The 72,089-nt window shown below is 37.2% G+C and overlaps 1 protein-coding gene across 2 annotated transcripts; it reads left to right on the top strand.

The window, feature by feature from the left end:
* The first annotated feature begins 34,893 nt into the window (after nucleotides 1–34,893).
* KERA (keratocan) lies at nucleotides 34,894–42,802 on the top strand. 2 transcript variants are annotated; one of them, XM_008687681.1, is made up of 3 exons: nucleotides 34,894–35,145; nucleotides 36,700–37,593; nucleotides 41,808–42,802. In XM_008687681.1, the coding sequence occupies exons 2-3, from the start codon at nucleotides 36,702–36,704 to the stop codon at nucleotides 41,972–41,974; spliced, it is 1,059 nt and encodes a 352-aa protein (XP_008685903.1). In that variant the 5' UTR covers nucleotides 34,894–35,145; nucleotides 36,700–36,701; the 3' UTR covers nucleotides 41,975–42,802. The 2 variants fall into 2 exon arrangements, with proteins under 2 accessions (XP_008685903.1, XP_008685902.1); XM_008687680.1 differs by lacking the exon at nucleotides 34,894–35,145 and adding an exon at nucleotides 35,178–35,392 and having other exon boundaries at nucleotides 41,808–42,801.
* Nucleotides 42,803–72,089: the final 29,287 nt, after the last annotated feature.

The following is a 72,089-nucleotide window of genomic DNA, read 5'->3' as shown; positions in this document are numbered from 1 at the left end:
ACCATTAATCTTTTGAAATCTACTCTTAAGTAGGTAATAGAGAATGTGCCATAAATTCTCTTTTAGAATTAATGTTATAGACCTAAACGAATTTTGTCTTTATATCGCTTTGGAAAAAACATCTTGTCAGCTGGCAGTCTGTATCTTTAAAAACCTTTGATTTATCTCTATCCAAAGTCATATATTATTCTTAAGCTAAAAAAAAAAAAAGCAAAACTATAACTTTTAAACAGTAATTTCCTTTGTAGATGTGGTTGGTTGACAAGGACCAAATTAAGCACAGTGACACTTTGATTAGAAGCATTTGGGGAAGGCACTAGTTAGATACTGTTTTGAAACAGCTCCCCTTTCTAGAGACCAGACCCCATTAATTCAGAGCAGAGCAAGAGAAAAGAAGCTTCTTGCTTGCTTCTTCACTCATTGTGACAGCCCTCCAGGAAAGGAGATTGGAGACTCTTCATCTGCTCTTTCCTCATTGCCTTACTGCTACCCCAGCCGCGGTAGTGTTTTTCAACATTTCAAGTGTATAATTAGCATGATGAAATGCTTTTCTAAATACCAGACATGATGTCTCAGATACAGAGAACCAGTAAATTAAACAATGTAGGATTCTACACTTTTTAAAGATATGTTTTATTTATTTATTTATTTATTTATTTATTTATTTGTTTATTTATTTGAGAGAGAGAGAGAGGGAGAGATTGAGGGGAGGAACAGAGGGAGGGGGGCAAGCAGACTCCACACTGAGCATGGAGCCTGAAGCAAGGCTGGATCTCACAACCCTGAGACCATGACCTGAGCCAAAACTAAAAGTCGGATGCTTGATGGACTAAGCCACCCAGGAGCCCCTCCACATTTTTGAAGAACCTACATGACGATTCTTATACTGGTGGTCAGTGATACACATCTTTAAAAACAGTGGCTAAGTGAGATCAAGCCATTGAAATCCCAAACAGTTAAAAAGCAGAAGAGTCCTTTTCTCTAGAGAAGCAGAATAGAAAGAGGTCTGTTGTTAGCAATATACATACACTAGAATACATATTATCTTTCCTGTATGCTAATTTGTTTAAGATCTCTAACCATCAGTTTCTTCAACTGTAAGCAAGGAATAAAAACACTAACTTCATAAAGATATCATGAGACACTTCTGTCACCCAACTAACTTAGAGTTGTGTAGATTCTTTCTTTTTTCTTTTTTCTTTCCTTTTTCTTTTTTCTTCTTTTTTTTTTTTTTTTTTGCTTTTGTAGATACTTCTTTTTTTTTTTTTTAAGATTTTTTAAAATTTATTTGACAGAGAGAGACACAGCTAGAGAGGGAACACAAGCAGGGGGAGTGGGAGAGGGAGAAGCAGCTTCTAGCAGAGGAGCCTGATGTGGGTCTCGATAATCCCAGAACCCCGGAATCACGCCCTGAGCCAAAGGCAGACACTCAACGACTGTGCTACCCAGGAGCCCCTGTAGATACTTCTTATCTGCCTGTGGTTCTTTCTCTCCAGACTGGCTGTACTCTGTTAAAGAGAGATGGCTCAGAATTTACTTTGATTAAATTTTCAAGACGGGTACTGGGGAAAATGGTTAACAACCAGATGAATTTAAATTAGGAAGTTCTATCAACTGTCTTGCTAAAAACAATGATTCTGATTTTGTCTCCTCCTTGAGAACCCCATGAATGGGTTAAAGTAATGATGAATATGGATTCTTTCTTTCCTAAGATCTTTTCCTGAGATTGCGTCAATGAAAACTGGAGACCCTAATTCTGGAGGAAAATAGAAAAATGAGAAATGTTCCTTTTTATTCTCAACATCTCCATTTGAAGATCAGGGTTAGGTCATGCCTTTACGATGAAGGAAAACGATGATGTACTCGGGCTTTGAGGTTTGCAAGGAATTATCATGCCCTAATAAGTACGAAAAATACAGATGGATGAGAGACCGCTAAATGAGCCAGAGGAATGTTGATTTCTTAGTTAAAAGTTCTCCAACTGGTAATAGCTGCTTTCAGAAATAGTGGAGAGTTTAAAAGGTTGGTTTTACAGAGGACTATGGATTTATTTCCTTGTGATCTTTTATGTTTGGGGTTCCGGTTTTTTCTATAGCTGTAATTTTATCATAATGATGGCCTTAGATTTTTCTTTGGTTGGGTTTTGCAACCATCATAAATACTTGCTTAACATTTTGCTCACAAGTAAAAGAAGACACTCATTTGATTTAAAGTGAACTCTAAGGCAACTTTATGAACAGAGCAAAAATAACCATGTTGTAAAAGTTAAGGAAGATATGCCGTAAGTATAGGAAACAAATAGAAATACATTTTTAAAATATGTAGCTAGTTATATTTGCTTATTCACTCATGCATTCCATAGATTTTGTTTCCTAATAAAGTATAAGAAATGAAACTACAGCCACATGCAGGGAAAAGTAGATATTTAGGCAGCATAAAGTGAGTGAGGCCCCAGGCATCTTCAACTCACTTTGATGGCCCTGAGATTCCACTTCTATTGTGTAGTTCTTCTTGCTTCACATTTTCATTGGTCCAAAGAGTATCGCCAACATGAGTGTCTTGTCCCTTAAAATGTAACTGCTGTTCTATAAAAAAGAATACATTCCATGTTCTAAAAATATTCAAGAGCCTTAGCTACTTTACCTATGGATTGGGTCTCAAATAAATCCCTTTCTATTTCTCCTGCCACCACTTGAAGATTTGCTCAAGTTGCTTAAAACTACTTAATAATGTACCATCATTTTCAAGATATGATCCAGGCTCCTCAGTGTAGCATACAAGGTAGCTAGGATATCAAGGGTTCTTTGTGATCTGGTCTTTGGTTATCTCTAGAGCCTTATCTCTTACCAGGCTTTGCCAGGATTCACCATGCACCATATGAAATCATTTGATATTGCCACCATACTTACCAATTTGCAGTTGGTTTTGCTCTGGTGTCTATGAAAACTCTGTCCTTTCTTCCTAGAATCTCTTTATGTCCCTTCCACTTGAAAACACCTACACATCTTTCAAGACTCACCTTAAGCTACTCTGTTCCTTTCCCATAAATCCCTCTGACCCTTTCAGGTAGAATTAATATCTTTTATCATAAAAATCCTTTATCACACAAATAAAAATACTTTATCAAAGTTCTGAACTTTCCCTGCTATGTCTCCATCTGACCATTTCCATTAATTCATTCAATAAATATTCATTGAGCTTCTACTCTACTCCGCAAATGGCTTGGGTGTTAGGGATTCGATAAAATAAGACCAATAAGTTCCTCCCTGAACAAAATTGGCATTGATAAGGAGTTCAAACAATAACAGAATAACATGTACTCTATGAGTTGGTGTCATGTAGTGATAAGTACTATGAAGAAGAATAAACTACCTGAAGGAACAACAGAGTGGAGAAGGAGTGGTGGTTTATTTGTTGGTTGATAAGGAAAGAATTTCTAGGGAAAAGACTTAATTGTAATAATAATATTTACTTAAATTTTACTATGTATTTGATACTTCAGGGAATGCTCTTTATATATTTAACTCAAAAAAAAAAAATCTATACAATACACTCTTCCTTAATGGGGGAGAAAAACCAGAATGTAAGGTCAGACTTATTTTAAGTGTCGTATTCCTCATGTGAGACCAGATCTCTGCTGTCGGAGTGCATGTTCTAACTCGGTAAGTTCCCATGGCATTAAGAGGGGCTTAGATGTGTTTATATGTGTCTGTAAATTCCCTCTTCCCAGCCCTGACAAAACACAGGGCCTGATGATAAGTTCTGAAGAAGGGCGATTGAATAGACTTACCAAAATCAATCTGTGGTAGGAAACAAGAAGTCATGAAGGTCAATCTTGAGTCAGGCCTTTTCTGACAGGCTCCAGTACAATTGCTTCTGTTTTGGTCTCTTTGACTTCACAAGAAAATATTTCAGTTTACTTTAATTCATGGGAATCATCTACTTCTCTCTATTAAATTTATTTTGAACAGTGTTCTCCACTTTAAAACCTGGATATTAGATATAGGTATATCAATCTATCTTTTTCATATCTAATCTGTCAACCAATATCTGGCTAGATTTTCAAAATATATCACCAATCTGACTATTTGCCCCTACTAGTCCAATCCACTGCCATCTTTCTTGTGAATAATGCTACAGCTCTCCAATGGATTTCAAAGTGGATTCAAGAGCCGAATCACACAGTTTATTCTCAAACAACAGTCAGGATGAGTCTTGAAAAATATGTCAGGTTACCCCAACTTTAATACCTGAAATATCTTCTCATCACACTTAAAGTTCAAAGCCCATACCAGAACCTTCAAGGTCATGTTCCCTCATCACTCTTCTCAACCATTTTCCTCCAACACACAGGTAACCTTGTTTCTTGAACTTGCCATTCTTAGTCCAGGGTTCTTGCATTTGTCTCAACTGTACCCCAACTATAGACACAGTTTATTTTCTGACCTCTGTTCAAAATTATCTACTTAGAGTGGTCTTCACTAATCAGTATAAAAAAGGATACTCTGTTGCTGTCTGTCCTTTATCATGCTTTATTTATTTATTTTTTTAGTACTCATTAGAACTTGACATTGTACTATGCATAGTATATTTGTGGTTGTGTTTCTTTCCCCGTAATTAGAAGTAAATACCGCAAAGACAAAGAACTTACTTTTCTTCTCCCCAGGCTATATTCCTGGTGCTCAGAATAATGTCTACATATAGATTTCAATAAATTTATGTTAAAAAAAAAAAACACCTCCTATGTACGTGGCCCTCTCACCCATATGCATTCATTGATTCTTTGTTACACTCTAGCATAGATTATCATAATTGTAAAACTGAAACTGAGGGAATAAAACTAGCAGCTAATATTACATTGCTATTAAAATGAGACATGAGACAAACTCAAAAGAGTTTTGTTGCTGCTGTTTTAATTGTTAAAGTTTCTCCTAAGCTCAGTGTTCTTGCTCATAGTGCTTTGTGATATAAAATGGAAAAAAAATGTTGGCTCAATAATGAGATAGTCAACTGTTGTAATGACTTCACACAAAACGTTGAGCAGCGAATTAAACCATAAAAGTCCTTTAAAGCATTCCAAAACCCATGTTCTTGATCTTGCTAGTTTATTTCTATTTGGTTGTTTTTGTTTTTAAATATATTAAGATGAATATGTTTTGCTTTAATATTCAATATCCCAAGTAGTATAGATGTTTTGAGAATCATTGATTTCTTAAGTGTGACAACGAAAGAAGTTACTAAAATAAAAAATAGACCAAAGGGACTACATCAAACTTAAAAATGTCTGCATGTCAAAAGAAACAATCAACAGAGTGAAAAGGCAACCTATGGATCGGGAGAAAATAATTGCAAGTCATATATCTGATATGGGGTTAATATCTAGCATACATAAAGAACTTTTGCAACTCAACAAGAATGAAAAAAAAATAAAATTTCAAATAATCCAATTTAAAAATGGGCAAGGGAAGAAACACTTCTCCAAAGAAGACATACAAATAACGAAGAAGCACATGAAACAATGCTCAACCTCAAAAATCATTAAGGAAATGCAAATCAAAACCACATGTGATACCACCTCACTTCCATCGGGATGGTCATTAGTAAAAAGAACAGAAAATAATAAGTGTTGTCAAAGATGCAGAGAAGTTAGAACCCCTGTGCACTGTTGGTAGGAATGTAAAAAGATGCAGCCGTTATCGAAAACAGTATGGAGGTTCCTTGTAAAATTAAAAATAAAATTACCATATATCCAGTAATCCTACTTCTGAGTATCTGTCCAGAAGAACTCACAGCAGGATCTTGAAGAGATACTTGTACACCTATCTTCACTGCAGCATTATTCACAATAGCAAAGAGGAAATAACCCAAATGTTCATCAACAGATGAATCGTTAAAGAAAACGTAATGTATACACACAATGGATATTTCACAGCCTTAAAAAGCAAGGAAATGCTGTCACATGCCATACGGAGGAACCTAGAGGATATTATGCTAAGTGAAATATGCTAGTCACAAAAGGGCATATGAAGTATGATTCCACCCATAAGAAATATCTAAGTCAAAAATCATACAAAACAGAAAGCAGAAACTGTTAGCAAGTCCAGAGAGGAGAAGTGAAGGGTGATCAGTGTCTAATGGATATAAAGTTTCAATGTTGCAAGATAAAAATATTCTAGGGATCTGTTGCACAGTAATGTGACTATATTTAACAATATTGAATTGTACGTTTAAAAATGGTCAAGATGGTAAATGTAATGCTATGTGCTTTTGCCATAATAAAAAACAATCTAAAATTAGATATTGGGACTGCTGCACAGGTCTGTGAATATAATTAAAAACCCCACTGAATCATACACCTTGAAGGACAATTTTTATGGTTGTAAAAGGTAAACTGTGATTGTAAAAAATGAGTAAACAAGAAAGACTTGGGGGAAAAAAAGAAACAAATGGTAATTTTAGAAATGTAATATATAATTGTTGAAATAAAAATGGAGTTTTAGCAATAAAAAATACCCTTGATAAAAAAACAACATAATGAATACATAAAGAACTGAGTAAGTACACTTAGAGAGTTACTGACCTATAAGATATATCAAGGGAAAAGTTTTGGAGAATGCTACAAAAAAAGGTAGGGAGATAGAAAAAAAATGAGATTCAGAGTTAAGGAAGCTAAAATAAGTATTTTTAATATAGGACCAAATGGAGACCAATAAGGAATTGAGAATGCAGGAGAGAAAATATTGAAAAAGGTAACAGCTGAAAATTTTTCTGAGCTGATTAAAAAGTCTGAATTCATTAATCCAGGAAGAAAAAAAAGACTCACAAAGCAACATCAGTTTGAATGATAGCAGATTTACACACACACACACACACACACACACACACACACACACACACAAGGAAGACAGGAGATAATGGTGTTAACATCTTTAAGCACTTTGAGTAAACAACTAATAATATACAGTTGACTCTGGAACAACTTGTGTTTGAACTGTGTGAGTCCACTTGACGCACAGATTTTTTTTTTATAAAAAGTACTGTAAATATATTTTCTCTTCCTTATAATTTTCTTAATAACATTTTCTTTTTTCTAGCTTCCTTTATTGTAAGAATACAGTCTATAACCCACAAAATATGTGTTAATTGACTGTTTATGTTATTGGTAAGCAGATATTAGTAGTTAAATTTGTTTGGAGTCAAAATTATATGCGGCATTTCCTCTGTGTAGAGGGTTGGCGTCCCACCCCCACATTATTCAAGGATGGACTGTGTATTTGCAAACATTATTTTTGAACAATTTCAGAATAAAGACACGTTATGGTTTACCACCTAGGAAATTATAAAGAATGATCTTCAAGGAGGAAGATGATCTCAGAAGAACTATTTAAAGAATAAGAAGAAAATTAAACAGAGTAAATGACAAATATTTGACAAATAAAACATTGTAAGTATCAAATTATAATAATTATATCTTATTTGTGTATTTGTAAAAAAGATAATAGCAATCTTATATAGTAGTATGTATGTATATATTACATACACACATATTCTATAAATTAGGAAAAGTAAAATAAGTGAACATGTTTAAAGCCCTTTTATCATTGGGGGGATTCAACATAGTATTTCATTTTATTTTGTGTAAGGTAATTCTGTATGGTAAAATTTTAAGAGCAAGAAAAATCAATATAGTGTATAAATTAAAAGCCAGTACAGATTTTAGAAGTTGACTCGGGAAAAAAATTAAAGATTTGATATATCAAAATTAAAGGTAAAAAAGAAGAAACATTTTATTTTTTAAATGGGACAGGAAGAAATCAAAAGGTAAGATGGTAGAATTGAGTGTCAGTATATCAGCACTCACAATTGTAGCAAATTTATCAGCTAAAGAATATAGTTTTTCATAATAACAGGAAAAAATAAAATGCAAAAAGATGAACAAGATAAAATGCATCATTAGCAATGAAAAGCTTCACAATGTCACAACCTGAAGTTATAGTATAACAGAAAAATACAATAGTTTTAAATATATCTGATACTAGTGAAATAATATCAAAATATCCATACCAAGTTAATATAAGTATAGGAGGATACTGAAAAAGATCTAAAAACAGTGTGTTAGAGTTCAAAACACTTCTTTAAATTTACAATCAAGCAGATTAAAAAATCAGCAAAGATACAGAAAATTAGAACTACAAAATGTCCAACCTTGAGTAATAGATAGATAATTTTCTACATCCAAAAGTTAGAAAATTAACATTCTTCTCAAGTTCAAATAGAACATTTGTAAAAGTTAATATCATATTTGGCCACAAAAGCCAAATATGTCTCAACAAATTTCAAAAAATAGGTAACATATAGGACCCATTCTCAAAATGCATCAGTTGACCAAAAAAAAAAAAAGAAAAGAAAAGAATTCACACATAGTTGAAAATTAAGAAAACAATTCTAAAACTCTTTATGGGTCAAAAAAGAAATCAGAATAAACTACAAATAATAGTGAAAATAATGTAATCAAAATGAATTTGAATTTGCAATACTAGGAATTCTAGTATAATTTGTAGCCTTCAATCCTGTTACTGAATTAGAAATTAATGTTCAATTTAAATAAGAATGCTTTCCTTTCAAATATAGAAATAGGAATAAAGAAAATATATTATTTCTATTCAATAGGTTTTTGACAGAACTTGGCAGCACAGCAGAAAAAGAAAGCTAAATGGAATGTATTAAAAATTAAAAGAAGGGGAAAAAACTAAATTTTTGCAGATCATAGGGTTGTCTACATAGAAAACATGAAACATTCTACAGACACATTATTAGAAACAAGAGATAGTGCTACTTATTTATTTATTGAATCTCAGAGCCAATGCCATATCTTTATATTCTGTGATCCTAGACGTGGCACTCAGCAAACTACAGTTCCCAGATGCCCTTGCCTGCAGAGGGTAGGCAAGGTAGACACACAGGAAAATTGATAGGTGGAAGAAAAAGAAAAGAATCTTCCAACATAGTTTTTCTTTTTCTTTCTTTCTTTCTTTCTTTCTTTCTTTCTTTCTTTCTTTCTTTCTTTCTTTTTCTTTCTTTCTCTTTCTTTCTTTCTTTCTTTTTCTTTCTTTCTTTCTTTCTTTGAACTTGACAACTGATTCTGAAATTAATGTGGAAAAACAATGGACCATGAATAAACAAGGCATGCCTGATGGAAAATGATGGAGGACTTGCCCAACTAAAAGACAACATAAATTTGTAATACATGAGATAGTGTGGTATTGAGAAAGAATAGAAGAACTGACAAATAAGATGGGATAGAAAAATGTATAACCATATTCACCTTTATATGAAAATTTCTTATGTGAGAGACACCATTGCAAATCTTAGGAGGAATAGGAGCCAGTCAATAAAAATAACTGGAAAAATCAATAATCCACAAGAAAAAAGATAAACTTAGATTCTTTATTTCATGCACAAAAATCAATTCCAAATAGATTAAGAACTTAAATGTCAAGCACAAAAATTTTAAGTGTTTAGGACAATAGATAGATGAATATATTTCTGATGTACAGTCAGGATCAATTTCCCAAGGCAAATGATTAAGGAAGAGATCGATAAACTTGACTATGTCATATGAACCTGTTCATCAAAACGTATTGTAAAAGTAAATGAATGAATAGACAGGAAGTAAGAGAAGATAATTGCAACATATATAACCTACAAGAGCTTAATAACAAGAATAAAATAAAACACCTCCCCACACCAGTCAGAAAAAGGCAGATGTTCCAGTTTTAATATGGGCAAAATCCTGAAGCGGAAGGTGACAGAAACCACTGTGACTCCCAGGGCTCCCTCCCCCTTCCCCGCCCCCAGCAAAAAAAAAAAAAAAAAAAGAGAGAGAGAGAGAGACACTCAACTCATTAGAAACTAAGGAAACATAAATTAAAACCTTTAAGAAAGACCTCTTTTTTGACTGTTCGATTGTCAAAAATTAAGTCTGATATTTAAAGTGTTGGAGGAGATGTAGCTATTCTTATTTATTAATGGTGTGAAATTGGTACAACTACTTAGGTAAACAATTTGGCAATATCTTGCAAAGTTCAAAGTTCATATACTCTATAACCCAGCAATTCCCTTTCTACGGTGTTTCTTGAGCCTTAATATGCATATAAATATAGCAGAGACTTTAGTAAATTGCAGATTTTTCAGGCACGAGCCGAGATTCCATTTTCTGGCAAGCTTCCAGGTGATGTTCTGCCGCCAGTCAGCTCACACTTTAATTAGCAAGATAAACCCAACTCAAACCTTCCATACATGCAAGGAGATGTGTGCATAAAATATTCAGAACAGTCCTTTAAAAAATAGAAAAAGACTCGCAATAACCTAAATGTGCATCCATAGAAAATTTAATAAAAGATAGTGCCCAATGGAATATTATACTGTAGTAAAAATGAGTGAATTATGGGGATGCCTTGGGGGGCTTGGTCAGTTAAGCATCTGCCTTGGGCTCAGGTCATGATCCCAGGGTCCTGGGATAGAGTCCCGCATCCAGCTCCTTGCTCAGCAGGGAACCTGCTTGTCCCTTCCATTGCCACCCCCCACCTTATACTCTCTCACACATGCTCTCTCTCTCAAATAAATAAATACAATATTTTAAAAAAATGAGTGAACTATGGCTAAACACAATAACATGGATGAATCTTGGTAATAGAATACTGAAGGAAAAAGCAAGTGTGATATACTTTTTATAAAGTTTAATATTAAGTAAAATAAGAAAATATATTGTTTATGCATAAATATATGATATATGATTATGAATTATGAGCATAAAACCAAATATGATCAACAGAAAATTCAGGACAATGGTTTTCATAGTGGGAGTGGTTAGCAGAAGGACAGCATAAGGACCAGGAAATAGGTAGATGGAAGTTACTGGAAATGTTCTAGTTCTTGGACTGGGTATTATTCCCTTGGGGATAATGATGTTATGAAAAATTAATTTCAAAAATTAATAAAAACAATATATACCTAATATAATACTATATTATATATGTGTACATGTATACATATATATAAACACCTTATAGCATGTAATTCAGTACTTCATACATGTTTTAATAGAGTTTGTCCTCTCAACTCCCTTATGGTTTAGATCATAAAATTACAAATGGAGAAACTGAGAAACAAAGAGGTAAGTTAACTGCCCAGATTTGTACAACTATTAAATGGCATCCAGAGATTTCTCAAGACAAAAATCTAGAGAGCGTCCTTGCTTCTTCTTTTACTTTTGTGCCTCACATCCAGTTCTTCAGCAATTTCTAATGAATATGCCACCAAAATGTATCCCAAATATGTCCCTTTCTTCCCATCTCCTCCTCTACCTGTAGGCCGGCCCAGTGCAAGCTTCAGTTAATCTGGCAAGAACAACCTAGTGTTTTTTCCCTCTCTTACTCCCTGTTATGGCTTAAATCGTGCCTCCCAAAAACTGCTGGGTTGAAGTACCAACCCCCAGTACCTCAGAATAACCATATTTGGCGGTCTCGATAGAGTCCACAGCCTCCATTCTCAACCACAGTAACAGTGTCCCTATCAGGTTTCCGGAGTTAGTTCCTGGGTGAGTTGTTTTGCTTTGTGGGCCAATACATCATTGAAAAATTTGTGTTGGGTAATACCCCAAGAAGCTCTTCTTTGAAAGTCCCTCAGAGACTAGTAGGGCCCCTGGCTTGAAATAACCTAATTCAGAGATCGTCTGGTATTCCATTCTCCTTTGCGTATTGCCATGTGGATTCCCACCCCACGTCAATTTGGTTTTAAATATTGCCAGGAAAAGATGAGGGGGAGGATTGGAGAAATCACAGTTCTGCTGATCACACTTGGCCAGTGTTAATTCTTTTAAGTAGTTCTATTCCCCAGACAAATACATAGACTTAAAATCTGAGCCATTCCTAGGGCACCTGAGCATTTTGTTGATAGGAACATGGCTTTTCTTCTCTTTGGTTAGTTGGACTAACGTTTCCAAGATTCTGCAGTCACTTTTTAGATTTGTCAACTCACTGGAAAAAAAAAAAAATTCCATCTGGCTTCCCATTTCTATTGCTTGGCATTTTCACAGAAAAATTCTGGGATAAAGGTTTCATTTCACTTTTTTATTTTTTTTTAAATGGCCCTTAGTCTTGAATACAACCATCTTCATTCTAGATTTATTATTAAACTTTTATTGGTCTAAGAAAACAATGACCTTTATTTGTCTAAGATGGAAATTACAAGTATGAAACTTCATGGCTATTAGGGAGTATAAAGAGGTGGTCAAATGCCTTAGCCTTGAAAATGTCAAGAAGTTGTTCAATTCTGAACCAAGATTTGCTCTAAGCAGGGCTTTTTTTTTTTTTTTTATTACAAAAACAGGAAATCAAATGCCATTTGCTAAGCTTTTTGGTCATGGCTTAGATATCCTAATTTAGATCATCTCAGTGAGAGACCGTGCCTTGTAAGTAGACATCCATCTATTTAGCAGGGAAGACTGCCATCGATGTAAATAAATGACCACACGGTCAGAAGCTAACATACCCACTGAAGTTATTTTCCAGATAAAAATTAAATGGCCTTCAGGAAAAGTCGCTTGATAACCACTTCTAACTCCCAGTTGATGACGAATTTCATTGCCATTCTTGCTTTGCTCAGTTTGGAGTTTCCCTGACCATTAACTAGTGCTGTCTCAGCTATTTCTAAGGTTGTACTTTCTTTCCCAAAAAAACCTTTTTATTGTGTCCTATTTGTCTCAATCCACTATTTGAGTTATTAAGTTAAAAAGGTAATAGCTTAAAAAAAATATGCCTAAAAGTAAGTTAACAAATGCCAGAAAGCAATTCTAGAGCAATTTTAGCTTATCTTTTTACAATAGCTATATTTTTAAATATTCTCAATTTCAAACAGGACAACCATTAGGAGTTTGCCTTTATCTGTAGGCTTTCTTTATCCTTCCCCAGGCAGAAGAAAAAAGTAGTCTTAGATTTCACTTAGACCTTGAAAAAGCAATTGGAGATACACTTCGGTGCTATTTGTAACCATGATAGACGCCTTACTCTTAGTACCGGAGTAGACTTTCAGTTTTGTACTTTTTCTAAACTGTATCTAATTCTCTCTTCAGAGATGAGGTATCAGGGAGCAATCTGCCAGGTTCCAAATAATTCTTTTACTGTAGAAGTAAAATGGTTCTTTGTTTCTCAAGTAAACCCGTCCAGCACTTGCTGAGCTGAAGCATTCGATACGCAAATTCCAATAGCATGAGTCCAAGATCTCCCTCCCTGAGAGGATGGGAATACTTACCTTAGGATAAAAGAATTCTCTCTCACTCATACCTTTTTCATCTCAGGTTTAGAGTGAGGACAAAGCTGGAAGGTTTGATTATTCATCTGGAATGTAAGCTTTGGTGATGGCTTCCTTCCTGTCCCCCCCCCCTCCGAATTATTCCTCCTCCTTTTTCTTCTCCTTTTTCTTCTCTTTCTTCCTCACTGAGGACCGTACATAACCTAAGTTGTGGCAACAGACATAAACATATTGATGAAATAAATAATTGAATTTTTGTTTCTTGAGAAAGGCTTGTATTGCTATAGACTTCCCTCTTAGGACCACCTTTGCTGCATCCCAAGGGTTTTGAACAGTCGTGTTTTCATTTTCATTTGTTTCCATGAATTTTTTAAATTCTTTTTTAATTTTCTGGTTGACCCATTCATTCTTTGGTAGGATGCTCTTTAACCTCCATGTATTTGAAATATTTCCATATTTCCTTTTGTGATTGAGTTCCAGTTTCAAAGCACTGTGGTCTGAAAATATGCAGGGAATGATCCCATTCTTTAGGTACTGGTTGAGACCTGATTTGTGAGCCAGAATGTGATCTATTCTGGAGAATGTTCCATGTGCACTTGAGAAGAATGTGTATTCTGTTGCTTTAGGATGGAATGCTCTGAATATATCTGTGAAATCCATCTGGTCCAGTGTGTTATTCAAAGACCTTGTTTCCTTGTTGATCTTCTGCTTAGATGATCTGTCCATTGTAGTAAGTGGGGTGTTAAAGTCCCCTACTATTATTGTATTATTATCAATGCGTTTCTTTAATTTTTTTATTAATTGGCTTATATAATTGTCTGCTCACATGTTAGAGGCATAAACATTTACAATTATTAGATCTTCTTGTTGGATAGACCTTTTAAGTATGATATAGTATCCTTCCTCAGCACAGTCTTTGGTTTTAAAATCTTAATTTGTCTGGTATAAGGATTGCCACCCAGCTTTCTTTTGACATCCATTAGCATGATAAATGGTTTTCCACCCCCTCACTTTCAATCTGGAGGTGTCTTTGGGTCTAAATTGAGTCTCCTGCAGACAGCATATCACTGGGTCTTGCATTTTTATCCAATCTGATACTCTTTTTTTTTTTTTAATTATTGGAGCATCTAGCCCATTCACATTCAGAGTAACTATTGAAAGATATGAATTTAGTGTCATTGTATTACCTGTGAAGTCACTGTTTCTGTATATTGTTTCTGTTCCTTTCTGGTCTGTTACTTTTGGGCTCTCTCTTTGATTAAAGGATCTCTTTCAATATTTCTTGTAGGGCTGGTTGATCACAAATTCTTTAAGTTTCTGCTTGTCCTGAAAGCTTTTTATCTCTCCTATTTTGAATGACATCCTAGCTGGATAAAGTATTCTTGGCTATATATTTTTCTCATTTTGGACCCTTAGTATATCATGCCAGTCTTTTCTGGCCTGCCAGGTCTTTGTGGATAGATCTGCTGCCAGCCTAATGTTTCTACCCTTGTAGTTTATAGACCTCTTGTCCCAAGCTGCTTTCAGGAATTTCTCTTTGTCTCTGAGATTTGTAAGTTTCACTATTATATTTTGGGGTGTTGACCTATTTTTATTGATTTTGAGGGGGGTTCTCTTTGCCTCCTGGACTTGAATGCCTGGTTTCTTCCCCAGATTACGGAAGTTCTCCACTATGATTTGTTCAAATATACCTTCTTCCTCTCTCTCTCTCTCTTTCCTCTTTTTTTGGGGATCCCAATTATTCTAATATTTTTTCACTTTATGGTATCACTTATCTCTCAAATTCTCCCCTCATGATCCAGTAATTGTTTATCTCTCTTTTTCTCGGCTTCTTTATTCTCTGCCATTTTGTCTTCTAAATCACTAATTCTCTCTTCTGCCTCATTTATCCTAGCATTTAGAGCCTCCATTTTTTACTGCATCTCATTAATAGCCTTTTGATTTCAACTTGGTTAGTTTTTTGTTGTTTTAATTTTCAAGTTTAATTCTCTAGTGTCTTCTATGCTTTTTTCAAGCCTAGCTGGTATCTTTATAATAGTTATTCTGAACTCTAGTTCCAATCTGACATCCTACTTATGTCCATGCTTATTAGGTCCCTAGCAGTCAGTACTGACTCTTGTTCTCTTTTTTTAACTTCAGTCTTTCCTTCTTGTCATTCTGCCTAGAGAAGAATAGATCAATGAGAGAACAAAATACTAAAATGGCAAAAATGACCGCAGAGAAATATACACTAAACAAATCAGAAGAGAGCTGAAACCAAAAAAAAAAAAAAAAAAAAAAAAAAAAAAAAAAAAAAAGAAAGCAAAACAAAAAAAAAAAAAAAAAAAAAAAAAAAAAGAAAAAAAGAGAAAGAATATAATCAGATAGGTGAACAGAACAGAGCAATACACTAGATCCTATGTATATTTTGGTCTGTTTGTTGGAAAACTAGATTCCAAAATTGAAAGAAATAAAAACTTATATATGTACAAAACTAAAATTAAATAAAAAGATAGAATGTAACTGTAAAAATGAAAATTAGAAGACCAAAAAAAGAGGAAAAAATAGAAGGAATATAAACAGGTAAGTGAATAGAACAGAGCAATACATTATATCCAGAGTGTATTTTGGTTGGTTTGTTAAAAGAGACTACATCTCAAAATTGTAAAGAAAAAAAAAAAAACTTATATATATATATACAAAAAAAATTAAAAGGATAGAATATAACTGTAAAGATGAAAATTTTAAAAAAAATTTAGAAGAAAAATATTTAAAATATTTAAATAAGAAATTGGTTGAAAAAGGAAAGAGAAAAAAAATGGAATGGAAAGACTAAAGAATCATGGGGGAAAGAACATGTATTCTATATGCTGTTTTCCCCTTGGGATGGAGTTTTGCAGTTCTCATTGATCGGTGAACTTGATCTTAGCCTGGATGTTCTTGCTGATCTTCTGGGGAAAGGGCCTGTTGCGTGGATTCTCAGGTGTCCGCCTCAGGCGGAATTGCACCGCCCTTGCCAGGGGCCGGGCTAAGTAAGCAGCTCTGGATTGCTCTGTGTGGCTTTTGTTCCCTAAAGGCCTTCCGTGCAGCTTTAGAGAATGACAATGAAAATGGTGGCCTCCCAATCTCCAGGCCCAGAGCTGAAAGCTCGGGGCCTCACTTCTCAACGCACCCTCAGGGAAAAGCAGTCCATCACTCCTGTCTCCCTGGTCTCCATCTGCACTCGATGCTCACCCAGCCTGTGTGTGACTGTTTCTATCTCAGGCACAGGACCCCACTTCGAGTCTCCAAACCCTGCAGACTCCTGTAGTGCGCAGCTGCACCACTCCTCCCAGGGGAGCAAGGGGGGGGGGGTGTCTTGTGGGTTCTGCCACTTGCTGGGCCCCTGCTCAGAAAGTGGTTGCCTGACCACACCTCGGTTCATGGTATATGGCAACCCCGAGTTGAAAGCCCCTCCTGGGCTCGTGGATGCAGCGGCTTCCCTGCTCCGATGCTCGGGAGCTCTGCCACACTCAGGCACCCCCGGTCTTGCTGTGACCCCGAGGATCCTGAAACACACTGTCCCACCCAGGATTCTGCCCAGCTTCACCACCTGAGCACCTTTCAGGCAGGGCCATCCCTCACCAGAGCTGACTTCTGAAAGTTCTGATTTTGTACTCTGCCGCTGTGTCACTTTCCAGTAGCCACTTACAGAGGCTCCCTCTCCCCCACCATTATCTTCCCATATATCGCCTCAGATTCACTTCTCTGCACTTCCTACCCTGCAGCAAGTGGTCACTTTTCTATTTGTAGAGTTGCAGCTATTCTTAGATCTCTAGTTAAGTTCTCAGGTGTTCAGAATGATATGATAGCTATCTGCTGAATTGCAGGGACCAGACGAAACTGAGGTCTCCTACTCCTCCGCCATCTTGGACTCCGAATCCCTCCTTTAACTGATTTTTTAAACTTTTCACACATCCTTTCCCATTCCCCTCCCCAGTTGTCTTTACCTAACATATATATATATATATACATGTATATACATATATATATATACGTATATATATATATATATATTCTATTTATTTACATTCTCTTAGTGTTTTATCCTTAATAGAATAGAAGTTTCACGGAGGCAGGTATTTTAGTCTCTCATGTCCAATTCTCTATCTCCAGGGCCGTGAGTAGCTCCTGGAACATACTAGTAATTTAATAAATATTTGCTGGATGGGTAGGTGCTTATGAGACTGGATTGTTGGGGATGGTTTCTCTCTATCACTTAGGACTTTGAGTGTCCTAATAAACTCACCTTTCTTTCTCTTTTTCTTCCTCTCTCTGTCTATTTTTCTCTTTCTTTTCCACAAGGCCACTTTCACTTGTTAGTCTACCTTTTTACTAGTTGACCGATTCATAGGCCAACACAGAATGAAATTTTCCCTGCCAATCACAAGCCTAGGTATCACTATTTTCACTTTTCTAGTAACATAGAATAGAAAAAAGAATAAGATTTGGATGTGGGCTTAAGAAAATTTCAGACTGCCTTCAGTGTTGCTGGCCTCTGACGCCTGACTCTGATCTGGGAAAAAGGGTGTCTTCCATGTGGACTGGAATTGTTATAGGAGGAAAACCATGTCTCAAAGAAATTGTTCGTATGGCCTTGACTTCTGTGCATTTATTCTCCAGATGCCTGGGGTGGAGAAGAGGAGTGGAATGCAGGACACTATAGAGACATGGTGAGCTCTTGGCCATCACTCAAGATCCTTTTCTCCTTGGGTACGGGAAATTGAAAAGCTAAGAGAAAAAACAGATGTCCAAAAATTACAATAAATAGAAATAACTTGATGGAGGCTAGATTTCTTATTCCACATGCAATCCATCACGTTTTCTTACATTATGAAAAAAATTATATGGCATTTTCCATCCAGAGAAATAAAATAAGTTCATTATTAGTGTAAATTAAATATGCACAAATTCTAAAAGATAGCACAAAAACTTTTTTCTTTTTTTTTGGGAGATATTCTGTAATGCCTTTTTCCTTTCTTACAGAAACCACAAAGGATCAGTTCATTGTGACATTTGTGCCAGTTTTACCAGGATACGTGTCCCTTCCCTGAATGCTAAATAAGTGAGGAGTAGAAACATGTAAATTCTTCAAACGCTCTTCTAAAAGCCTTCCCTGCCAGAGATTAGCCTTGGTTGGCTTTTTATGTTTTTGACTAGACAGTAAAGAAAACTTTGTGACTTAGTGTCTTAAGTGATTATATAGGCAAAATATGAGAGAAACAGGTAGATGTTAAAGGGGCCCATGGTTTCTTACACACTCTCTCTGATCTGAGGGGCATTTCTTATTGGTTTACTCCTTCTGCACTGAAATCTATGATTTCTTAGCACCGCTCCCCTTCCTCAACCTCGGACCCCCCCCCCATCTGCCCGTGGAACTCATCCTCGTAGAATCTTCTCAGAAGGGAGATAATATCACTTAAAGAGATTTGATAGAAATATCAAAAGTACATGGAATCATCAACTGAAGTAAAACATGATGCCGTTCTTCCCGCTGTCACGTACTGTAGAGATCACACATTTTAAGTCAAGAGTGATAGAACTGATGAGGAAAAACTTCAAGCATCATATTCTGAGAAAACAACAACAACAACAAAAAACCAAACCTACCACAGCTAAGAAATTTGAGTTTTTATCATCATTTATTCCAAAATGTTAAAGAAGAAAGGGAATTTTGTCTTTTACAATAAACTCCCGAGGTGCTCAATGCAAGCTGTTTTGTTGAATGTTTTCTGGCTCCTTCTAAACCATATTTCATGCCCTAAAGAACTTCTACTTGGCTAAATATGGACTAACCGTATACAGTGTGTGGTGAGGTGTTCATCAGCAATAACTCTAACAGCACCCTTTTTAAGACTCAGTCTCAACGCTCACTGCTCAGTACAGCCCGCTTTCACACCCCCATGTCAGAAGGCTTTCGGGGGGGCCTTAAATGTCCCTTTTTCTGTAAATCTGTTACTGTCCACCCATCTTAAAATCAAACTACACTCTCTTTCTCTGACCTTCTTCCTTCCCTCCCTCTCTCCTTCTCTATTTCTCCTTTTCTTCCTTCCTTTCCTTCATCTGAGCCCCTTGACCCTGACCATGGCCTCCTGCCATACAACCCACTGTACCTTGTGCTAAGCTTGTTTGCACAACCGCTTGTCCAGACGTTTAGAATGAGTTCTTTGGAAGAGGTGTTTCTCTCCATTTATTCGAATGATGACTGAGGATAATGCTTTTGCCAAAGAGTGTGCTAGGCTTGGGGGACCCAAAGTAGCTTCCCACCTGCAGCCGAAATCTGCTAAGTGTGCCCGGGCATCTGCGGTGCTGGACCAGTTGGAAAAAGAGTAAAGTTTCCTCTCTTTATGCCCAGGGAATAAGCTCACGATAACAAAGAAATGAGCAAAAGGAATTAACGGTGAAGACTAATGAATGCCTTTTGCAGAGATGTCTCGAAGTTTCCCGAGAGCTAGAGGCAATACCTACAAATAGGAATCCTGGCAACCCTGGGAGGGGAGCTTCTCCGTGGCTCGCTCCACCCAGCCCGAGGGGCTTTTCAAATGGATTGTTATGATTGATTCCATCTGCTGAAAATGGAAAGAAAACGATGCAGGTTTTTCGTTACCGTCCCCACACTGGCATAGCAGCCAACTGGCAGAGTGTAAATTTAAGGTTTCTCTATTTTTCTCTCCCTCCTCATAGGCTGTGGAAAGTTCTAAATTTTAAAGGACAACAAGGCTATATTTCAGAGGTGACAGACTGAAATTCTATGCTGTTCTCTCCATTTCAAGCTTAAGTAACTCCTTAATGACAGATTAGAATATAGCTTTTAAAAAACCCAGTTTTGAAGACCTCTGCTGTAGGCCCTGTTTTCTCAGGAAGCACAAGGAAAAGATTATGGTGGAGATGAGAAATCACAATTTAAGTAAACAGAGAGAGCGCACTTGCTCAGGGTCCTGCTGTTGGACAGTCTGAAGGAGCATCACCCGGGAGCCGGGATGACAGTGAGGACCCCTGGACTCGGTCTCAAACCTACCAAGTCAGAAGCTCAAAAATTACGGCCCAGGAACATGAAATTTCAACAAGCTTCCTGGCTGATTCTAAATTTTAAGAATCCCTTAGGTAAGGGTACTGAGAAGATATTGAAAGGTTCTGAAGAAACTTTCACCTTAAAATGTGCTTCTTTTTATCTTTTTGGATTATTTACAGAAGACATTCTTTCTGAAGCCTGAATTTACATTATTGTCCTTGTAAGAACTAAGTAAAGGGTGAGGTGTATATTTTAAATGATTTGGGGGCACTTTCTCTAATTGTCATAGAGCGAATAGGTTAAAAACAGTGCGATTAGTTGACCATCAAAAAAAAACTTAAAAAGCCAGGAACGTCACATATTCTGTCATCAAGTTTATGGATTTGAGCTAAAATCCTAGAAATGAGTGTAGAGAGTGGCTTGTCAACTTAGGAAGCCAAGTTGGAGGCTTTTTGAACTGTTGAAAATGAATTTAACAGTGAAAATATTTATTGTCCTTTGGATGAAAATATTATTTGGAATTAATTTGTTTGGCTTGGGAGAGATTTGTGAAATGTATAGTGGATTATGTGGCCAGTTCTTTTTAGATTTCTAATATTTCAAATAAAATCTGCAATTCTCTACATGAGAGGGAAAAAAAATGCTTAGTGGCAAGTACTTTGGCCAAGTCACTTTAGATTCCAATTGCTTTACTTTACAAGAAATTTTTTTTCTATAAAGTGTGTGTGCTTGTTCAGTTTTCCTCTGGGATTTTTTTTTTTTTTCTCTCTAACAATTCTCTTTCACCAAATTCCAAGCAGATGTAGGAATAACTTTCACTATAACGGAAAATATAAAAAGGTGAATATAATAACAACCTCACCATTTTGGATACAGATCTCTTTATAAACAAAATGCTTGAGTCCACTGCAAAATTTGTGCTAAATGTGAGGACGCTATTTTGTAGTTTGGAGAGGCAAAGAAAAAGGTATTTTGAAAACCTAATATCTACCAGCTCTCTTGTTAAGGTGTTGAGTTCGATTTCAATGTGCAGAGACTATTTCAAAGGGCTTCAGATATAGTCACTTGATACCGTTACCTCATGGGGCCCAGCTGATCATGTTTCCCAGGCACAAGTGGAAAATGGAAGCTTTCATACAATTTTAATTTGATATTTGCACTTTCCCTTCTGGTTCTGTAAGGTAAATTCATCTTTAGTAACAGCATTCACGCGCACACACACACACACACACACATACGCTGACATGTTAAGGATTCTAGAAATAAGATCTTGAGAATCAAAAGACATGGTTAAAATAATGTAGTAGGTATCATTCCATGGGATCTTTCTGTTATAAAAGTCAAGTATAAGAAAACACAGCTATTTGAATTAGATTTGGGGAAAAGTTTGGTTGTGTGACATTTCGGTCACGAAATGTAAGGATTGTCTCAAAGAGGATGTATTTCCAAGTTCTTCTAACACCTTAGCATATATTTTGTACTTTATGCGTATAATTATTTCATAATAGCCTTAAAAACAAAGGACTTCGAAGGGGCTCGCTACAATGAGTTAGTCCGGCAGGCTGCATAACTGGCGGGTGGATGGGGCAGACGATCTCTTCCGTATCGCTTGTATCTTTTACTTACTAGGGTAAATCACGGCTATTTCTGAATGACTACAAACTTGAGTTTATATCGATCTAGAACTGAAATATTTGTGACATTTCTCTGCTTAAAAACAGGTTCCAGTGGCCACATAATCAAAGACTTTCCCCAATATTCCTTCTATTCGAATTTCTTTCATTGTTTTTCTTCACCAAATAACAGCGTATATTAAGGGCATCCGTCATTGCTAAATTCTAAAATTAATCACAAGCAAAGTAAGTGATCAAACACAATGCCCATCTCAAAATCTTTATCCTCCTTGAACTTTCTGAAGCCTTGACATTGATAAGTAATTAGAATTAAAATATATAAATAAATTAAATTTTTTCTTTTCTTTGTTAAATTGTGAATCAGTTTCTTTTTTTCCTGTTTTTTTTTTTCTTTTGTTCATTTAAATACTGCTTCCTTCGTATTTTTACCGGGAAGAAAAACCAAATTACACTATATACAAAATTGTAAGAACCAGTTTGATCCTGAGAGGTAAAAATTAGTGATGAGATATTCTTTCATGCAAAAAAAAAAAAAAAAGTTGATAAGTTTTCCTTCTTACTACTAACAAATGTCTTTTTAAACACATTGGCTAGGGAACAATAGGCACCAGACTGAGGCCTTCACAAGGCAATAGCTTTATTTCTGCTTCTCTAATTTAGTGGATAGAGGATGGAGAAAGGTTGGCTCTATTACCATCTTTGCAGTTTATTTGTTCAGATTCAATAAATGAAACTCACAGTTGCTTCTGGAATCCCCATTACTACACTGGCACCAACCATAGAATAACATTTTTTGTTTTGTTTTGGTTTGTTCAAGAGTTACACACAAGAAAAGTAGGTTTGTGTGACAGCACCTCACTCCTGTGGCTCTCGTGGCCGTACAACAGCACCATACAGTTTTTCTTTATGGTTTCTTGGGTAACTTCTTTCTTAAGCTTCAATCAGAACTGGCATCGTTTTAATAGAAAAAAAAATTGCATCTTATCCAAAACTATGAGTATGGAAAATATGGATGTCATCTTTGGCCAGGAACACGGATGACTGTTCCAACGAGAAAACGAAAAGAACACTGTTATACATTATTTAAGTTGTTTCTCAAAGAATATCTCCTATAGAAAAAGTCAGGGTCTCAATTAGAAATAGTGACAAGATGTACACATTACAAGGCTGAATCATAAAAATAATTGCTGTTTTAAAAAAAAAGAAATAATAACACATAACCAATATTTATATAAATGAAAAATGCATTCATTACAAAAAATACACTTTTTACAGGACAAATCCAAACACAACAGTGTACATTATTACATTAAAGGTATCGTTCATGAGGAGAGACACAAGAGAGGTGAATGGGAGAACACGCAAAATATCAATACAATATGAGAGAGGCCTTTATGAACAATTAACACAATCACCCGCACTTGAAGTCTAGGTGAAGAAACAAACGGGACACCAGTTTTCTGATTTCATTAAGATGGGTGGGAGGGACATTTCAGGAACCGGGTTTTCTAACTGTTTCCTTCTGGCATTCCAACTCTCTTATTCCTTTGGATGGAAGTGACATGTTAAAAGCTAACCTTTGATGATTGCCTATGTTCTAAATGTTTTACACATAAATTATACCCAACCTTCCGAACAACCAATGAGGTGAGTGTCATCATTGCCTCCATGTTACTAGTGAAGAAGTTTAGGCGAATTACCCAAAGTAACATCCAGTTGGGCCTCTGACCCTGAAGCCTGCCTAACCAGGATACTTCAGCTCCCACTGAAATCCCTTGTGTAAAGTCAGTGGTAAGCATTCAATTACATATTATCTTTAGCTGTCCTGTAAAAAATAATTAATTTATCCTCCGGTGAGGAAATTACTACAGCAGTGTTTTTACTTAAAACTATTTTGCTCTAATATATTTTAAATTTCAAGGGAAATGCAAAAAGTCTCTATTTAGAGGTGATTTTTATTTTTAAGTTTTTAAGAAGTAGAAGTATTTGGGGAAAAAAAAGGAAAAAGTTATCTATAGGAAAGTAATTAATTAGGGGTGCCTGGGTGGCTCAGTCGGTTAAGCGTCTGCCTTTGGCTCAGGTCATGATCCTGGAGTTCCAGGATCGAACCCCATGTCCTGCTCCCTACCCAGCAGGGAGCCTGCTTCTCCCTTTGCCCCTCACCACACTCTAATAAATAAAATATTAAAAAGAAAGAAAGAAATTAATTGGAATATCCAAGCCCAAGAGTAGTTCTAGTCACCAGAACTGAATTCCTATGGAAATAAAGGATAAATATAGTAATTATTAATAACGGTGAATATTTTTTTCATAACCAATTCTCACAATGGAGAAGAGAGTTAAGAGTTAGATGTTTAAAATTCAAAGGGGAAGGTAACTTAAAATTATTTTGTAAGGAGTTAAAGGTTGACTAAAAGGGTTATGAGAGCCTGACCAAATTAATCCTTATTTCTCATCACATAAACATCTATTGAACATCTATGCTGGGCCAGCACAGTGCTAGTCAATGAAAAAAGTGAGGGAAAAACAACAACAACAACTTGCCTGGCATTAAAGAGTTCATACCCTAGAAGACAGACATAGAAACAACTATACATTGTTTTAGTTGGAACTTAGTGCACGTTGGGTACAGTAGTTTCTTACAGGTGCATGTGCTTATTTCTACAACTGTAGAATCAAAGTATTGAAAACCCTGTTGAGGAAATAATGCTGCATTTGAGTGTGTTCCACGGACAGATGGGTGGTAAGAGGATTTCTGGTGGAGGAAGCATTACCAGCAAGGCTTGGAATGAAGATAGAACAGTAAATTCAGAAAACTGCAAGTCTGGGTGAGACTATAGCAGAGGGCCTGTGGATTCAGGGTGGGGGGTCCCATCAAGAGAGGGAAGCCTGACGTAAGCAAGGGACGAATTGTGGAAAAGTCTCCTGTGTTGAAAAAAGTCTAATTTATGCTTTTATTCAGGCAATTGTATCTCCCTGAGTAAAAGGCAGTCACTTCTTCCTCTGTTTCAGCTCCAANCTCTTTCCCTGTGTGAAAGAAACTGCTCTCGACTGTAATCTGAGTAAGGTTCAGTAGCCCCTCAGTATCTCTTGCCTTCCCATCCTCATAAAGTCAGGGTGGAACTTGTGGCAGGCTTAGCCAAGTGGATGACTGTTCTTAGCTTAGAATTCATCTGCAGTGACCCTTAGTGAAGGACCCAAGTGAAGGCTCCCAGTGAGGCTGTCTGTGGGACCCTCTGGTTCCAGCAATGGTCAGCATAATGACAATGACTTCCTGGCCAGATTTCTATCTATTTTATGAGAACCTCCTTATTTTCTGCCTGCTTTTTTAAAAGATTTTTTTTTATTTATCTATTTGAGAGAGAGGGGGAGAGAAAATGGGGAGGGGGAGGTTGGGCAGAGGGAGAGGAAGAAGCAGACTCCCTGCCAAGTAGGGAGCCAGATGTGGGGCTCTATACAGGGCTCAATCCCAGGACCTGCAGATCATAACATGAGTCAAAGGCAGTCCCTGAACAGACAGAGCCACCCAGGCGCCCCTTTTCTGCCTATTTTCCAAGTCCAGTCTTCCAGCCTTCCTCATTCACTTATCTGATTCACTGATTCCACTTATCACTTTCAAAGACCCCCCCCTTTTTTAGTTTTGTCACAATACCTAGAATTGCTATCTGGTGCTTATAGCCAGATAGGAATCTGGTAGAAAAAGGTATCAATACCAGATATCCATTATTGACATCAGATTGTTGAGAAATGTGGGGCACTCACAATAGGTTATCTGCATAGCTTAGGTAAATGGCAGTCAAAACTTTGAAATTATTCTGGGCTGAGAATCTGGAAGACACTGACCCACCTGTAGTTACCTGAAAGGACACATCTCCTGAGAGCAAACCCACACAGCTATTGTCATAGGAAAGTAGGAAGGTCACGAAATAGAACGGAAGGGCACAGCTGCTTCTAAAATCCCATGGAATAGCTGGAAAAGAGACGATGGCAAGCTCAACTCCAAAAATTCTCAGCTCAAGTTTAGGGCTTGAAGTATAGGGGCTTCATAAAATTATTTTTAAAATATAAAGGTCTTATTTCTTTTCATTGTCAGATGAGAGCTAAAATTAAAAAAAACAAAAACAAAAAACCCCCAAAACCAAACCAAAACAAAAACCAAACAAGCATACACTCATTCTGGATTGGAATTAATGCATTATTCATCCTATCTCTTTGTAAAAAGTTAAAGCATTGATCTGGAAACAGAGGACCTCCTGAGAACTGGACTAGGGATTATACAGTCAGATCCCGATGAGCGAGAGCGCCTCCGATCCCCGATCCCACCGACGCGCCTTTGCTGGCCGGAAGAGCCTCACTTAGTAATGGCCGGCTGAGGATGAGAGATCTGAGAAGGAACGAGATGAGAAGACTTCCGCGGAGCTATTTGATTTGTAAAATAAAATCCTCCAGAACTGGTCATCAGACCTTGGATGAGCCATTACGGCAGAGAACGGAGAATTTCTGCCTTTCGCTGAATTTTTAAACCTCAGTTAAATCATGGAACTAGAGCTCCCAAAAGCAAAGAGAGGGTATCTCGACTTAAATAAGTACTTTGTAATGATATCACAAATGTGTGCTTGCTTATTTATTTATTTATTTATTTATTTAACCTAGCCTTCCCCTAAAAGAACCTGAGGTCATTATCAGTAACAGTGTCCTGAGGGGGAAAAAAAAATGTGGTTTTGAAGCAAAACTAAATCCTGGGGACCCAGGGCACTTCTGCAGTCCACGAGTAAGGGTTTGGAGATGGTAAGATGAGAAGCGAAGACTTTACCTTTGTCCAACCCACAACCTTCTTGTATTTATTTCCTAAATTCTTTTACTTACAGTTGAAATAGAGGGCCTCAGAAAGGGACTGATTCCTCATGCCGGATCTGAAATCTGAGAAAAACGGACCATTCTGATTGGAAAGACCAACGTGGAAATTACAGAACTTTCCACCACTATAAAAATATTAAATTAATAGTAATGCCACTTCAACAAAAGAATCAGAAATATTCGTGCCACCGTCAAAGATTTAAATGTGCAGAGTTAACGACTCTAGGCAGACTCTCATTTGTGTGTGGTGGTGGAAGGATAGTTTTGGGGGATGAAAATGGATTTTTCCAAAGTTTAATTAGAAGGCGACTCCCGTTGCAGCTGCCGTTCCGTATGTGGTCCGAGTCATTAGAGCTCTGAGTACCTTATAGGAAGCAACTGATCCGAATAATGTCATTTTCCTCCATTTGAATAAACAAAATCACTAGACGCAGTCTGCTTTCTTTCACCAGACAGGAATAGCAATATAATTTTGCTGTAATGTTTCTGGATTGTGTTAGCTCCTTGGCTTGGAACCACATTTGGGTAGGCAGAAATACCATCTCACAAAACATCATGTGATACAATGAAAGTAAACTTTCTGAGCTGGATCCATTGGTTAGACGCTTGAATGCCAGAGCACTGGAGACAAATATAGTTCATCTTCGAATGACGTTGAGTTTGAACTGTGCAGGTCCACTTACGGGTGGATTCTTTCTGACCAATACAGTGCAGTACCGTAAACGTATTTTGTCTTCCTTATGATTTTCTTAATAACATTTTCTTTTCTCTAGCTTATTTTATTGTAAGAACACAATATATAATACATGTAACACACAAAATACGTGTTAATCAACTGTTTATGTTACAGGTATGGCTTCCAGGCTAATAGTAGGCTATCAGGGAGGCAGAAGTTTACACAGATCTTCGACTGCACAGGGGATCATTTCCCTTAACCCCTGCATCGTTCAAGGGTCAACAGTATAATCCAAGACCATAGGGGTGCAAGACACTGACTTATTAAAAGGCTTAGGGGAATGGTTTGGGGATATTTATCTAAAGTGAAGACAATTTGCTGAACCATGTATCCACTGCCCCTGGGAACATGGAGAGTCTCTGAATTTGGAGGCCACATGTTACCAACATGAGTCCGGTGCTGAGAAGCTGTAAGGTGTGGGTTTGTGCCAGGTCAAGAGAAGGCTCTCCAGACAGCTGAGGGGACAGTGATCCTGCTACTTGTCACTCGACAGATTAAACGATGTTTAAAGAACATCAGACAGATCAGTTTGCTACATGCAGTGTGCAGTAAACCTTAATAAGAGAATTAAACTTCTAGCTTTCTAAACAAGGGTATGCTATATTTAATAAATAGTTATTATCTTTTTAAGAAATTAGACCCAAGGGGAGACTGAACAATTTGACATTAGCTGCCCGTAAACTCAGTATTAACTATCTGTCTGGAATAACCTGAATTGTCCAGCAGTACTGATTCAACAAGTATGCGATGTGAATGGGAATAGGACCGAGAAGGGGTATTCCTGTGACACTGCTGTCTCTCCCTTCAGTCACACCTGTGACCTTACAGTGGCTTCTCGATGACCAACTGACAGGGAAAAGTATGCATACAATCAAACTGTAATTTACATTTTATGACCTGTGGGAACCAATCGAGAATGAGTACTACAACGACGCAGCTCTGATTGGGACGGGCCTGAAGGCAGTTTGCTAAGAAGCTAAGGATAGCAAGAATACACATATGTGTTCAGGAATCTGCCCAAGATTGCTGGAGAATTATGAGTCTTGTAGTATTTTGTCAGCACTCTGAATAAATGTTGCCTTGTAAGACACCTTTTCTAAAATGCTTTGGAGATGAACTTTAAATTGATGGGCTTTCAAGCTGCTTACCTCCTGTTACCTTACCATCTAAAGGCTGGTAATGTGAAGGCTAACTTCTAGAAATGGAGAGAGCTTGAGAAGCTGGAAGAAAGTAACTCGACTTCTCGGTAGTCGGTAATAGCCTGTCCAAGAACGACACAGGTAGTTTTATGTTAATTTTTTGATCAGGTAATGAAAGTCTTAGAGCAACGGGTACTCTAGCGAGTCATAAATATTAAAGTTGAATCAAAACATAAATAGCTTATAAGTGGCAGGATTTACTACTATTTTCAGATCAATTTTGGAAAACAGAGCCTCAGGATGCTTCAGATACAAAGGCTAAACTATGGCTAGAAGGTTTTCTGCCATTCATTCACAACAGAAACAATTCATGCTAGTAGTATTAATAAAAAATCATACTTATAAAAAGTACACTAAGAAGACGAAGTGTTTTGACTTTTTCAATTTACATCGTGTGTGTGTGTGTGTGTGTGTGTGTGTGTGTGAAATAAATATATATATGGTGGGTGGGGCAGTGGGGAAAATACCTTCCTGCTCATTAGCCGACAAGTGCCATCAGTTCTCATCGATCTTCCAGTAAGATTACTAGTGCTTTCTTCTTAAGCATTGAAGTTCAGCAAAGCACCATCAGATATGCGAAGAAAGCCTCCAATATGAACTACCTCTAAAGGCCCAACCAAACCAAGAAAAAAAAGAGAGAAATCAAAGGAAATAAAATTATTGCACAGAGCAGAAGAAATTCACAGTATACGAAAACCTTATCGTTTTTAATCTTGTTTTGAATGACATGAGAGAAGATAGTAATTACAGAAAACAAAAGAATGTTCTAGGAAAGGAACAACCAAAGGAAAAGTTTGCAAAGGAAATACATGATATATGATATAGAAATTTCAAAGGTCATATGATAAAAGGAAATCTGTGAGAAAGCATAAAAATTTTTAAAAAGAAAGTAGAAGAGATAAGAGAATCAGACGATTTAACCAGGAGGTGCACTATCTAAGACTTACCCCCCAAATTTAGGAAAAAATGGATGGACCATATGGACATAAACTTCCAGATTGAAAGGACTCCGTGAGACCCAGTGGGGGTTGAATACACCCCCTCAAGGGGTATTGTTGCAGAAGTTCGGACTGAAGATGAAAGTCTCAAAAGATTTCGAAGAGCAAGAAAAGGTCACATTCTGAAAACTGAAAATTACAATTTTATCAGCTTTTCCAATTTCAACTCCAGAAGCAACAAGCCAATTGTCTTTTCAAATATCTTCAAAATTTGGAAGGAATGTTATTTTACATTAGAATTCTATCCAGTCAAAATACCAGTTAAGTGGGTGGGCTGAATCAACACATTTTTATACATGTGAGTTCACAAAAAAACAAAGCACAACAAAACACAGTATCTCAGGAAGTTACCAGAGGCTGTTGTTCTCCACCAACCCTGTGGAATTAACCAAGAAAGAACAGACCGGGAGATGCAGGAAATAACAAGGGATCTAACACAGGAGGCGGGGAAGGAAGCCCAGGACCACAACAAGACTCCCACAGGCCCGTGGAGCAAGCGTTGCGTCGTTCCTGAACGTACTCTAACAGACCATACCTGAGCAGAGCCAGTGTGATTTTGTATTAGTTTTAATCCACACCTTAGGTAAACTTAGTGAACTTTTGAAGATACCTTATAATGAAGACTTGCTTCATAAATGTTCTAAAGCTTGTTGCCAATAAATGCCTATTATGTAAGATACAAGCGAGCTGGGCTTATTTTCATCAAACATAACACCTCCGTGTAGGTTGTGAAGGAGGATTAGAGAGCCCCATTAACTATGTGACAACGGAGATGTGCCGTGAAAAAGCCTAAACATTATCATCTGCCAAATTTCCTCAGGCTGGTCTGCAACAATGAGCCAACTAGGTTGAAGCAAGAGCATATGGAATTCCAGGGGCAGTATCTCCAGGAGAAAGTAAACCTGGTATGTCTGATTTTAGTTAGTAATGTTTTATAATCCTCTACATGCTTTGAAAATATTAATTCATGTAATTTTCACAACAATCCTCTGAGGGAGGTATTCTCACTATTACTAATACATTATCATCATCATCCTTACTTTATAGACAAGGAGACAAAGGCAAAGAAAAGTAATTGTTCAAAGTCTCAGCTCGTAAATGGCAGAGATTTATTCAAACCCAAGTGGGTCTGGCTTTTAACTGGCACACTCTGTTGTCCCTACTCAATGGGTGTAAAAAGATCTTCAAAATGGTTTGACAATTCTGTTTGAGATTTTAGAAAATATTAGTGGAATAGTTGTATATGTATGTAAAATATACTATATATAGTTTTTGTATATATATATAGCAAATAAATGCAGTACAATGAAGGAATTAAGATAATTTTGCACTATTTCAGCAGCAAACAATATTTCTATTGTGCAAGAATGTATGCAATAGATATTTATTTAATCAAAGTTCGTGCATACATTAGGGGTTATTGAAGGGAATCAGGGCGACTGGTGGGGTAAAGAGGGGGCCGGAGCAAATGTGCTAAATCTTTATCTAATAATTGCTGTTTAAAATTGGTAAGTCAAACAAAAATAATCCAAGCAAGAAAATTAAGGTTAGCACTAAGAGAAATCCACAATAGCTTTGAAAGTATGGCCTCTTGGGAGTGAGGTTCATACTTGGGGAGTGAATGGACTGGGGCAATGCTGTCTTATCAGCTTTGAAGTGGTTTAGACCATTTAAGTGTCATTACTATATTTTAAATGTATTATTTTGGAAAAGATTTTAAATTATAAATGTATGTGTGTGTTAGCTATGTAGTTTAGTGGATACTGTTCATATTTTTAAGTTATTTGACAGAGTTTAGTCAAACAAGGCTAAAACTGATCTATTCAGAGAAAATTATTTCCCTTTGCAGAAGTCCAGTCAATTGTATGTAAACCCAGCTCTTGGCAGCACCCGATAGACCAACCATGGCTGAAATCGGTGTGTCAGACACATGCCAACAAATTTGAACTTCTACTAGAGTTTCATGTCTTTAATACCCTCGTGTATTGCCTTCTGTTTTATAATGTCAATGGTCTTCAAGACATGACAAGATAAGTCCCTCAGTCTAAGACAATTTAGCCCCCCCAACACACACCTTTTAACAGCAAGAGGTAGAAGCAAGATAAGCAAATAGGAAACACTGAAAATGCTAAAAGGAAGAAAAGAGGTTAAAAGAACAATGGCAATAAAAACACGTTAGCCCCACCTCAAGTTTCTAGAAGGACTTCCCTCAGGTAGGCTAGGCCAAGATGCCGATATCACATTGCTAAAAGAAATTTTTGGGTCTCATTTCCCTCCTATGTAAAAGGAGAGAGTTTGAAGAGATGATTTGTAAGTTATCCTTGGGCTTTAACTTCTTTTACTATGAAATTTTCCTGCACTTATCTGACATTATCACCTCCATTATCTTACTTGAGTTTCAAATGACCCTTGGGAGCGCAGTCCGGGCTGGTGCACTAGGGGTAGACTCAGGCTCACAGAGGTCAGATAGGCTGTGCAGGCTCAACACCTAGTAATTCGCAAAAGAAAATCCTAACTCACCTTTCTTTTCTTTCTACCATATACCTACGGTTCTCCACAATGTTGTTTTGTTTTGTTTTAAGATTTTATTTATTTATTTTGAGAAAGAGAGAGGGAGAGAGCAAGCGAGCGAGAGAGCACGAACAGGGCAGAGGGGCAGACAGAGAGGGAGAAGCAGACTCCCTGCTGAGCAGGGAGCCCCATGTGGGGCTGGATCCCAGGACCCTGAGATCATGACCTGTGCCCAAGGCAGAGGCTTAACTGACTGAGCCACCCAGGCGCCCCTTTGACCATGTTTCTATTTACACAGTTACGCTAATCAGAAAACTCATGACTATCAAAGTGGTGCATATACCTTTTGTGTGTATTTAGCTGAGCAAAATCTTTCATTAATTCTTTTAACAGCTAGCGTGACTCGGACATTCTCACCATTGTCTTAACTTCACGTGTTGAACTTCCACTTACGCAGTTGCAATGAAGGGTTTAAGTCCTCATCCTCCAGGAATCGGTAATCAAAGGAGGGTAGGTTGGATTGCTATAGGAAAAATCAAGATACAGACAGACAGAGATTATACCGACAGTGGAAAACATCCTGTGTTTTTAGTCTGGAAGCAATGATACCAAATTAGGCAAGCATTGTAGATGGTCATTTTTATTTATATCACGTCTCCCAGGGTCTCTAAAATGTGATTGTTTTCAGATGCTCGCAAAATGGGAAGGAAGAGTTAAGAATGATTTCCAGGTTTCTGGTTTGGGAGACTGAATAAGATGATAGTAGCATTTAAAAGTAAATGATAAGAGCAGTTAGCAGTAAAGGGAGACCGTGAACTTCGTTTTAGATGCACGCCTTTGAGATGCGCAAGAGGAGAGTTCCAGAAAGCAGGTATATACACACACACGAAAGTGCAAGTCTTCTTCCAGAGGCTGAGCGAGAGATAAAGACTCAGGTGAGTCGTCATAACGGAGGGAACAGTTAAAACTTCAGAACCCTACAGGAAACGTGTAGAGAGCAAGAAGAACACAGAGCAGAGGACAGAATCTCAAACAGCTCCAAATGCTAGAAACACTTTTAAAAAATTTTTAGAGGAAACAGAAAGGTTCAGGATATAAATGGGAAAATTTCTCAAAGAAAGGGAAGGGAAAACTAGGAGAGAATGTCACAGAAACAAAGAGAAACATTTAATAAAAGGGGTGGGTCAATATTGTCAAAAGTCACAAGTCAAGTAAGCCAAACACTAAAAAGCGTCAATATATCAGTAAACCTGAAGATCCTTGCTGATTTTTGTCACAACAATTTTAGGGAAGCAGAGGGATTAGAAGCCATCTTTGGGTGGGTGGATCATGGGTGTCATGGCCAACAGGAAATGAAGATTGGAGGCAGCCAATCTTTCTGTAATTTCCTACAGTGAACATGCAGCAACATTTGTGTCAATGAATCAAGAAATGACTCAAGTAATTTGGCTAAAAAAGAAAATTAAGAAAGAAAAGAGACTATTAGCTAGAGGCGGCTGTGCAGATTTGAAGATCATCTGTTGTGTATATCCTGAGGGCTTAGGAAGAGAGAGGAAAGGAGAACCGCAATGGAGAAATCAGTGTTTTGAGAAAGCAATTAACACTTGATTTTTTTCTCACATGTGAGATAAGTGTACCTGTAAAAGCCACTAAGAGATCGTGTCTGAATGAGATCTTAGCCTATAAAAGCCCTTAAACATAAATGAACTTCCCGGTTGAGAGCATACTGCTAATGCTTAAGGAAGGCTAAGGTTTCCAAAAGCATGTAGGACAAAGTAGGGCCGACCCCGAGCGGTAGTCCTGCAAGGTGGTGAGCTGGTAGAGCTCTAACTGACCTGCCGACGGTTAGGAGGCAGGAGGTGGGGGGTTCAGGAAAGGTCTTTTGCGTCCAGGGCCTTCTCCGCCTCTCCTCCTCTCTGTGCTCTATCTTTGATGACGCTTGTGTGAGCAGTGCTGACTGAGTCACGTGAATTAAACTTCCTGACCTCAGAATAAGATACATTTTGAAAAACAAAATGTTTACAATCCACCCATGGAATGTTTGAAAATTATTTTTATTTGTGTCTTTCTTCAAATGGCATAACGACTCTTCTTCTCAAATATAAGAACTAGAGGACATTATCTCAGATCTATGTGTTAAAGGAAAACGAATAGCTGTGCAACGGAATGTCTTATAATGGACTAAATGCAGAACATCTGTTCTAATGAGAAAAAAAATCTTATTTTAATAATTACTTGGAATAACGCTCCCAGTAGGAAACAGAGAGACAAAACTTATTTCTATACAACGGAGCATAACACCATGTTTAGTGCCAACATCAGGCATAGCTTCTCAGACTTCATTTTTACATTTTTCAAATACATTTTTCTATCTTTCCCTCAAACACAATATACCTAAACAGAATTCCAACATCTGTTTTATATGAGAAATGAGTAAAATATTTCCATCGAAACAGAGGGCATCAGCACTTACTCCTTTGTATTCTATTTTGAAAAAAGATTTTCTAGAGAAAAAGAAACACTTTACAATCTCTTCTGGTTAGACTTGAAATCAAAACTGTCTTCCGTTGCCTGCTGGCTGAACAGGTCTAGATATCAGTACATTACCACATCTTTGGAACTGTGACTTCAGAGTGACAATTGCTCTGAATTTTTGCTATAGGGTCTTGCGCTTAGAGCCAGAATTTCCTGTGCTGAGCTGCCTAGGTGCCGAGGTGCTGTGGCTGTTGGAGGGGTTAAAGTTGGAGCCACTGATGCATATATTTTGGGGAGGACTCATAAAAACACGACAGTGGAGCCCGGGTCAATCCATTCCTGGGAATGAGCAGTGACCAATAGAAAAGGAAGAAGAAGATCCAAGAAGGCTGAGGTAAGCATTCTGAAGTCCTGTCAAAGTGGAAACAATAGATCAAAAGGTGTTCCCCGTGACTGGTCCTAGCAGGTTTTCTTTTTTCTCATAGCAGGCTTGACAGCATAAAATAAAAACAAACCGTTATAGTCACAGGGTTTTTTTGTTTTGTTTTGTTTTGTTTTTGTTTTTGTTTCTCCCCTTAACTGAGTTTGAGCAAACTTCAGACCCAGACTCAGGACTCAACGGTATATTCCTGGACAGCAAGGTAAACTCTTTTTGTGCTTTTAAAAACCTAAAGGTACGAATTCAAAGTTCTGATTCATCAGAGGCAGGGTTACAGCTTAATAACTAAAGTAAATCCCTATTCTGAAGAAAAGAATGTTTTAACGTGTCTCTATTGGAAGATGACCAGAGCAGAATTCTGCGATCGTAAAAAATTCGACAGCTCGCGGAAGCAGCTCTGCACTTGTCATTTCCCTCAATTTAGTAGCACGATGAAAAGATCAGCGTTTTATAAATGATGTTGTTTTATTTTCTCCTGAAGAATCAGTAAAATGTATTCTGTTCTTATGGTTAAGCAACGGAATTAAATGTACATTGGTCAAAATGTTACTGTTGGTATATATGTAATTATATTTATATATATATAAATATAATATATATTTATTATTTTTCCTGTTGGAACAGTTTGTTGTGCCCATAACGTTGTTGCTATTTCAGGGGAGGGTTTATACCCTTGACGTGGTCATATACCAGTAATAAGTGGTAACCTAGTCTTTGTTAGCAGCCATCCCGAGAAGATGGAGATCTGTCCCTAAACATGCTCTTTGCTTTGTTTCTCATCAACCATAGTAATGCCATAGCTGAATATGTTACTTGCCTAATTGTGAGAGAGAGTTCATAATCCAAATTCCCTGGTTGAACAACTTGAGTTTGTACTTACAAGATGAGAAGTCTCCCCCAAACCCCAATATGAAACTTACCGGAGAAGTAGAGCAACAGAGCAAGAGACTAATGACACATTTTTCTTCATATCTTAAAACCTTCCTTCACAGCAAACTGCTAAAATGTTCTTTGATCTCTCTATTTCTTTGGTGCAGGGGCCAAAGAGCCTGGGAAATCTCATCCAGATGTTCTGCTCATTTAGGAGTAAAAGTAAAAGCATATGCTTACTTCTTAGAAGCAACACAGACTCTCAATTTGAGTTATTAAAAGATCACTTTTTTTTATACTCCTTTATTCAACTACGGGTTTCAGTTAACTTTCTTGTATTCAATAGCTAGAGATGGAAAAGCACTTAGAGCTCCTAAAATTTGCTTTCCATTTCTCAGTTTTCCTTGTGATTGGGTTAAAACCAGAAAGCTAGAAGGTGGTGAGCCAGTTTCAGTGTTTGCAAAATGCTTTGCATATGGTGCCTACTAAATATATGTGTACTCATTGATATCTGTGCATAAGTTGTTGACATGTATTTACCTTCCCCCAAAGAAACAATGTTTACTGGCTATTTTGGTACACAGAATTTTCTAAAGGTCAATGTATTCCAACATCTAACAGTTATATCCCCTATCCCAGGTATGATAATGGCAACCTCAGTCTCTTTCATCGTCTGGGTGTTATTTATAACAGATACCGTATGGACTCGAAGTGTAAGACAGGTCTATGACGTCAGTGAACCAGAGGATTGGGCTGTTCATGACTTTGACTGTCCCAGGGAGTGCTTCTGTCCCCCTAGTTTCCCTACCGCTTTATACTGTGAAAATCGAGGTCTCAAAGAAATCCCTCCTATTCCTTCAAGGATCTGGTATCTTTATCTTGAGAACAACATGATAGAGACCATCCCTGAGAAGCCATTCGAGAATGCCACCCAGCTGAGATGGATAAATCTAAACAAGAACAAAATCACCAACTATGGAATTGAAAAAGGAGCCCTGAGCCAACTAAAAAAGCTGCTTTTCTTGTTTCTGGAAGATAATGAGCTAGAGGAAGTGCCTTCTCCATTGCCGAGAAGTCTAGAACAATTACAATTGGCCAGAAACAAGGTGTCCAGAATTCCTCAGGGGACCTTCAGCAATCTGGAGAACCTGACCCTTCTTGACCTGCAGCACAATAAACTACTAGACAATGCCTTTCAGAGAGACACTTTCAAGGGACTCAAGAACCTCATGCAGCTAAATATGGCCAAGAATGCCCTGAGGAATATGCCACCAAGATTACCAGCCAACACAATGCAACTGTTTTTGGACAACAATTCCATTGAAGGAATACCGGAAAATTATTTTAATGTGATTCCCAAAGTGGCCTTTCTGAGACTAAACCACAACAAATTGTCAGACGCAGGGCTCCCTTCGAGTGGTTTTGATGTATCCTCAATTCTAGATCTTCAGCTGTCTCACAATCAACTCACAAAAGTCCCCCGAATCAGTGCTCATCTGCAGCACCTTCACCTTGATCACAACAAAATTAAAAGTAAGTGATCATCAGGGTATGCCTTTGATTGAAATGCTCGTGGTCGTTAAACTTATTCTATGTTTTCTTTAAGAATAACAACTGTGCTGGTCTTTCCACCCCCCTGCCCCCAACCAATGTGCCCTTAGATTTCTTTTTTCAACTTTCAGTATTTTGTCTTTATCTGTTCATTCTCACACAATCTTAATGAACCAAGAAGTTCAAAGCTTCAAATTGTAAATTGAAAAGTGGACCTTAGTAATCTACGAAGGGTGATTATCCATTGGAGAAACCAAATGTATCTTCTTTTACTCCTAGGAGAATCCAATACTTCTGCCTCACTGGGTAGATTTATTTAGGAAAATGTACCAAGCATGAACAACCTCATGCATGGTAGTAGGAGGAATATGATTTAGGAGGTATCAGAAAGGGACCTTGATCCTAAAAACTACAGGTGCCTGAAACACCGTAATGAAAGTCTCTGCTTTAGATCGAGGGTTTCTCAAACTTTAGAGTGTGCCGATTGGTGGCTCCACCCCAAGTTCCTGATTGAGTAAGTCTGGTTGATACTTGAGACTTCTCATTTCTAACAAGTTCCCAGGTGATGCTGAGACTGCTGCTCTGGGGACAAAACATTGGGAACCAACAGTGTAGATTAACACTTTGTTCAACTGAAATGGAAACAAGTGTTCCTGGAAGTTGGTTAGTTCTTAGGACTAATGGTAATCAACAAGGTAGAATGAATGATTGCTCCTTTCCTGAAAATAGCTTTTGATAAGGGAGAGAGAGATGAATGCGAAGTGCCATGGGGGCAGAGGTACCATCAAGGGAAGATGTGGTTATGGCTGGAAGGCTGGAAGGCTGGAAATGCTAACTGCAAACATGGTGTCTTCACAGTCCTTGCTGAGACCAGGCTGACCCTGCTGCAGGGGCGGACAGTATCGTGGTCTAGCCACAGGGGCACTGCAACCAACTGGATGCCTAGCCTCAACCCTGGCACAAGCCCTTTAGGAAGATTATCTGAGGAGACTTCTCCTGCACAGCCTTAGAAAATACATTCCTAAAGTTAGAATCAGTCGGATAGTTTGTAGGAAAATGGCACAGGTATTGTCCGAAGGTGGTACTGCTTGGTTATTATTCATTAGTTTCCTTTAGGCAAATAATCACACAGACATCCTATTTATGAGAATAGACTATTTTTCCACTGGGTACTGCTCAGTTATTCAAGCCTTTTTCTTTTTCTTTTCTTTCATTTCTTTTTTTTTTTTTTTTTTTTTGGTTTTTCTGCCAGCATACTTGAGCATATAATCCAGGAATTAACAAAGAGGCTGCTGCCACATTTTTCCACGGTGATGACACACATCGTTTAATCCTGTAGTCAAAAGCCAAAGATGCACAGAGAAAAAAAGAAAGAAAGAAAGAAAGAAAGAAAGAAAGAAAGAAAGAAAGAAAGAAAGAAAGAACTTAATCACTGAATCTGTTTCACCGAACCAGATAGAACTACAGTCAATATTGACCTAAATACATGCTTTTTTTTTTTTTTTTTTTTTTTTCCTGATGAAAGTTCTGTCTACAGGTGCATTCCTTATCTGGCAACAGAAGTCCCATAGACATTTGGTATGGGAAGTGAATTTAAAGGGATTCCACACAGATCACTGTTTATGAACTGGGGATTCCCCTTAGAAGCTGAGAAAAGGGGTTTTAGGAGTGAGATAGCAGAATTCAGCACGCTGATGGGCACGTTCACCCACCACTTACATAGTTACACAAAGTTATACAAAAAAGAGTAGGACTCTGTTCTTCCTCCACTCGCGTTTTTAAAAGTTTTACAGTATTTTCTCATATATTTCTGTTCTTCAGTTGTTCTCATACCTTAGCAAGCATCAGGATCATCGGGAAGGCTTATAAAATAAAGCTCGCCAGCCCCACCTCCACATTTTCTGACTCAGTAGGTCTAACAATTTAGTTCCCAGGAGGTATTGATGCTGCTGGTCCAAGGACCACACTTTGAAAATCACAAATTAATCCTCACGAGAATCTTGGTTGGTAAATCGTTAAGAGTTTCTGAAGAAAGAAACTGAGGGTCAACTAAGTGAGGATACTTGCCCAAGGACAAAGAATAAATATAATACAGGACCTGAGCTCAGGCCTTCTCATTTTAAGAGTTGTTTCTTACCCATGCAGTATAAATCCCACCACATTTTCTTCAATTTCCAGAATACAAGACTTTAGAAAAATTTCTATCAACCCAGGTAAGAATAATTTTAACAGCAACAACAAAGAGAGATTTATTTGTTCCTTAATGTAGATATCAGGCACAGTCATTTCTATATTCCCAGAAAATAAATGTGAAATAAGAATTTCCCTGGCTAGAATTATTGGCTCGCTGGCATATCACACTGTGCTATAATAACTGTTAAAGTACTTGTTTCTTCTGGCTGCATAATCTACTCTAGTTGTTAATAAAGTGATTTCCAAGAAACATAGCTTTTATATGAAGAGTTCTTAGACTTTACCAGACCGTGACCTTTTCTTATGAAAAAACATGGAAATATTTATTTTTTCTGAACAATTTAAAGGAGTAAATTTGGCAAAAAAAAAAAAATGTTATCTATTCAAATAAGTTACTTCTCTGTGTTCTCTAAGAAATGCCATAATGAATTTATGAAAATATAACTACATTTAGAACTTGCTTCTCACATTACATTTATTCAGACATGCATTGGTTACGGGGCGTAAGGGTAATAAGGATGGTAGCACATTAAAAGGGACATGGTCTCTCCAGAAGGCAAAGGATCCCATTAGTAGGAAAAGGACAAGGCTGGGACTCAGCTCTGGCCACTTACTTGCTAAAATACCTTGTGTGCATTACCTTACCTGTCTGAACCACTTGCAATCCCCAGGTAGGGAGAATAATCATATTGCCTGATAAACACTGTGATGATAAAGTAATAATGCATGTGAAAGATAACTTTATATACACAAACTGCTATACACTATGAGTCATTATTTTTAGCAAGTTGAATTCACAAAATGGCATAAGATCAGAGCATAGGAACCTCGCTGTAAGCATAAACAAAGGCCATTGCCAAAGTTAGGTGGGTCTCATCTTCCAAGGGAAGACCTCTTTCTCAAAATAGTTTCAAATGAGACGTAAAAGCAGTATACAGACTCATGGTTGGAATCAGTTATTATGCACACTTGTCTCAATTTTGCTATTTTAACAGGTTTTCTCTCCTGAATACTCCTATATTTCAGTACAGTCATTGATGCCAAGGGCTCTGGTCCAAGGCAGGTGCATGATTTCTCACATCCTCACCATCTGAAAAAGCTGGTGGGATATTTCCTGGCTTGGATCTTTGTAATTCGATTCTTGGCAAATACATCCTTTCTAATTAAATACATTTAAGTATAAAGATTCAAGGTTCTTTTCTGTAAGTATTATATATGTAAACATGTTAAATGTACTTTTTAAAAAACTCATCATACACTATTAATTGGAAATTTTGCATTTTAAGGTAACTTTTAAGCACTTTCCCTGATAATAGACTGATTTGCCACTTACACAGCCATCCATCCTTCCACCTACCCATGCACCTAACCATTCCTTCTATGAACCTTTGTCTCCACTTCAAATGTCCTAAATACTACCCATCTCATTTTATAGTAGTCTAAGCATGCCTTATCTCACCTGGAAGCTTAGAAAACAGATGATGTATATTCTTTTATTTCCATCGCAGTTTTTATTTTTTTTTAAGATTTTATTTATTTATTTAGAGAGAGAAAGAGAGCAAGCGAGAGAGAGAGCATGCAAAGGTGGGGGTGGGGAGGGCAGAGGAGAGGGAGAAGCAGACTCCCAGCTGAGCAAGGAGCCCAATGCAGCGTCCATCCCAGGACCCTGAGATCATGACCTGAGCTGATGTCAAATGCTTAACCTGCTGAATCCCCCAGGCATCCCTCCATCACAGCTGTTAACAATATGTCCTTTCTCGTGCGGTGTTCAAAGTATAACTGAATATGGAGTAAGACAACTATATATATGTTGCATATTTTGAACGGGGTTACTTTTATAAGACAGATATACCTCCAACTTGACAAAAATGATTGGTGTCTCTGGCACTGCCACAGACCAGGCTGCTAAGCCCTCTACAAGACTGTTTCGTGGCTTCTTGGTCTTCTCGCACCTGGTCTCCTCTGTTCTAATTCATTTGTTCATGCCATCTTTGTCTCCGTAGATGTGAACGTCTCTGTAATATGTCCTCCCACATTGCCTGCAGAACAAGACTCCTTCGGTTACGGACCTCACCTTCGCTACCTCCGTCTGGATGGAAATGAAATCAAACCACCAATTCCAATGGATTTAATGAACTGCTTCAGGCTCCTTCAGGCTGTCATTATTTAAACACATCTTCAACATCTGAAATCTGTTTAATGAGCTAATATTTCTGAAATGAAATTTGGGTACCATTCATAACTTTAAGACAAAAGTCACGTTTCCAATTGCTCTTGGCCACCGTTTTTGTTTGTACAGCTTATGTTTTCTATTCAAAGATGCTTTCACCAATGATATGTAGCACGGTTGGCTTTTCTTTAATTAATAAAACAGACACAGAGTTCAGATAGTTTATCAACTCAAAGATAGTTCTTTTTTGTCTCTTCCACAGCTTACTAATATCAAATAAAGCAATTGTATTGTTATGCAATATAAAAGACATCTGTTTGCATATGTTCAAAATTGCTTATGCAGATATTATATTAATAGTAGAGATACAGTAATCTAACAGGAGGTAAGGAGATCTGAAAAAATGAAAAAAAATGAAACATTTCTTCATCATAATTAATTTCAGATGGCTAAGTAGCATTTGTAAGTGTAAGTGTGGTATTTAGCTCAAGAATGGATAGGAAATGTATTAAATACTTCATGAAAGGAGACTTTTAGCCATTTAGTACTAAATAACAGAAAAACAGTAATCTTCAGTTCATTACTATTTTTTATAGCTGTTGTTCTTAATATAGTACAGCGTACTCTATCGATTAAACAAGTCCTAAGTTTTACATTTGTTATTGCAGAATCTTAGTGTTTTGCCATTAGAAATCCACTTGAATTGCGAATTGTTCAGCTCTTATATTTGCCAGTGGTTTTGGATTTTTTAAATAAAAAGAGTGAATGCTTTCTAATGAAATAGTAGTAAAATATTTATTTCAGGTGCATTATTTACAAGTTTTATTAAGAACGTATTTTAATAAAAGGTATTACAATAACAATAATCTCTATTTTTCTACAATGAATATATGCAAATATATTTTCTCCTACCTTGTTTTTCCTTCTCTTCTGATAAACATAAGAAAAAATTTATACTGTAATCACTTAACATAATACACCTATTTCTCATGAGTCAAAAAGAATAACCCAGGATTTCATTTAGTAACAAAGTGCAGTTTACTTTAGACTTCTAATTTTTAAGATATATCTATAAACCATAAATATTCCATGGAGATTAATACATGAATTTATGTACTTTCCAAATAGTATTCTGAAATATCCTATACAATTTGATGTATTTCCCTAGAAAAATGATCATATATGTTTGTGAAAAAACAGATTAAGGAAAATCTAACATGTTACTTTACACCAAGTCTTCTCAGAAATGTAATGTTATTCTATAAGGTGGATTCTTAAGAAAAGAGCATAATGTACAGTTTTGCCTACTTATTTTCACAAGAAAACTTATTTGGGCTTAGGAGGGAAGAACCAATTAACACACTTTGAACAGAGTTTTTAAAATGCTGGCTAAAGGCAAGAAATGAAATTAATTGACATTAAGAAAAGAATATTTTTAAAAAAAACTTGAAAGCACATAAAGAAAATTATTAAATTTATGTCATGAAAATATAAGTAATCCTATATCATTAGGCTGGGGAACAAGAATATGTTGAGAGAAATATAAGAACTTTAAATATTTGAAAACTTGCCATGTGAAAAAGGGATAAAATGTATTCCAGGAGCTCCAAAATGAAGAGGAGAACATATGGGTGAAATGTATATGGACCCATATTTTAACTCTAGCTAAGGAAGAATTTTCTAATAGCTGTTCAGCATCACCCAACAATGAAAGCAGCTTTTCTTGAGATGCAGTTACCCACCATAGGGACTGTTCAGAGAATGAGTGATGGTTCAAGAGAAAGGCTATAAAAGGAATTCCTGATCTTGAAGCAAAGCTGTAAAATGTTCCTTTGTGACCTTTTCAACTCTAAGAATTCCCTCTCTTCCCCCTCCCTCCTCTGCTTCCTCCCTCCCTCTCTCCCACCCTTCTTTCCTTCCTTCCTATCTTTTTTTTTCTTTATTTATTTCAGAAAATAGACATCGAGTACCATATATATATACCAGACTGTACTACACACTGGGGATATAATAGTTTTCACTATAGTGGATAAGACACCAATTAGGTGAAAAACCACAAAAATATATAAAATTTTATCTGTGATAAATGCTATTAACAGACAGCTACATGGTACAAAGGAATTACTAACACTGATTTGATATAAAGATTCTCTAAAAAAGTAATGATTAAGGAAACACATAAAGGATGAGAAGTATTTATCACTGGTGGGAGGGAAGGATAGTTCAGGTAGAATTTAGACACTGTAGTTTCTAGGAACAATTTAGAAGTTCCTGAAGAGTCTTAAGTCAGAAGGGATTCTGTTCATTGAGGGTTAATATCATGTAGTGATAAACCCCAGCTTTCTCGCTTTGTGGTCCTGGGCAGAATCTTTAAATTCTTTGTGCCTCAGTCTCTTCACATTTACGAAATGGGGACAAGAAATAGCATCTACCTTATGGTGAGAATTAAATGAGTTAGGATACGTAAAGTGTCTGGAAGAGTGTGAAACACATGGTAAGTGCTAAATAAATGTTTATTATTATTGTATGCAATATATAGCTACATAGATCTAGACATACATACATATATGGGCAAGCTTCTTGGTGTAGTGAGTGAAACTGTTTGGAGGGAATTTTAAGACTAAATGGGAATAGATCAGTTAGGATTTTAATCTTACGGCACAAATTTAAAAAAAAACAGAGTAGCTTAGAGTATAATGGCAATGATGGGGTTGCTAGAAATGGAAGGACATGGACAAACGTGAGAGAAATAGGATCTAATACTGTCAGGATTTGGTGGTTGATTGGATAGATGGGAGCAAGAGCAAGGAGGTGGGGACACTTGGGTGGCTCAGTCATTAAGCGATTAAGCGTCTGCCTTCGACTCAGGTCATGATCCCAGCGTTCCTGTATGGAGCCCCACATCGGGCTCCCCGCTAAGTGGGAAGCCTGCTTCTCCCACTCCCCCTGCTTGTGTTCCTTTTCTCCCTGCCTCTCTCTCTGTCAAATAAATAAATAAAATCTTAAAAAAAAAAAAAAAAGAGCAAGGAGGTGGTAAGGTTTCTGCTTGCAAAGCTGAATACACAGCAATGTGTTTTCTAAGAGGACCATGCTAGTAGATCATGAGTTTGATTTTAGACATAGTTAGTTTGAAATTATTTTGATTCATCCAAAAGAAGTCATGTAAGCTGTTGAATGAGGACTAATGTTGAAAGGAGGGGTCTGGATAGGCACATAAATATGGAGGTAAAAGTTTCTAGATTTTGTTAATAGTTCCAAAACTCTTGGGAGAATTCTGCATTTAAATATTCATATGTGTATGAGGGAAGACTGAGTCAAGGGCAGGGGACAGATTGAGAAAAGGCAGGCATTATTCTAAGTATTGACCAATGAAGCTAGGAGGAATAGAGTAAGCTTCTGTCAGAAATTATTTTTTAAATATATGCACAAAGTTACTATAAAGTCTTTAAAATTTACAAATAATCTGCTGTTCTCTTTCTTGGTGTATACATTGTAACTATTACCAATAATTTTTAAAAATCAAGAAAAAAACTGGGTGACAAGCTCAAGCCATTTTTGAAGTTATGGGATCTTGATAGCGCTCAATGTCTCATGGTATGGCCCTAACTAAAACAAAACACTTTTATCTATGAAGTCACACTGTAAATATGATAAGCTTCATTCATAAGCAAGTAAAAAAGGAGCAAAAATAAAAGAAAAGGCAGTATCCAATGATCATGAGCAGTATATTTGCAAATGATAACCTTCAAAAAAAAAAAGATAGGCTTTTGGTGGTAAGAACCCTGTAACAGATTGTTTTATTTGCTTTCTCTAAATTCTCTTTTCAAAAACAAAACAAAAGAAAAGAAAACAAAACAAAAAAACCTAGGCAGAAGAACTGTATGGTGCGAGATAATTCCCAGAAGACATCTTTTATAAAATTGGTGTCAAAGAATCCAATGAATCCTCCACCCCACAACATGATTGAATGGAAATGTGAGTGTGTATTGATAAATAGATAGATGGATGTATAGATTGAGATATTTAAAAGTTTCAGTGTTCTAAGAACCATGCATTGGCCAGGAAGAGTGTAAATTTTATTGGTTAAAGTTAGAATTATATGTCATATAGGAAGAATGAATTTTTTCAAAGTTAACCACAATATATTGGTAAAGAATGTAGAACTGTTAAACTAAGACAAGGGAAAAGTAGAGTAGCAAAGAGTATTTATTGAGTCTAAAAGAAGGCAAGAAGAGAAAGAAAAAAAAGGACAAGTGGAACGTATATAATAAGGGCATTTGAATCCACATATATCGGTAATTACATGGTAACAGTGGTTAAGAACTTGTGCTTTAGAGAGAAAAGATCAAGTTCAAATCCAGCTCGTGGCATTTACTTTGCCACTTCCTTGATCTCTGGCAAATGTTTGAACATTTCTAAGGATCGGATCCTCATTTGCGAAATAGGGAACAACACCAGCTGTCTTACACAGGTGCTGTGAGGGTAAGAGAGAACAGATGTGCAGTTCTTACCACCTGACACGTAGAAAGTCTCCAATAACTGGTAGGTCGGAGTTTTATTATTAGCAGGGACTCTGGTACACACAATTGCACATGTTTTCTCCAGACCAGTTTGCAAATAAGAAACTGAGAAAAGTGAATGGTGAAACTGATCCACGTTCATTTACGTTTTGGTGCCCTGGAAAGCTACACAGTCAGGTGGCGTTGACAGTGATGGGATGGGGCTGGAGAAGTTGGATAGTAAAAGAAATGAAATTGGGATGGGACGGATCAATTGAAGAAAAAACACTGAAGCCTCCACGGAGTGAAGTCTAGGCTTGAGGGGAATTACGTGTGCATAACCCGGAAGGAAAAGACCGATCTGAGCCTGGGGTCTACAGTTTAAAGTGTTGTAAGTAGCCCAATGCTGAGAAATGAGAAGGCTCTGGGTGTGGGAAGGAATTGACAGAACAAAGAAGTGAATGTCACCAAGGTCAAAGAGGAGCAGGATCTATGAAATTGGAAGAATCGCCAACGCAAGTGCTTACAAAGGCAGAGCTCCTGCTTTGACCACCATGTTAAACCACCTCTCATGATGAAATAGGCCTTTATAGTTGAAAAAATTAACAAAATTATTCTAGAATAATACATACATACCCATAACAATTGATTATTAAAGTACTTCTTTAAAAATTGTTGTGCCCTGTGGTGCCTGCATAGGTCAGTCTCTTAAGTATCCAGCTCTTGATTTCAGCTCAGGTCGTGATCGCAGGGTCGTGAAATCGAGCCCTGTGTGGGGCTCTGTGCTCAGCATAAAGTCTGCCTGATATTCTGTCTCTCTCTCTGCCCTTCCCCCCACTCACTTTCTCTCTCTCTCTTAATAAATAAATAAAATCTTTTAAAAAATTGTTGTGCCCTATGGAATGATATTTTGCATAATATCTGAAATATTGCATATAGTGAAGGTAATTTATGATTTAGAAAAACAATGAAATGTATTATTTATCAAAAACTGTAGAAAATTTTTGTTTCTTATGCATCTAAATGAAACTTCTTGCTCAGAATATTTCTATACAGGGAAAAGAAGAAAAATGATATATAAGCATATTATAGAAATTAAAACTGTTATGCAAATATATCACCTCACTTGCAAAGTCACAGGATTATTATCCTGAAGTTTGAATCTGTTGTTCTACCTTTGGAAAAATATCGCTTTCTTTGTGACATTCAGCTGAGTAAACAAAACTCAAGTGTAGAAAGAGACTCATTGTCTGAGTTCTTAAAGGATTCTGAAAACAAGTTAAAATGGTCCTGGAAAAAGATCAGAGCAGTCAAATGACTAGCAGGAATGGCTTTTACAAAACCCATCTGAAAAACTATCCATAGTGTATATTATGGTGCCAGAGTTTGTTTCCAACAGGGCAAGAGTCCTGCCACATATTCCATTTGCTGGCTTCCTGCTTGCATTAAAAGTGACAAAACAAAGCTGTTGGTTAGTGAGAATATAGAAAAAGCTGTCAGTCAGTGGGAATATAGACTGGGAACACTGTCCAGGTTGAGAAGTCGAAAGATTGCCTTAAAAAATGGAAATAAAGATGGAACAAACATGTTTTCTACATATGCTTAGTAAGTTTAGATCTTATACCCAATCTTTACATAGTTAAGAGGAAAGGGGCAGAAAGTGATTTGGATAACTTAATAGTTACTGTTGTATTAAAATTGAGGGTGGTGAGATATTGTAGTAAGAGCGTTGAGGATGTAAAATAAGGTACACATAAATTTGAATCCCAGGTCTGCTAAGGGAAACTGAGAAAATTACTCAAACTCTTAGATCATTGATTCTTTAATTATACCAGGTGGAGAATAATATGTACTTTACATGATAGCTCTCTGAGGATAAGAAGTAGCGTATTTAAAATTTCCGCAATATAGTAGGTCTCAATAAGGAAAACTTGATCGTTAGTATTATTGGTATTCTTATTTGAGGTTCTCTTTTTTAAGAGTATTTATTTGTTTGTTTGTTTGTTTGTTTGAGAGGGAGAGAGGGAGAGCATGAGCAAGAGGCAGGGGCAGAGGGAGAGGAGAAGCAGGCTCCCTGCTAAGCAGGGAACCAGATGCAGAGCTCGATCCTGAGACCTTGAGATCATGACCTGAGCTGAAGGCAGACCACTGAGCAACCCAGGCGCCCCATTATTTGAGGTTCTCAAACAAAGATGTGCTAAAGAAGTTTAGACAGTACTTTACCTGGAAGGAATATGTGATAAAGTAAGAATAGTAAAATGTTAATGATGGAGTCTCAGGGCTTGGTACAGGTATTCACTGTAAGATTCTTTCAATTGCATAGTTTGAAAAATTTCGTACTAAGATTTTTAAAAATTTAGAGGCAGAAAAAGGACCTGATACTTAATTCTTTTCTACTCATGACATCCTAGTGACTTATAGAGGTTCTAAAATGCTAGTCATGATATTAAACTTATCTAAAATCGTTGAATGCAAATTTCTTTTTTTTCCCCAAATTTTTATTTAAATTCAAGATAGTTAACATACAGTGTCATATTGGTGTCAGGAGTAGAATTTAGTGATTCATCACTTACATATAACAAGCAGTGCTCATCACAAGTGCCCTCCTTCATCCCCATCACGATTTAGCCCAAGCCCCTCCCACCTTCCCCCATCAACCCTCGGTTTGTTCTCTATAGTTAAGAGTCTCTTATACTATAGGCTGGCTAACTGAACATACAAAAAAAAAAAGAAAAGAAAAGCTAAACTCCTGGGGGCGGGGGGTGAGAAAGAAACTTTGGTCGTACGCAGGAAAAAATACAAAGTGTCTCTTATGGTTTTGAATGCAAATTTCCTTATTTTGATGGAGAGGTCTAGCATTCACCAATACCATTTTACTCTCTTTCTGGGCACAGTGAAGGATGAAACTTTCCCATCTCTTTGGAAGGAAGCAGAGAATTCATGAGATAATTTCTGGACACTGTGCAATGAGCGGAAGTGACATGTGTCACTTCCAGGCCAAAGGATTTCATTGCTGAGTTGCAACCTTCTTTTTCCATCCCACTAATGTAAGGAGGAAAAAGTCCACATGTTCCAGGTTCCAGATGGTAGTGGGTCTGCCACTCTGTCAGCAATCTGTTTAGCTGTTCGAGGGATGATACGGGGCAGAGCTGCTCCCCTAACTGGTACAGGGACAGATAGCATTTGAGAGAAAATTACTTTTTTTAGTATTAAGCCAGTGAAATCTGTGGTATTTGCTATTACGACATAACAGTCTATCCTTATGATTCACTCACATTATACATATCTTCTCAGTGATGTAAATGGATAAATTCTGAAAACTTAGTGTTACAGAATCAGTATAATATTTGCAGTTTAATTGTTAACTTCTATCTAAACGATACGCGAGCTTGCTAAAATTCTAACAGCTCAGAAAAGTCTCCAATGAAAACAATGATTTCCTGCCCCACCCTTCCCACTCCAGTCCAGTTCTCCAGACACAACCCTGTATATATTTATGGATTTTATTTTTCTTGCAGTTATCTTTATATTGTTAATAATATGATTTTATCCTTCTTGATTTAGCCACTTGAAGCCACCCATACTAACCCTGTTGTAGGTGACCATCTAGCATACTCCCATCTACTTACTCCCTTCTTCTTCTATTTTGGTTGCTATCTTTTTATTTATATTTCTTAACTTAGGTAATAAACTTGAAAAAAAAAATTTACACTTCGATTCCCAGTTTCAACAACTCTAGGAGATTATCTCAACCTCTCTCTATGTGAGATGAAGTTAATTAACATCCTAACCTTTCCTTTTACTTTACCATTGTCTCCTGCCTGATACCCTTTATTTTCATGTCAAAGTTGCACACTTTTGTAAATAATAACTATGTTTTCTGTGCATGCTTATAAAGTGACTCTAAAAGAATTTTTTAGAAACAGTTTAGAGCAGGGCACCGGGGTGGCTCAGTGGGTTAAATGTCTGCCTTCGGCTCAGGTCGTGATCCCAGAGTCCTGGGATTGAGTCCCAGGTGGGGCTCCCTGCTCAGTGGTATATCTGGTTCTCTGCCCCTCCCCTGGCTTGTGCTCTCTCTCCTCTCTCTCTCTCTCTCGTTCACTCTCTCTCTCTCAAATAAATAAATAAAATCTTTTTTTAAAAGACAGTTTAGAGTATATTGAGTATGTAAACATTGTCTTTTCCTGAGTTGCAGTAAGAGTCAGATTCCTCCTTTTCTGCATCCATTCCTTAGCAAATATGGAACTTACGAATTTGATTTCTGAATCACCAGTTAATACATGTTCATCTTGTTTCTGCTATCATACAAGGAGATGTTGAAATGTGCCATTTGCTGTTGACCTCCTCTTCAATTTTTTTGCTGTAATGGATTGGTCCTTTTTATAATTCTGCATAATGACTTCAATGGAACTTTTGAGAGGAATGTGAGACAACTATGTTTAGACAGCATCTTCTCTGTCCATCGCTATTCCATTTAAAGATTCACTGTCACGTAGCTGTTTGAAATCTTCTCCTTAAAGTGTGAGCGTGAGTCCCGGGATGAGGTAAATGATAGAAACAGGAAGAAGTGTATGCAAGAGTATCAAGAAGTGGGGAGCTATGAATCAAAACCACAATGAGATATCACTTCACACCTGTCAGAATAGCTAAAATCAAAAAACACAAGAAACAAGTGTTGGAGAGGATGTAGAGAAAAAGGAACCCTCATGTCCTGTTGGTGGGAATGCAAACTGGTGCAGCCGCTGGGGAAAACAGTATGGAGGTGCCTCAAAAAGTTAAAAATAGAATTACCACATGAGGGGCGCCTGGTTGGCTCAGTCATTAAGCTTCTGCCTTCGGCTCAGGGCGTGATCCCAGCGTTCTGGGATCGAGGCCCATATCGGGCTCCTCCGCTAGGAGCCTGCTTCTTCCTCTCCCAATCCCCCTGCTTGTGTTCCCTCTCTCACTGGCTGTCTCTTTCCGTCAAATAAATAAATAAAATCTTTAAACAAAAAAAAAAAAAAAAAAAAATTACCACATAATCCAGTAATCCATTACTGGATATTTACCTAAAGCAAATGAAAATAACTAATTTGAGAAGATATACGCACCCCTATGTTTACTGCAGCATTATTTACAATAGCCAAGATATGGAAGCAGCCCAAGTGTCCATCGATAGATAAATGGACAAAGATGTGGTCTATAAATGCAGTGGAATATTATTCAGCCATAAGAAGAATAAAATCCTGCCACTTGCAACAACATGGACAGATCTAGAGAGTATAATGCTAAGTGAAATAAGTCGGTCAGTGAAAGACATGTATCTTATGATTTCACTCACATGTGGAATTTAAGAAACAAAACAAAGAAAACATAGAGACGAACAAACAAAAGCAAGTTCTTAACTACAGAGAACAAATCGATGGTTCCCAGAGGGGAGGTGGGTGGGGGGATGGGTGAAATAGGGGATGGGGATTAAGAGCACACTTACCGTGAGGAGCACTGAGTCGCATATAGAATTGTTGAATTACTAGATTGTACACCTGAAACTAACATAACACTGTATGTTAACTCTACTGGAATTAAAAGAATAATAAAAAGAAGTGGGGAACTAATGGTAAAGATGCATGGAGTAGGGTATTGGAAAGAAGCTATAGCAGGAAGGGAAGGGAATAACGTATGGTCCCCTGGGTCACTTGACTTCGGTGGCTAAATGTCAATGACGGTTGACTGCAGTTTGGCCTGCAAACGCAGAGGTACTTAGGAGGTCAGAGCCCTGCAGTGAATATCGTTCATGCTTTTGGTAAAATCACTTTGCTCCACTTGGTTTAAATAAGCAACTTTGCTCATGTGTGCCACCGATGGCAGCCCAACAGCCCCTTTGCACGTCCTCCTCATACACTTTCAGTCCCTACATGCCTCCTACTAGCGGGATTCCTCTTCCCTCTCATCACAAGCTCTTATTATTCAGTGAAATATTGAAACTACTGTGTAGTTTCCGCCTCTTTTTCCTTTTAATTTACCTATACTTGACTATTACTCTTTCCAAACTTACGGTCAAATGTGAGTCTTTTTAAAACATTAAAATCTATGTATTCCCGTGTTGGGTGAGTGAACTGCTTTGCTAGGGCTGCCGTGACAAATACACACCTGGGTGGCTTAGGCAGCAAGAATGTATTTTCTAGAGGCTAGATGTCCAAGATCAGGCTGTTGGTAGATTTGGTTTCTCCTGAAGTCTCTGTCCTTGGCTTGCAGATGGCGGCTTTCTCTCTGTCCTCACAGGGTTCTTCTCTATGCACACAAAACCCTGGTGGTGTTCAGTGTGTTCAAAGTTCCTCTTCTTATATACATTTTTAAATTTTTTAAATTTTTCTAATTGTTTTAAAATTTTTATTTATTTATTTGAGAGAGAGAGAAGGAGAGGGAGCAAGCACAACCAGGGGAAGGGAGCAGTGGCAAAGGGAGAGGGAGAAGCAGACTCTGCTGAGCAGGGAGCCTGACCCAGGGCTCGATCCCAGAACTCTGGGATCATGACCTGAGTCGAGGGCAGACGCTTAACCGACTGAGCCACCCAGGTGTCTAATGTTCCTCTTCTTAGAAGTCAGATTGGTTAAGGATTCACCTTAAAAACCTCATTTTGACTTTAAAAGACCTCATCCCCAAATACAGTCCATTCTGGAGTACTGGAAATTAGGACTTTAGCATATAAATATCGGTAAACACAAATCCGTCTGTAACAGTAGTCATCTGAAAATGTAATGTTTCCTTAACTATTTTAAGTATTTTATTTAGTAACTGGTAAAGATACCCATTGATAAATCATATGAGTGTTTTTTCCACGCTTTGTCAGACTAACCTTTACTGTTCGCTAATGTTACATATCTGTATTTGCTAGGTTCTTTTAGTGCTTAGAGAAAATCTGATTGCATTAGTCACTGTAGCTATAGATTGATCCAATTTAAATGCAAGTTAGCCCAGAAAAAGGAAAACACACCAATCAGTACTAAATTCAATCCTAGTTATCAGCCCTACAAAATACATAAAGCTTTCAATACAAACCTATACAATTTCAGATAGAAATAAGACTAATTAGCAAAGTGTTGTTTAACACCAGTTCATTTCGTTTGTTCAAAATGAAAGTTTTTACTCTCAAAATCTAAGCAAATAAACTTTACAAAGAATGAATGCTCAGTCTAAATTCTCAGCAGTTCTAAATGGCCAAGACAATTCAATAATCTCTAAGCTAGCTGACAGAATCTTTTGGTCCTAAGTAATAATTCCAAATGTTTGGGGAAAGATCTCAACAGAATAAAATGAGAATTGCCACATCAAATCTTCTGTGTTTATAAAAGAAACAGCTGTGACTAAGGAGCCTGAGGGCAATGAATTAATATTCAAAGTTATCTTTCTAAAATGGAGTTATGAATTTGAGCATGTTCAGAGGAAAATAAAATAAGCTGACATCCATTTGAATGATCTTTACAGATGCGAAATAAATATATTCAATCCACTTTGCAATTAAATCCACATAATTAGTTCAGGGATTTCATGCCAAAAGTATGTTGTAATTCTACTAAATTTAAATTGTGCATAGTGGTAAATGAGAATAAATGTTCTTAAATGATAGCTCAGTTAGCATGTTCACACACACGCACACACCCACACGCACGCACACACGCACGCACACACGCACACACAAGCAGAATCAAACCAGTGCAGATCTGGAAATAATTATATCATCTCTTTATTGGCAAACCTAAAGGAAAAGTTCAGAAGGAAACTAGTTTTACATTTAATTTCTCATATTTCATGCACATAAGGAGAAACCAATGATGGCAAAAAAAAAAAGGTTTGTATGTACCTTTTGTTGCAGTCAAAAGATTGCTTGTTCTATGAACATATTGTAAAGACATCCAAATGTTCTTTTCTTTATCTTCTTTACTAAATGATAAGTAATTTAATTCCAGATGGTACATATTACACAATATCATTCATCAAAAGTTGTGTGATTGATTCCAAGCACATAAAACTCTTGCAAAAAAGCACTTCTCTGGAGTTCCTCTTTTTTTTGTTGTTGTTTTTCCTTCCTCCTCTCCTTTTTTTTCTTTTTTCTTTTCCTTTTCCTTTGTATTTTTTGCAAGGCGCAGTGGTATTAATTTCTGGTAATGTGATATCTAAGTATCTTTGTAAAGCAGCAAAGATTCAGACATCACTAATGCTCTTTTCTAAGCAGAAAGTTAGCCTTTACTCACCATTCGTTTAACAAGGTTTATCAGACTGTGCACTTTGTCTAAGAAACTGTGCAAGGCAATGCAACGTAGTAGCTAAAATTAAAAAAAGAAAAAGGATAGCGAAGAACCGAATCAGACTAATTCCAGTGGAGGATAGTGTGTCAAAATTGTTATGCTATGCCGATAGAAGAATTTTTTTTTTAATCAGAAACTAAAAGTACAGATCTTGCCCAAGTCTCAGGTCCCAAGTAGGATCAGCCTGTAAACAATCCTCCCATTGTCTAAGAGAGGATAATCTAGTGGCTGAGGTTATAGCTGAGATTAAGAAGAAAAATACACTTAAAGAAAAAAATACAACTGTTTTTTTTTTAAGATTTTATTTATTTATTTATTTAGAGAAAGTGTGTGAGCAGGGGGAGGGGCAGAGGGAGAGGGAGAGACAGAAACTCAAGCAGACTCTGCAGTGAATATGGAGCCTGACCCAGGCTCGATCTCAGGACCCTGAGATCATGACCTAAGCAGGAATCAAGAGTCAGATACTTAACTGACTGAGCCACCCAGGCACCCCAAAATGACTGCCATTTTTAATCCCAAAAGTAAATTGCTAAATATGTATTGATAACATTATAAATATACAGTACCCAATATATAATGAGCTAAATATTAGAAGTTTCAACTATATAAACAGAACAATAAAACTGATAGTAAATGAAAATTCAAAGATCCTATTTCTCAGTCTGGGACGCAGAGAAAAAGAGACTTCAGAATCAATGAAGGGAAAAGAAGTTCAGTCCACTTTCTCTTCTGGTGTACCCCAGCCACAGAGAGCATGCTCTCACGTCCTATAGCTGGAGGCAGGTAAATAGCAGATGGCATTTGTCAATCACACCACTTAGTTCTTGCAAGAGCTCAGGCAACCAAAAAATAGCTAGACTTTAATGTTCTCATTTGTTAAACGAGAGTAATAACAGTCACTATTTTAGTAATGTTCGGTCGGCCCTGTCACTGACAAATCCCATTTTCTGTCTCTCACTTTTCTCTAGAGACAGGAAGGGTTAAACACTCCCATTGTCTTCATTTCGGTTATTCCTAAAGCAGATTCTGAGACAATGATTTGTTTACACATAGTGAGTGGAGTTATCCCAGGAAAAAATTGAAGGGGGAGTGAGGTAAGAGAGCCAATAAAGGATGTGTTAATGACTGACTACCATGGTGGGCAACCTGCGATCAAACACTGGGGACTCTGAGAGACTTGCAGAAGACCACCTGGGATTACCCAGGGAGGGGCGCGAAAGCTGGGGTTTTTATATAACTACTCTCATTCGTATCAATTCATTTGTTCATCTCTGTAACATAGGCAACTGAACATGACTGCACCACGAATGATTGTGGAGATGTACCTGTAGTCTGAAAAGCGTCCTGCTAAAAATATGTGTTTGCGTAGTACCGCAAATTTGTCCTGGTGGTAGAAAGTGTGCACAATTTGATCCAAAAAAACCTGAGTTTTAGCTCATCCTGCCTTTGTCATTAGCTGATAACAAAATGGAATAGTCTTTCTGTCTGGGCCTTAGAGTTTTGTTATTTTGAGAAATTATGAGATTGAAATATTGATGAAACCAACAGATTTTCCAGTTCTAAGTCCCAAGAATCTTTGATTAAATACATTTTATTATGTTTATAATAACTTTACCCATTTTTTTTGTTAGGCCCTAAAAACCTGAAATGCCACATTTACTGTTTTTCATTAAATAGAATACAGAATGCCTTTCCAATATCAGAAAGCCATCTGTAAAGTGAGTAAATTAACATGGCTAAAACAAAATCCTTCCACAGGACAAATCGAATTATCTGTTAAAGCAATTGGACATAGCTCTCACAAATTTTCATGGTAGACCATTTAGTGCAAGGAATATTACTTCAAGATTTAAAAAGAAATTAGTCAATGTTTAATTTTGAATTTTAAAGAGAAGGACACCATGTGTAAGCAATAAACTTAGAATCCCAAACAAACCAAATCCTCAAAAAAAAAAACCCTCATGATTAAAATTGTTTCCTAAACTACCATGTTATTGATGCCAGATGTTAATCATAAAAACAGAAGATAAAGAACTTATGCAGAGAGAAAGTTCCATTTTCAACAGTAGGATGTCAACTTATGAAAATAAGGAGTCAGTGTAAGTCTGGTTAGCCAATAACCCTTCTGTAACATATTATAACATTTTTCCATTAGCCGTAGTTTATATAGTCCAATCTTTTTTACAGGGTAAAAAAATTTTTTTGGATAAGTCTTAAACTGCTGGAGGTTAGCAGTCATGTGATAAGTGCACAAAAAAGTTAATTCTTGAGAGATTTCTGGGAGATTTTCCTTATTTTATTTTATTTTTCTACAATGAGATAAGAGTTTCATCCATGATTTGTAGTTGTCTCTCCACACGCTGCCTGTATCATATATAGTCCAAGTCCACACTTCACAGCTTTTACAACATCTGTTCTTGATTGCCATCTTAGCACCACAAACTTAGGATGCTCAAACTTTTCTTCCCTAGAAATTATTTTCTTCTGCCAATTTCCTTTTATTCAACAGTGTAATATTTCATTCAGTCATTCCTTTATTCATTTAGCTTTTCTTTATTCAAATGTCTACCAGGAGGAGATATAATGGTAGAAGCTACAACAGTAAAACACAGTGTCTGCTCCTGAGGGGTCCCACTGGGGGTGATCATACAGGACCGTTACAGTAACCTGGAGTAGTGCTGTACTTGCTATTCGTGAAGCCCAGAACACTCTTTCACTCTGCAAATTTTCAAGATGCCTCAGATAGAGCCAAGGGACTTGAACCTTGACCAGTGAGTGAAACTTTCCAGGGCAGAAAGAAAGACAGTGGTTTAGCATGAGTAAAGTCAAAGCAATGGGGAAAACGAAGTGGAGCCTGTCGAAATTCCAGCTTCCTACTGCGAAGAGTAGAGTTCCCTTTGTCCCTTCCCCTTGTGCTGTTACTATCATATATGTATCGCATCTACATATGTTAGAGTTCCCATAAAAATGTATCCAGTTCTGCTGGATACAAATACTCTTATTTTTCAATATTGACAAGGTCTTTATTTAACTTTTATTTGTGAAGGTTTTTTTTCTGAATACAAACTTCATGGTAGACATCCTTCCATCACTTTAAAAATGTGACTCTGCTGTCATCTGACCTCCATTGCTTTTGATGTCAGCTGTTTTTTGTATTGTTGCTCTCCTATAGATAATGCATCGTTCCTCTCGGCTTCCCTTTATTTAAAGACTTATTTCTATTTATTTGAGAGAGGAGAGGAGCAGAAGGAAGGGAGAGAGACTCTCAAGCAGACTCCACGTTGAAGGCGTTGCCCACATAAGGCTCAATCTGAGATCATGACCTGAGCCGAAACCAAGAGTCAGGCACTAGACCAACTGCCACCACCCAGGGGCCTGTCTGCTTACTTTTAAGATGTTCTCTTTATTTCTGATTTTTTAGTTTATTCATGATGAAACTAGCTGTTTTTCTTTATATTTATCTTGCTTGGAGTTTTCTGAGAATCTTGGACCTGTCAGGAGATGTTTATTGCAACATTTGGGAAATTTGGGGTCATTATTCCTCTGTTATGGACCACATTCTCTCCCCCCAAAAGTTGTATGTGGAAGTTCTCACCCCCAGTGTAAGCTGTACTTGGAGATAGGGCCTAGGGAGCAATTGAGGTTAAATGAGATCGTGAGAGATGAGGTCTCACTAACACTAGCCCTCAGGAAGAGAAAGAGACACCAGATCTCTCCCTTGCCTTCTCTCCCTCTCCCTGTCCCTCTCCCTCTTTCTCCACATGCCCACACACAAGAGGTCATGTGGGGACATGGAAAGACACCAGCTCTCTGTAAGCCAGGAAGAGATGCCTTAAGAAACCAACCCAGATGGCACCTTGATCGTGGGCTTGCCTCCAGAACTGTATCAAAATAAACGTTTATTGTTTAAGCCACGCCATCTGTTGTATTGTGTTATGGTGGCCTGAGAAAACTAATATATCTCCCAAATATTTTTTTATTCCCCATTTTTCCCTTCATCTCCTTCATGGAATCTAATTACACGCATCTTAGACCTCCTAATATAATCTCACAGATCACTGAGAATGTCCTGATTTATTTTCAAATTTTCTTCTCTCTGTTCTCTATTAAAATTGTATGTTTTCTATTTATCTATCCTCGAGCTTAGTAACCACTTATTTTACCATACATGAAAACTTTTTTTTTAATATTACATATAGTCTCGGGGTGCCTGGGTGGCTCAGTTGGTTAAGCGCCTGACTCTTGGTTTCGGTTCGGGTCATGATCTGAAGGTCTTGGGATCAAGTTCCACATTGGGCTCCACACTCATCTCGGAGTCTGCTTGAGATTCTCTCTCCTTCTCCCTCTACTCCTCCCAGGCTCGCTCTCTCTCTAAAATAAATAAATAAAACTTAAAAAAAAAATATTACATCCAGTCATGCTCAGTTATAGAATTTCCATTAGCTGTTTTCTGGAGTTTCCATTTCTTTGCTGAGATCCCCTATCTGCCTATTCATTTTGACCATATTTGACTTGTGAAGTTCCCCAATTTATCTATATTTCTTATTTAAAATCCTTCTATTCTAATTTCAGTATTCAGAGCATTTTATGCTGGTTTCTGTTGATTGCCCTTCTCTTGCCTGTGGGTCACAATTTCATCTCATGGTCCACCAGCTTCTTTTTATTGCATAGTTGATAGTGTGGATGATACATCGTGGAGATTGGATTCTGTTCTCTTTTTCTGAAGGTCGCTGATTTTTATTCTAGTAGGCAATTAAATTGGCTTGACTCAAGCTCAAAATTATGGCTCCCCTCAAGTGGGCATCAGCTGAAACTTCTCATTTATCTCATTCTTCTATCTGTTGCTCTTCATGGAGAACTCTGAACTCTCCCACATACAGTTCAGTGGTCAGAAAAGGATTTAGGTGGAATTTACATACAGATCTGGGGTTCTCCTCTTGGTTGTTCCCCCTTTATGGCATCTCCCTCTTTACTCTCCTCCACCCAGTGAAATTCCAGCTTGTGTATTACCTTGAGAGTGCCCTCAGGTGAAAAGTTAGTGTAGTTCTCTGCTTTCATGGGTCAGCTTCATCCAGTTTCTGTCTACTTCGGCCACTCTCTAGTTATTCAAATACTTTATCTAGCATTTGTAATTTTTATCTGCATGAGTGTTGGTCATATATAAGCCACTCTACTATTATAGGAATAAGAGTTTGTGAGAAAGTTTTAATAATGGTTACATAACTAGATATTGGACATATTAGATTTTCTTTTTCTTCTTTTTCTTCATCTTTTATAAATTACATTTTCTAAGTACTTGTTTTTGTCATATACTTTGTGAAATTTATTGGCAGACATCCTGAACTTTTTATTATATTATTGAGTCATATGCCACAAAGAGTCTGGTGCCTGCCCTGACTCTGGAATCTGAGTTGTGAATTATATAATATTACCTTACAATATTATCAATTTAATTCAGATATTTTTCATTTTTTATCTGAAAGCATCTGAACTAAAGAGTATACATTAAATAAATGTTGATATGAATTTAATTCTAAGATCCAGATTTTTACATTAAATATTTACTTTGTTTATACACTGTCATCAAATGAAATCTTTCAGGTGAAAATGGCAATTTCCCTATTTCAAATATTTCCATAACTGTCATCAATCTATCATCATGAAAGAGAAATATGGGAAATGTGACTATTTCATTAAAAAGCTTAAATAATTTGTTTTAATCAGTCCCTTGTGGATGCAAGTAAAACAGTATTTTCTAGTTATCACCGAACAATGGGGCGCCTGTTGTGAGGACACAAGTGCACATAAGGAAGTGTGATGCTGAGGTGTGCAACCGAACCTGGGATAATGGAAACCGTCGCAGTACCCAGCATTGAAAAGGCTGGAACTGGATTCTCAGTAGCTCTAGGTGATTCAGTAGTAACTAGTTTTTAATGCATTTTTACAAACTTCCAAGCATCTGCTTTTCATTCATTTCCCCAAACCAACCTATTTCCTCATAGCTTTTGCTCCTTCATAATTTTGATTTCCTTTTGATTCCTCCTGCTCCTCTCTGACTTACAGATGGTCTTTATCTCTGTTTCTTTTAAGCTTCAGATTTCTTTGCCTATGCATAAATCTTCTCTGTATTAACAAATATTTTTAATTACAATTAATAGCAATCCAAAGCAAATTGCCATTAACATAAAACATAATTTATTGGTGTGCAGAACTGATAAATAAAGGTTTCCCATTGGATTCAGGAATGATTAATGCAGGGGTTCAAATAATATTGCTATGTCCTCTTTGCTGTTTTTCTTCATCTCTATGTCTCTGTCTCAGACCAGATTGTTCCAAGTGATGGGCCATATTGACACCACGAGTCCTAGAGTTATATCATCTTAGTGATATGGTTGGAAACGAGTGTATATTCCAATAGCTCTAACATTATATCCACAAGGAGTACTCTGATTGACTCTAATTAACATAACTTATATTATGTGCTCTTCTCTGAACCAATCTTTGTGTCATACCTGTGGCAGTGGGGACAAGAACAGTGTCAGCACCCCTGAACCATATCCAGTGGGTTTCTAATTGGTAAGATAATCCTATTCCTAGAAGACATGTAGAAAGAATTATTGGGCATAAACACAAAGAAAGCCAGCACACCAATGGTTCTTAGTTCAGATTTCTGACAACAATTGTGGTGCCATTCAGGGCAATTCCCACTAAACACTCTCATCGCCTGGCATGGATACACTTTTCTTGGATGAAACATTGGGTCATAGTCCAATCATAGGTGCTTGTAGAGTGGCACAACACTGTACAACATCAGGTGTATAGAACCATCCTGTAATCAAAGCTTTGACTGTTTTAAAGTGTCATATTTAATAATAGTTAAATAACTATTATTTCAGATGAAGAAAGTCAGTTGGCTATATTACTTTTATAAACACCAAAAAAAAAAGCCTTATTCTATTATTTTTCATCTGATATGCCTACAAATCTATCCCTTAGCTTTTATTACACTGACAAATATTCTAAAACTTGGCATATTTGTAAATACACTGGCATATGCTGTATTTGATTGAGTTTATTATTTAGGTGAGCTGAAGAGACAAGAGTGTTCTAACCAAAAATTATCTCTTATAAAAGAATTATTTGAAACCCTGGATTGACCTTGCTTCATTTCATAAAATTAAACAATTCCAAAGGTTATAAAACTTAATTGAAATCAAAGATAACATTTATTCAAAATGACCATTTAGACATCGAGAAAGAGGTAGAATAAATTTCATCCAGAATAATGTCTATAGTATTATTTGTACTAAGCCCCAGTGTGTGCTTTAATTCTGAATGTCCTTATAACTTAGTATTTTAGTGTTCAAAGTAAAATGTGTCTGGAAATAGTGTATATAAAAATTAAATAAGGAGAAAAATGCCATATATAATTGTCTGGTTTTAATATAAAATAAGATACTAACTGGGTACAGTTATGCTTCATGTCTTTTGGTGTTTTCAGTAAAACAATAGGGACATGCATGATTGGAATACCACACTGTATAAAAAATAATATTCATTCAGAAAACTAAACACAAAACAGAATGAATGTCCCTTTCCTTTCTATCTCTCACGCTAGGAAAAAGCTTAACTTTGAAATGTAAATTCTACATTCAGTATTCAGCATTTCTAAAGTTTTCTCAATAAAATGAAAAGGAAATTCTCTTTCCTCAACTAAAATTCCTCTGCATTCCTCACAATAAGAGATACGGTTGGACTCATCTACTTACTTATCATAAACACTTGTGTAAACACAATTTTTCCAGAAAGTTTAAAAAAAGTTCACCCTACTTTCCAAGCCAACATCACATGTTTGAAATACTTCACAACCCTTACCTTCATTGAGAAATAGCAGTAGAAGGATCAAACTGTCCCTACAAACTTTCGCCATGGTGTTTTTAATTTTGCTGTATTCACTAAGAGTCCTTTAAAACAGCAACAGTAGTGTCAAAGTCATCATTTGGTTTCTTAGGTTTCATATTTGCGAAGTACTCATCGAGGCTTCCACAGATGAGGCATTAAAGGTGATCCCAGGATCGACTGCGGTCTTTGGAGTCTGCAGGTAGGCCAGTGGCCACGGCAGGCTTGGAGTTCTCCAGTGTAACCTTTGTGGTAAATTGGTTTTCAGCTAAACCATGATCTTCTATTTCATGCCATTTTATGACTTTCCTCTAATTTTACAAGTTCTGGAATATGACAACTTGCAAGTCATTGCAATAGGAGAACGTTTGAGTCACTAATGCCATGCATATATTCATATTTATATTCATGTTCATATGTGGGAATATATGTATGCAAATAGACATGTTTGAGAATTTGGAATACATAAATTTTAACTCAAAATTTTGTCAACTTAATTAAAATTAATAAAAATAAACCATCACATGTCTATATAATCGTGTAGTGTGCCCTTTATTCATACGTTCTTTAGCTACTCTTTCCTTTAGAGTTAAGTATCATGAGGTTTGTCCTCATACTTTTTTTCCACTTTTTGATTGCCCTTTACCTCCAGTTACTCACATTTGCCTTCTGATCTCTTATGTCACTGAAACAGTTTTTTTTTTAGGGTGGGGGTTGTTTTTTGTTTTGTTTTGTTTTTATTTTTGCCATTGTCACCAGGGACATCCTTATTACTAAATTCAGTTATTAATGTAACCCCCATGGCTGTGTCCGTTCCCTGTCCAGTATCCATTCTTTCCTTCTGTATTAAGAGAACAGCAATTTTCTTTGGTGTAGCAATGTCCTCTCTCTCTCTCTCTCACACACACACACACACGCACGCACACACACACACACACACACACACGCACACACTGCATTTTCCAGGTTTGCTTGCTGCAGTACTTACCCATTGGACAAGGCTGCCTAATGAGCTGCCTTCAATAAAGACTAGGAGATTTTGGAGCATGTTTGGACTTTCTGATCTAGGCACCATATCCAATGTTTGGTTATTTCTATCTTCCTCTTTATGCTTGTATTAATGGACAGAGAGTTCAAGGTGGGCAGCTGTTTTGTGGCTGTAGCTTGAAAGAAAGGACATGTCTTCCATGTCATATACTGTAATCCTCAATTGCTATAACTTCACTGCTACATTCCTCATTCATAAAGTCTTTTTTTTGGAATCAATAACTTTCCTTGGTTTGCTGACACATTTATATTCACATTTTTCTTATTACTCTTCATCCACTCTTGTTATTTAGAGTTTCTACTTTGCTCTGCTTTGTGTTGCTTTCACTGTCTTCACGTATGTACTAAGTTTATTTTATTTTTTTCTGAGCTCTGGCAAATTGTCTCAGCTTTTCTGTTGTCTTGCTATTCTTTTCTTTGAGGGCTTAGAGCTGGCTTAGCTGGGTGAATTAAGGTGAGCTACTTAAACTTTCTATGTCTTAGTTTTGTTTTGTTTTTTTCATTTTTAAAGTAGGAATAAGAAAAGTACACTTCATAAAGTTGTCATAAGAATTAAGTGATGTAATAATGTATGCCAATCACTTAGAACTATTGTTGGCACAAATTCGACATTCAGTAAACATTGGTTATTAGTACTTTATTACACTGATTATGTCATTTTTAAAAACATATTTTATTTTATTTTTTTATTTTATTTTTTAGAGAGAGAGAGTGCATGAGAAAGCGGGAGGGCAGAGGGAGAGGAAGAATCTTCAGCAGACTCCCTGCCAGTGCAGAGCCCGACATGGGGCTCAATCTCAGGACTCTGAAATCATGACCTGAGCTGAAGTCAAGAGTTTGTTGCTTAACTGATTAAACCACCCAGGTGCCCCTACAACATTTTTATAGAATTATAACCACATATGGAAAATTATTAAACACAATGACAAAAGATATGAACAAAATTTATTGACAGAAGTTTTCTCAAAATATCCTTATCTGGGGTGCCTGGGTGGCACAGCAGTTAAGCGTCTGCCTTTGGCTCAGGGCATGATCCCGGCATTGTGGGATCGAGCCCCACATCAGGCTCCTCTGCTATGAGCCTGCTTCTTCCTCTCCCACTCCCCCTGCTTGTGTTCCCTCTCTCGCTGGCTGTCTCTATCTCTGTCAAATAAATGAATAAAATCTTTAAAAAAAAAAAAATCCTTATCTAGTTTTTTTCAACGTCTATGGGACCATATTTTTTTCTTTTTCATTCTTTATATTACACCTCTCTTTTTTCCCCTAGATTAGATTCATAAGAGATTTATCAACTTCATGAGGTTTTTCAACACCAAATTTGGCTTTCTATTATTTTTGTTTCTATTTTATTAGTTTAAATTCACTTTTTCATTATTTTCTTCTCTCTTTTAAATTTCTGTCTTATTATCTAAATTCTTTACTTATTTATTATTAGTATTTTTAAATTTTATTTATTTATTTGAGAGGGAGAGAGAGAGAGAATAAGTGGTGGGGAGGGGCAGAGGGAGAGGGAGAGAGAGGGAGAAGCAGGCTCCCCACTGAGCAAGGAGTCCGATGTGAGTCTCGATCCCAGGACCCAGAGATCATGATCCGGGCCAAAGGAAGATGCTTAACTGACTGAGTCACCTAATCGCCCATATTTAAATTCTTCAAATGAGTAATTAAATCATTGAATTTCTATCATTCCTTCAGGTTTCATATTGTCCATTTTAGGCTATAAATTTCCTTGTGACAAACTATAGCTGCATTCCACAGGCTATGAGATGCAGGATTTTTGTTGTCATTGAATTCAAAATATTTCCTAATTTTCATTGTGATTTCTTTTTTCGATCTACAGGGTGACTTAGAGGTGTATTTCATAATGTGTAATTGCCTTAGTGATTGTTTCGTTATCAATTTGCAGCTTCTTCCTTTGGTCAGAGATTTCTCCCACTGACTTTAGTCCTTGGAAATGTGTTGAGTAATGACCTCTAGCTCAGCATATCATCAATTTTTTTAAACATCCTGTAGGAAACTAAAAGTAAAGTGTGTTCTTCACTTCAAGGGGGCCAAGGAACACACTTGCTAAGTTGTATCTGTCGCATAGTCTCTGATTAGCCTCAATTCTTTGCCCTCCTTTTCGTCCATGTTTTTTGCCATTACGGGAGTCTGAGCAGAGCTGTCTCGTGCAAACTCAGATCCAGGAAAACAAATAACTGATATGTTAAGCTGCCAAATTCTGGAATGGTTTGATTTTGTGTGTTTTTTAACTGAAAACCATAAACATTTTTCAAGGAAATGTATTCCAAACGGTGAATTTTACTGAAGAAGTGAATTTGGTTTAAATAATAATAATTTTAAAAAACTCTCTCAAAGAGCAAAGACTCTTTGCAGATAACTTATACCGCATGATTGATTTCATGAACAGCGTACAAACAAGGTACATAGATTTTATTTTAATTAAGACTGAAAGATCAATATGAATACTTATGGTGGGCGGGCGGGATGTTTTATACCCCAAACTCCCATATTCCATCTCTGTATGCTGTTCTGCTATTATTATTTGTAAGAATCTTAACCACGCAGTAGTTGAGTTTTTTAAGTTCGATCATGTGTGAGAGGACAATGACTCTCGGTTTGAAGTATTTGTTGTAACTAAAAGCCAGAATAGTACTTGACCATGACAATTAAATACATAAAATGATGGGTGATTCACCAATATGTCCAATATCTTATTTTTTAGTTCTGAAGTGGCATCTGTGCCTTTAAACTCCCCTGCAATATGAACAGCACCAGGACTGGTCACTACAAAGGCCGGAAGTGTCTAATGAGCTACGTCTTTTGGGAATGATTGATCTCTTTTAAATCAAGTCTTGATTTTCATGATGCAAAGCACGTTTATTTGCATGCACAACAATGCAGATGTTGATAGCAGATGAAAAGGAAAGCAAGCTTCAGGCAACTGGAGAAGATCAAGACATTGAAGTATCTAATTCTGGAACCTACCACAGGGGGAAGACTTGCGGTGCTGCCTTCGGAAGTTAAGTCTCCTGACCTGATGCCTCAGCAGGCTTTTAAAAAGGCCTTTTTTTGAAGCATGAGAGACTATGGACTCTGAGAAACAAACTGAGGGCCTCAGAGGGGAGGGGGGTGGGGGAATGGGATAGGCTGGTGATGGGTAGTAAGGAGGGCACTGGGTGTTATACACAACTAATGAATCATCGAACTTTACATTGGAAACCGGGGATGTACTGTATGGTGACTAGCATAATATAATAAAAAAACATTAAAAAAAAAAAAAGGCCTTCCTGCTGGACCATCTCCTCTATTCCCTTTCTCATTGGCAATTGGCTCTTCCAGATAGTCTGTGTTCTGCGTCTGTGTATTCAGGAGCTCCCAGGCAATCTAAGAGACCGGTTTCACTGTTCTCAGAAGCCAAGATCTTAGGGCCTGCAGAACGGCCCTTCACACGTTCTCCAACTGCAGAGCAGAGTGTACGTCTCGTATAATCCTCCCTTCTCTGCCCAGCCTCGTGCTAACTGGAAGGCAGGCAGTGCATTCATGTTTCGTAGGTCTGCAAACCTTAGAATATTGGTTTGCATGTTCTCTCTTCATATCGGCCTGCGCTTTGAACAGTGGGCAAAGGAGGTACTTCTGTCTCTTCACTGTGATAACAGGCCACAGGTAGGCAAGCCTCACTGGCACACGGCTCATGAGATGCCACTTGGTGAGTCCAGCCTCACACTCTCCAGGGACAGGCCTCTGGACCTGGGATGCAGGCGCTCTGTTAGTGCGGAAATAGCTAGCTCTGGCAGTTATGTTCTTCAAATCTTTTATTTCCTTACTCATATTTGTGTTTCCCCTCTGTTGACTGAACACATGGAAATGCATTTAATCATTGTATTTATCAACATGTCCAAATGTTACCTTTCTATAGATTCTAGGTTGGTTCAACTGTGTTTCAACATTTTACCACTGAATTTTCAGATATATTGAAAAGTTTAAAGAATTTTACATTGAATCCTCATGTACTCACCACCATGATTGCACAATTAACACTCTACTATACAATATTGATGGAATATTTATCATAAATAATTACTTTTGGCCACCCACCATCCATTTATTATTTGACACGTCTCAAAATAAATTGCAGCTATCAATATACTTCTTCCTAGATACTTCATTACCTAGAGTTCAGTATTTGTTTTGTTATTTTTTTCTATATAAAATTTACATGTAATAAAGTATGTAAAAATCCTCGAAGAGAGCACAGGTAGGGGGCGCTTGGGTGGCTCAGTCAGTTAAGCATTTGCCTTCAGCTCAAGGCATGATCTCAGGGTCCTGGTATCGAGCCCTGTGACAGGCTCCCTGCTTAGCAGGAGTCTGCTTCTCCCTCTGCCTCTCTCTCTCTCAAGTAAGTAAGTAAGTAAATAAATAAATAAATATTTTTAAAAGAGAGAGAGAGAGCACAGGTAGGAATCTCTCTGATATAGCTGTAGCAATATTTTTCTAGATATGTCTCCTGAAGAAGGGGGGGAAAAAACTAAAATAAGCTATTGGGACTACATCAAAATAAAGTTTCTGCACAGCAAAGGAAACAATCAACAAAACTAAAAGGCAATCTACTGAATGGAAGAAGATATTTGCAAACGACTTCTGATAAAGAGTTAGTATCCAAAATAAAGAACTTATAAAACTAAACACCAAAAAAACCAAATAATCCAGGTAAAAAATGGACAGAAGACACGAACAGACATTTCTCTGAAAAAGACATCCAGACAGCCAACAAACACACGAAGACATGCTCAACACCACTCATCGTCGGGGAAATGAAAATCAAAACTACAATGAGATATCACCTCACACTTTTTGGAATGGCTAAAACCAACAACACAAAAACAAGTGTTGGTGAGGATGTGGAGAAAAAGGAAGCCTCTTGCACTGCTGGTGGGAATGCAAACTGGTGTAGCCACTATGAAAAACAGTATGGAGGTTCCTCAAAAAATTAAAACTAGAGTTACCCTACGATCCAGCAATTGGGCCATCATGTATTTACCCCAAAAAATGCAGAAATATTAATTCAAAGAAATACATGCACCCCTATGTTTATTGCAGCATTATTTGTAGTAGCCAAACTATGGAAGCAACCCAAGTGTCCATTGACTGATAAATGGATAGAGAAGAAGTGAGATAGATAGATAGATAGATAGATAGATAGATAGATAGATATTCCAGTGTGTGTGTGTATACAAATATATAATGAAATATTATTCAACCACAAAAAAGAATGAAATCTCGCCATTTACAATGACATGGATAGAACCGGAGAGTATAATGCTAAGCAAAATAAGTCAGTAGGAGAAAGACAAAATCATATGATCTCACTCCTGTGTGGAATTTAAGTAACAAAACAAATGAGCCAAGGGGGGAAAAAAGAGAGAGAGAGAAACAAATTAAGAAACAGACTCTTAACTATAGTGAACAAACTTAGTTACCAGAGAGGTGGGGGTGGGGCCATGGGGGAAATAGGGGATGGGATTTAAAGAGTACACTTATGATGAAAGAAAAGAAAAGAAAATGAAAAAAAGAAATATGTAAATGTTTACCGTACATTTGCTGAGTTTTAACAAAGACAGCTATATCAAATTCTTACTAGGATATAGAACATGGGTATCAGTCCAGAAAGTCAACTCTTGACCTCACCCTCCTGCAAACTGACTGTTCTAATTTTTTCCATTATAGGTTCATCTGCCTGTCTTAGATTTTGATACAAAAGGAATCAGTATGTATCCTTTGCATAAAGCTCCTTTCACTTAGAACATTTTTGAAATCTATCCATATCCTGGATCTATCAATAGCCCATTGCTTGTAAATACTATGTATTATTCTTTTCCTCTTTTATCTATTTTGGTAACTTTTGCCTTTTTTTGTTTAGTTTGCTAACATTTTATGGAATTATTAATATTCATAGTTCTAAGTCTATCATTTTGTTACTTGTTTTCTGTTTATACTCTTTTTATCTTCTATTCTCTTTTTCCTTTTTTAAAAAAGTATTTTTATTGAAATAAATTCACATATGATATTGTGTAAGTTTAAGGTGTACAACATGCTGATTTGATACATTTATATATTACAAAGTGACTACTACTGACATAGCATTAGCTAACACCTGTCGTTACTGTTGTTTTAATTTACGTATGTTTGACACACAATATTATATTAGTTTCAGGTATACAACACAGTGAGTCAAAAACAATATGCTTTATGAAATGCTCACCAGAGTAAGGATAGTAATCCTCTTTTTTGTGTTTTGTTTTTATTATTCAAGTATCTTTTAGAATTCTATTTTAACATATATTTACTTGTCAGTTGTATATCTCCTTTTGTTATATTTTTAGGGATTATTCTAGGGGTTATAATATTCATGCTGGAGTTTTCTCAGTCTGTTTAGATTTTATATTGTAACTGGTTCCATTTTGACAACTGATGTTTGAATAAAATGATTTTTTCTAGCTTATTATTTGAATGAGGTTTTCCTAAGGGACGGACCAGTAGTATATTCCAGGCTGGTGAGAAATGTTTTTTTGTCCTATGTTGGTGTGCATGAGAAGTTTATTAGCTTTTACTTATTCCCAAAATACTGAGGTTACCAACTGGCAGGAAGGACCTCTCTCCTCTCCTTGGACTAAATTACAGGTAGGTTGTCTCTGTGATTTTTCCCTCAAAACAGAGTTGGGCCCAAGGAAGTTTTACCCCCATCAGTCCAGACAGCCTGTTGTCATTTTTGCAAACAAAAAACTTACTTCTGAGTCTCAGGATTGCAAAGCAGTGTTTATAGCCTTTTAATAGAGTTCTGCAACCTCAAAGATCCACTCTCTATAATACCCCGTTGGTCTTCACTGTTTGGACAATCCTCTCTCCTATTTGATAAGTCAGGGTTGCTTGCTGTTACCTCTAAGATTTTATTCATTTATTTTTATTTATTTTATAGTGAACTTTATGTATCTGTTTCTTATTCTCTTTGTTGCCTTGGGATGATTGCCAAGAAGAAGAAGGGGATACTGATTATACCCAGCCATAGTGAAATAAAACATTCACCTTCCCAGTAACTTTCTTTCCTCTTGTTTTGTTGTCTTTGTAACATGTCATTATTTAAAATGTATCTTTTTCTTTTTATTTGTCTGACCCCACCCACTTGAAAGTACATTCCGTGAATAATTAACTGCCTCAATTATTTCTGCATCTCCAGTGCACAGAACAGCTCCTGACAGTATAACTGACAAACATTTGTTATAACAATAAGAATTCAGGATCTGTTTAAAGCCTATATTTTCAGGGTGCCTGGTTAGCTCAGTTGGTTAAGCATACAACTCTTGATTTTGGCTCAAGTCGTGATCTCTGGGTCATGAGATCAAGCAGATATCGGGCTCCAGGCTCATCGGGGAGTCTGCTGGAGATTCTCCCTCTCCCTCTGCCCCTCCCCGGCTCATGCTGGTGCGCACATATCCGCACACTGTCCCTCTCTCTAAAAAAACAATCTTTAAAACCTATGCTTTCACCTACCTGAAAGTAATTTTTCCTGAAGGCATGATCCACTTCCAAGTGGTTGTATGAGATACAGATTTCAGCAGTTTACTTAGGTAGTTTTAAAATTTATTTTTAATGTGATACACATGACAACAAAAACCACTCACGATTTCCGTGAAATTTCTGTGACATTCTGAAATTTCACAGAAATCATGAGATAATATGAGCCTAAATGTTTGAAGGAATCAAGTTGCATCTGTTTAATAAAAATATTAAGTAATGGAATGAGTTTATAAGGATATGACAAAGCTCATTAAAGTGGCCTGGTAATAATGGAAGCTTGGAGAATACTGCATTGATTCCTATTTTTAAACAAGACAACAATTACCAGGCCATGCCAGCCTGGGACTGTACACCAGATGACTTTCTTTTAATCCTTCAAATTGCAATGACTTCAATCTCCTACCTGTCCAGACAGCTTTCTCCCACGGCTTCTCACTCTAAAGATCCCTGATGAGTCCCTGTCCTGCTGCTGTTTCCCCATTGTCCCCAGGCAAGAGAAGGGGAACTCTCAGGGGCTCCTGAGGCAGCGCCACACTGTTGACCTACAAACGATATGCAGCGGGAAGCCGGCAGGTGTTAGGTCTGCTTTAATTGGGTTTAGCTTCTTTCTAAAGGAGTGGTAGGTTGAAAAAAGGTCGGTAGAGCTGAGTTGGATTGTGAACACGTTCCTCATTTTTGTGTGTGTGTGCTTTCCCTTCAGGCACGGGTTCTTTCTCCTGACGAGACCTGCTCTTACAGACTTCCGCCAAGGACATGCATCTGACACTTCTCACACGCTTTATTTCACGCTTTCTTCCTTTCCCCACAGGGGAT

Source organism: Ursus maritimus, unplaced genomic scaffold (genome assembly GCF_017311325.1).
Source record: "Ursus maritimus isolate PB19 unplaced genomic scaffold, ASM1731132v1 scaffold_21, whole genome shotgun sequence".
In the NCBI taxonomy this organism is placed as follows: domain Eukaryota; kingdom Metazoa; phylum Chordata; class Mammalia; order Carnivora; family Ursidae; genus Ursus; species Ursus maritimus.
This window is presented reverse-complemented; position numbering and strand designations above follow the sequence as displayed.

Excerpts from the sequence above, each read along its gene's own strand:
- KERA (XM_008687681.1), top strand. The coding sequence starts at position 36,702 with ATGATAATGGCAACCTCAGTCTCTTTCATCGTCTGGGTGTTATTTATA. Across the intron at positions 37,594-41,807 it reads TGATCACAACAAAATTAAAA|ATGTGAACGTCTCTGTAATA; the intron begins GTAAGTGATCAT and ends TTGTCTCCGTAG.